Source organism: Pieris rapae, chromosome 18 (genome assembly GCF_905147795.1).
Source record: "Pieris rapae chromosome 18, ilPieRapa1.1, whole genome shotgun sequence".
Classification (NCBI taxonomy): Eukaryota; Metazoa; Arthropoda; class Insecta; order Lepidoptera; family Pieridae; genus Pieris; species Pieris rapae.
Genome location: NC_059526.1, coordinates 8,063,339 through 8,135,427, shown reverse-complemented (window position 1 = coordinate 8,135,427; position 72,089 = coordinate 8,063,339). Strand labels below are relative to the sequence as shown.

The following is a 72,089-nucleotide window of genomic DNA, read 5'->3' as shown; positions in this document are numbered from 1 at the left end:
AGCAAATGCCAAAAAAGTCTCGCGAATGCAACGTGAGTGTCTATGGGCGGGATGGTATTACTTTACAACTCTCTGTTTCTGTTTGTGTTATTCACTGAGTATCTATCTAATAATAGGAAATTTTACTTACAAAATAAATAAGTTAATAATCGTTTTTAATTAAGAAAAGTATGCATCAATAGTGAATCGACAAATATTTTTATTCTTTACCGCACAACAAAATCCTTCTGAATGCATAGTGTCCGCCATGTCCGACATCGACAGACATACTTCCGGACACTGTACAGATCTATTGACGATTTTGTGTGGACAGGTACACTTCTGTGGCAAATCGTTGAATTTAACACGCTTAGTCATATCAGATTCAGGTCCGATTATTGTCTCTTTCGCACAGGTATTTTCACATCTACATTGCTGTAAGAAGATTCATTTAAAAGAAAATGCTTTCTATACAATAATAATTATAAACATAACACAAATTTATGGCTTAAAATGTGACAATATTATTTGTATGGAGCAAATCTTGGTGTCTAAAGCTTTTAAGAAATTACTGTTTCTAACAATAATCAATATTGTTTGGTATAGGGTGTTAGTATGACATTAATTATATTGATATGAGTTCGTTGGTTTGGTTATTTATTTGATATTTCTATATAGTCCATTTGTCGAGGTATTTTAGTCTTCATGTTCGGACTAAAACCTGCAGCTGAGTTTCATTATCGGATTCAGTTTTTTGCGTGCACCACTAGAAGCAATTCCACTTAGGTACCAATGCTTAAACAGCCGGCAACGCACTTGCGATCTTTCTTACAAGTTGAGTTTCCATGGACGGCGGTATCAACTATCATCAGGTGAGACTCGTGCCCATTTGACTCCTATTACATTGAAAAGAAATGCGAACGAAACATAGGTGCCAAACGCCTAGTCATATATTATCAGAATCAATTAGAAAAGACGTATTTTGACTATTCAACAGATTTTAACAAATATACGTACTAATATGTAAATGAAATATTTCTGTATATGTATAATTTTATGTTACATATTCGATACACGCGATCATCCATGTAGTAACATGAATGTTAGTATTAAATCCAAGCGTTCAGAAACCGGGTGGCGATATTACTTTCTACTATGTTTACTATATGTTAATGATGTGTATATGTAACATGTCGTTTACTTTGTATATATACGAACTTATAATTTTAAACATTTTGACATAAGATCTATGTTATTGTTGATGGTATGATGATGTTCACATATTACCATCTGATTAAAAAGCCAAGAGGCTGAATGCAGGTGGAATAAAAAGAAAAACATATAACCATAACTTTGCGTCGTATCTTCAACCATTGTGGGCGTCTTCCAATACATGTCTGTTGCCTTGAAATCCTTCGTTGTTTCGCCCTTTTCCTCATCTTACACGCATAATTATGCCAATTATAAGACCAAATCGTGCCTACAAACAATCTAAATATTCAATAAACAGGGACAGAAGCATTCTTCTGTCTCATTCTTACAAAAAAATGAGAGACTAACTGTCCCCAGAAATATATACTATTGTTTCTTCATCGGTAATAGGCACATCGTTAGAGAAGCAGTACACAAAATATAAATGACACGAAAGAACAGGAAAAAAACCCAGCTACACACGGCATATGATGAAATATCGCAATAATGAATGAATGCATTTCTCTTATTCTTAGGCGTAATAATTGTTTTTAACAATGAATGTCTATTGGTTAGTCTGGGACACTATTCAATGTAGGAAATAATGTATAATTTATAAATAAATGATACATACCCATATATTTTAATGGAAACTGACAATAACATGACCAACGAGATTATAATATAAAATATTTATATATTTCTGGTTTGGTATATCTTGTAACACAGTATATCAAGTTGTTTTGCCGGTTTAATACCCAAAAATATAAATAACCTACTATACTTACATGAAGAGTCTTATAAAATCCTATCGAGACATTTTAATATATTTAAGGTATTTAGCATAGTTTACAGGAGTTGTTCGGATACCTGCAGCTGAGTTTCATCATCGTACGTCGAGACAGAAGACATTCCACCCGTATCACCGGCAGTCCGCCGATCTACAACTGGGGCTTTTAAACGCAGGTTTTGCAGCTGCCCACTGAAGTATTTCCAAACCAATTCGATTAAGGGCTGGCAACACAGTGGCGAACCCACTGGCGAACCCACTGGCATTAAGAGAGTCCATGGGCGGCGGTTTTACTTAATACCAGGTTTGCCTAGTACCCGTGTGTTCTGTAAAATAATTCAAATCACTAATAACTAAATACGTCTATATTTAGGTATAGTATATTTATTAGAGTAAAGTAAACACAAAACAAGTTGACGAAGCTCACATTAAGTACTCGTAATTTGCATATAAAGTACCAACTTAACTGTGCAAGTTTGCAAGATTCTACATCATCAACGTACATAAATTATTTATTAATTATTATCTGATCCTTTAGTTAGAATGACAACAATAAGGACGCAAAAGATAATTTAGTAATCTTTAATAAATTTATCGATGTAGGTATTTAATAATGATACATAGTTATAATTATAATTAGTACTCCACCGAAACTGTATTGACAATATGAACGACATTTTCACATTAAATTCACGGCAAAAAGTCTGACCAATGCAAATATTATTTACCCTAGAATTCAATTTGTAGCGACATCTATTATCAGAAGCTTCAATAAGTACGATGAAGTCAAATCCTGACTCGCGTAAGGATTTCCACAATCCAACTCAAACTCAAACTGGAGAGCCTGGATGTCTTCATCCGGATGCTTCCAGCACCTCCAGAATCTCGCCCCGCCAGGCCTCCCGACCACCGCCAAGCCTTCCCCAGCCAAGCGAGCTCGTGCGCGCGGAGGACACTGAGTTTCTATCGGCATCCACAAAGGACTTCGTCCACAGGTCTCTCGCTCGTCTTCCCCCGGGACATCCACGGTCTGATCTCAGATTGTTTGATTAATTATTGGGTTCTGGCGTAAGCCAATATAGCCATGGGTGACTTCGGGTCAGTGAATAGTTAGAAGCCCTTTAATTCGGAAGAACATCACTTTCATCCCTCTATAAGTACACAAAATTATATGTAGGTATGTAATTAATTGTGGCAAGTACTAAGTGTTGCTAAGCAAATTTAATGGACGTGTACTATATCCACTAAGAAAAGATCTTACAACTAGACGAAAATCTTGCGTAAATATTTATTTGTAAAGACGACATCTAGTGGTGGTAAAAGGAAACTAGAAAACTTTTAAGTTATTAAACCTGGAATTGAACCATTTCTGTTTTCTAAATTCCTGTGTTTTATTATATTACGGGCGTAATCTAGTAGATGGCGTTTTAAAAAAAAGTACCTACAACTATTAAAATTATCATTAAAATTATGTAATATCATTATTTTATATATAAAATATTTAATAAAATACTACTTGAAAAGAGGCTGTTGTATAAAATTCCAAGGCATGTAAGCATTTGCAACTCTTGATTCAAATTTTTTATATCATTATATTTTTTTACATCGAAACTTAACACCAAATAAAAAAGATATAACAATGTAACCACAAAAACTTGAATTACATGCAATAACAAACAAAGCCTTACCTCCCAAGCAGCTGAGTAGCTCACGGGAATCATCCAGTTGACAATTAAATCTGTTCTTGAGCTTTTCTGGGCTTTAATGATATTTTCAAACAGACTTTCGGATTTAGCGATCACCAAAAAAGCGTTACCACATTTGAATATCAAATCTCTTTTCAGATTACAATCTTAACTCAAGTCTCGTTTTTAATCTAGAATGCTTAAAATACAACTAGAATCCCGACCTTAGCAATTGCAATAATTTTATTTTAGCGAAGCGTTTCTTCATTGAAAATATAGATGTCGTTACTCATAACAATAAATTTTATGGACTGTCTAAGTACCTCTACAAGGAGTCCACAGACTCACTCAGGTGTAAAGTATTCGTCTGTTCATGAAATTGTGATCTCGCTTCAGCTCGGTGGTAGCAGTTCCGAGGTGGCTGACGAGAATGCAGATAACTAGGACGGGCTAAGATCCCGTTCTGACTAATATTACTACTATAGCCACAGCAGCTGGCTTTACTTCCCATCCCAACCATGACCATATATGCTGTAAAGCGACCGCAAAAATCTTATCTTATGACACAATTTGAAATGAATCCAAGAATAAACGAAAGATAAAATCCGTATCGGATTCCAGTAAGTGCATTATTTATTAATGCGAAGCTTCCGAGCTCAAAGCCTTTGACATCGAGCTTAAAAAGCTTTGCCATTGTAAAGTTTGTTTTTCAGAACGAATTTTTATTTTTTTGACTACTCAAAATGTAAAGTATTTAAATTGTAGTTTTAGCTTTTTGTAAAAACTTATTTTAGTATACTTATCTGAGTGTTTGTTGAAAGTACCGTAGGTGATAAGTCTTTTCCCTAATACATATATATTATTTATTCACGGGAATTGAACCTGTGTGATGCGGTATCTGTCACATATGTAGCTATTAAATAAATAAAATGCAAGAAAATAAAGATTGTTTTATTTATATTCTAGGCTTTGTATTTCGTTTTTTTTATATATAGTAATCGTAGTAGTAGAACCATATTTTTTATTTTCTTATTATTCTCAACAAAAATGGTGTACTAGCCACTGGCAACTTTTTTTAAAGACAGACCCTAAAAGCCTAGACAGCAAGCGAATTAAAAATTCAGCAAGCGGAAGAAAATTTGGTTTTCACTTTGCTATAGAAACATAATCAAAAGACTTTTTCATTGTATTATAATAGCGAAACAATCTTGCTAACTAATAGTTGTTTTTTTATTTAGTTTGGTTAGTCATAGCACGTTCACATTCTTCAGACATTTCAGCCCTAATTAGAAGCCAATCCATTTTCCTCAATTCTCCAAATTTCTTAGAAAAAGAAATTGTATTCAATCGTTTATCTGAGTTGAGTGAAATATTGAGCTCGTGCGAGGAATACCAAGCAGGTTTTATGATGGGTGACAAGAAATGATTTTCCATCTATTAGAATGAAGTGGGTTACGAAAATAATATAAATTACCAATCCATTAGTTAGAATTAACATCCAAGCATTGAAAATCAGTGGCGCTACAACCTCTTTAGGTCCTGGCCTCAGATTTATGATTCTGTTTCATGATCATTTTTAAATCTAATAGGCAAGTAGGTGGGCAGCCTCCTGAGCCTGACACACGTCGACTTTTTGGGTTTAAGACATATCGGTTTCCTCACCATGTTTTCCTTCACCGTTCGAGCAAATGTTAAATGCGCACATAGAAAGAAAATCCATTGGTGCACAGCCCGGGATCGAACCTATGACCTCAGGTATGAGAGTCGCACGCTGAAGCCTCTGGGCACTCTTGCATTGAAAATAACCGGACATTTTATTTTTTTTCCGCCACCGGGTTTCCGCAATACAATTACTTTTAATGAGATACTTTATCCATATTATGTTTGATACAAACTAAAAAACTGCTGGATCGAATTTAAGTTATATTCTATTTTTAAATTAATTGCTACTTTATTGCTTAGCCTAAGCTGTTCGTATTTGTATTTGTAAAATAATAAAAAATCAATACGATACCATGACACTAGTCAAACATGACACTAGGCCCCAAGTAATTTCATGTTCGCTTGATTTTCTCAACAACGAAAATTATCGACGGAAGAGCTTTGCGTAAACATACTTAAAAATAATCTCCTAAAAGGGTTTTTGGTAAAATTCGTTAAATTAAACATTAAATTATTACAGTGAACTTAGTATCTTATGTAGCCCAGTTAATATTTCAAGGATCCTTATGCTCTCTTAACTTTCGTTGCTTGTGGTGGCGTCCATGCGTCGTGTTGTCTCTCACCCTAAAATATAGCGAGGGGACTGATGGCCATGCGTCATTCTCCTGAACGGATGTTACTGGTGGTACTTGAATTCGTGTTTGCGGTGTGAATTGTTTAGTGCCAGATCTGAACCACAGGCGGAAAGTTTATTGCCAGCTTTTCTCTTCCGTTCTACGCCCTTGATTTGACAACTGGCAGTAAATGTAAAATTAGAACAATATACATTTCTGTTTTTGACGTTCATAAGTTTAATTGTATTACCTATATGAATAAATGATTTTCAATATAAATAAGGTAAATTGTTTTAAAATCTCTTTCACTGCTTACAGATAAAAAAAATCTAATTGTACCGTTTCGAGAAGAGAACTTATCTCTCTCTTTTTATCATAGCGTAAACACAGAGTACGTACTTTAATTATTGAGAGCGACTGCAACTAATTTGTTTTTATGAATATAAATGTATTCTGTTTCTTGAATGTCAATTAAATAAAATGGCGTATCATGTGAAAGGAAGATTCCAGATTGCGCGGAAGTGGAATAGTAAAATTGTAATTTCCAAATACAAAGTCCACGGGGAGCAGAGACAGTAAAATCATAATAAAATTTCCACGTTCTTACAAAGAATAACTTCGCGGATTTCTGAAATATTCTGAACATAATCTTTGGATGAATTCCAAGCCAGATTATTTGCATATAAATTATTTAAGCTATTTGTGAAGGAACTACCTAGAAATATATTTTAATTTAATCCCTCGTTATAATTTAGAGCGCATTGCAGCGAGCGGGAAATATTTTGATTAATTTACAAAGGTATGTTTTGAACGCATTATTTTAAGACTGTCAGAGTAATGTTGGTCTAGGCTAGACAAGCGACTCTCAACCACGAGGTCATCCCTTCGAATGAGGACTGTAAACATTGATTTTTGCTTTCAATGTTTTCAATGAAGACTTGCTTCTATCATTAAAGTGAGGATAACTTTAAACTAATTGACTAATATTGGTAATAGATAGCGTGTAAACGACACTCTTATAGACATACAAATATCTTAGGATGAAATGACATGAAATAACATGAGATTAACAGTGAATAGTTATTGATACTGCTGTCGAAATTTGTAGACTTGCTTTTTATTTTTTTGCGTTACAGACTGCGATGTGCGCCGTTTGGCAGCACATTATTTTTTTTTATAAATATTTTCTAGATAATTGCCCGACTAGCCGCCGGAGGTATTAAATAGCTTACGTAAATGGTATTAACCCGGATGATAAAACACAACTACCTATTTCTTTTAACTACTTTTTGTATGACCTTCACAGCAAATGCCAAAAGGTGCCTCTTAATGGTGAACATTATTTCCCTTAAATTCGTCTCCGTTACTTTTATGCCCATAGCTTGCTCAGTGTTAAACACATAGTATTCATACATTGGACAGTGTATTTGGGATTTTTTTTTATAGAACCGGGGGCAAACGGGCAGGAGGCTCACCTGATGTAAAGTGATACCGCCGCCCATGGACACTCTCAATGCCAGAGGGCTCGCGAGTGCGTTGCCGACCTTTTAAGAATTGGTACGCTCTTTTCTTGAAGGACCCTAAGTCGAATTGGTTCGGAAATACTTCAGTCGGCAGCTGGTTCCACAAAGTGGTGGTGCGCGGCACAAACTGCCTAGAAAAACGCGCAGTTACACCTTACTATTACAATATTTGCACTTAATATGAATTGCTTTATTTATTTTCATTTTAAGAACATTTTTGAGACTTATATTTCTTTAGAAATACAGTCAAAATCTATTATAACGACATCAAGGTACTCATATTTGGTCGTAAATACTGATATACGTAACAAGACATGACGTTGTTTAAGTACCTAATACATGTAATTCAGTCGGAACCTTTGATTTTAGTCAATAAAACCGGTATGTTGTTAAACTATGTCGTCGAAAATGGTTTTGACATACTCCATCCGCCGCCATCTTTAACCTACCCCAAGACTTGCAAAAAACCTATTGACTTACTTAATTGAAGACAGAGTTCACCTACTGGCTCTCTATGTATGCATTTAACATTCGCTCGAACGGTGAACGAAAATATTATGAGGAAACCGGCTTGACTTAGACCACCAAAAGTCGACGGCGTGTGTCAGGAGGCTGATCTCCTACTACCCTATTAGACAAATGATCATGTAATAAACACAGAAATCTGAGGCCCAGACAAAAACGTTGTAGTAATATAATTTATTTTAATTATAATAATTTGAATATAGAACTGTGATGGATGTGGTAAAACAATTTAAATTCAAGCTAAATAAATTGAAACCGACGCCATTTGGAGGTTCGCCAAATATAGTGCAAATTGTGCAGAAATTGCTTAAACATTTTGTTGAAATATAGTTTTTTACAAGAATCAATTTCGAATTCGGTAATTATACATATTGAATTTTCTATAACTAAGAGAGTATAAGACGATGGTGCGGGTCTGTAAGCTCACCTGCCTCATCAGGTTTAGGTGCCTATTAATGCTTCAATGACGGAAGACTTGTGACCTCTGTGAGGATTTTAGAACTTATACGATCTCTTACTAAAGGTCTTATTTAAGTCAATTTCAAAAATTATTTATTTGTGTTACAAAAAACGTTATAGTGATACATATCTAGTGTATTTTCTAGAATGTTTATTTTTTATAAAACTAAACTCATTTATAAAACTAAACTCGTTTTTAAAGCCGTTTTGCTTTTTTAAAAACTTATAAAACAGATAAAAATAAAGTAGCATTGTTTTTAAAGATTAATTTAATTTAACTATGAGGTACAATAAACAATAACTCATATATTGCTTAATGTTGAAAGTTGCCAATACTTTTATTGTTTTTAGAAGTAATCTCCGTACCTCTCTACTCATCGTTCCATTTGATGGAGCACTGAGAAAAATAGTGGGCCCATTCTTCCTTAGGGGTCTCTTCTATGGCATTTTCGTACGCTTTCACCGCATCTTCAAGGCTCGTAAAGCGAATACCTCGAATTTATTTTTAGTTCTTGGGAATAAATCAAAGTCGTAGGGCCCCAGTTCAGGATTGTATGGTGGATGACTCATTATCTCGACACCTGCCTTAGTCAAATATTCAATAGTCTTACGCTGCTGTTAATTTTTTCCATTACAAACAGCGATTGGCATATTAGTCTGCACTTGAACTTATCTAACATTTGGCGACACCAGTCCATGCGAAGCTGTTTCTGGCGCCTACATGTTCGCGTAATATTTTTTGAACTATACTCACACCAATGCCTAGGCTTGCCTGTATCTACTGATAGGTCAAGCTCTTATCATTAATGCAATATATAAAATTAGGCTCCCAAAGAGTTCTAACATTTAAATAAAAAAAAGTTTTCATACGAATGTTTCTAACTGGCCAGTTCTAAACATTTTCAGTGTTACACATTTAATAATGAATTGAAACTATTATTACATAATTTAAGAAATAGGGCTACATTCAACATGTCTACATATTGAAGTGATTTGCAACCAAAAAATACGCTTCTGGGTCAGTTAGATAAACCCGAACTGCCAAGACGCCATGTTATTTGCTGTTTGCATTCGATTCCCACCTTTGAGCATTACTACAAGAATTGTTATCGAGTCATTTTAGTGCTCGTGACATTTTGCGATTGCTTAAAAATAATAGTATACATTTTAAAAACTACTCAATCTTATTGTACCTACAAATTTAAATACTTTCGTCTCTTATAAATAACGAATTTTAACCCTTTCGTGAAAAGAGAGAGACTCGTTAAAACTCTGCAATTACAATGTAAATATATTATAGATCCGTTTGGATCTTGATCCTTCGATCCTCAACTTTCTTCCAGTTCGTAAACTTTCCCATGATTCTTTTCAATACAATTTTTCCATTTATCCGTTGGTTGTACATTTTTGCATTTTAACATAATCTTACACAAATCTTTAACAAAATCTTACTATTAAAGATTTATCCCTAGCACAACAAATATCTCTAAAGTTTTTATTTATAATTCTTGAAATATTTATCCGTCGATTAAGTCAAGAGGCATATTTTCCTAGGAAAGGCTTTTTAAACTATAGTTAGTTTACAAAAGAACTCTTAAAAATTAAAATCTTTTCTATACCTATGTCTGGATTTTAAACTCGGGCGCTCACTTTAGTGAGCTTTAGCACAGCATACAAAACTATAGTTGTGTCAAAGATCGATAGAACTATGTATGGTAATAAAGAGAAGGATTTATTGAATAATTAATATTATGATTCCAATAACATATAGAAGAATACCTATAGTAGCAGATGTTACAATAAAAATAAATAAATTTATGTGGACATGGGGCACTATAAAGTATTTAACTGGTAGACAAGTTAATACAAAAGAGATACAATTTCGAAGGTGTCTAGAACAGATCAGAGAAATAGCTGGTGGTACATGGCAGAAAAAGGCAAAGTACTGACAGCACAAAGATACCCAAAACAATGAGATGGCAATTATAAAAGTATATATTATAAAAGGATATTATTATTATTACTTGCCAAAACAGGCTAACATTCATAGGAAATGAGATGATATACTTAAATATGAAGTATCTGAAATAAAAGGCTTTTATTATTATTATTAAAGAAGTTAAAATATGATTTAAACAGAATTCGAAAACCAATACTAGCGAGCTGAATTGCAGAAATACGGACTCGATTTGAATTGTAGATTTTACAGCGTTTAATCTGAATCGAGGGCGGATATCCGGATCACCGTTTGGACCGTTATCCTGCTAATTAACGACGGGATACAGACGGGATTATTTCTTTCAGAGGAAAATCGGGTTTGGCATTTTTAAAGGCTTTTTTTCCTAAAATGGTGGCTAAGCTCCAGTATTCAGGTTGGATAGGTTTAGTGAGCTGGTAATCTTAGGACATTGTGAAATACTCATAAAACAACTAGTTTTTTTTACGGACCCAGTATTTTGACAGTACCAAGTTTATCCTTGACTTTAAGAAAACATCAAAATTATTCAAAACCGCCCATGGACACTCTCGATGCTAGAGGGCTCGCGAGTGCGTTGCCGGCCTTTTAAGAATTTGTACGCTCTTTTCTCGAAGGACCCGAAGTTGAATGGGTTGGGAATAATTGATCTATGTTGGTCGTAGAGCGTAGAATTGTATTTACACTCAAAAATGGGGGCAAATGGGTGGCTCATCTGATGTTCATATTGCCGGTCGATCATAGTATGTACCGAAATAGATATTAAGTAATTTGTAATAACCCTCTATAAATGACACCCAAGCATAATTTAAATAGTGTTTGCTTAGCACTAGATGAGCTCTTCAGTTCGCAAACATCTCGATCGGATTTGCTATGGAAATCGTAATCGACTCGACAGTCTATTAATTCGAGTGCTCTTGACAAGGTATTTACTTATTGATAGAAATCAAATCAATGTTTAGAATACTCGGTTAGACTTGTGGTGACAAAGAAGTTTCTCAATATTGGAAAAGCGTTCAAATGTCAAGTTTCTGGGGTTTTTGAGGGACTAAAATAATATCTTAATATTATAATGTGTCATGTTGTTTGTCAGCGATGGACTCCTAAGCTACCGAACCGATATCAACCAAATTTGCACACCGTATGCAGTTTGATCTAACTTAAAAGAACGCTTATATATCAATTTATACCCGCAATATTATTTTATTGCAAATATTTGTTTATTATTAGATACAATTCTAACGGATAGCGCTGTGTTAATAGTACCAACGCGTCACATAAGCTATCTACCTTATCTACCTTTCACAAAAGTTATCCTACCGTTTCCATTGAATAGTTTACTACTATATAATATAACAAAAACCTTAGCCACAGCAACGCTTGGCCAAGTCTGCTAGTATATGTAATTTTTTCTGTAAAACAAATGTGTGTATGGTTAATTACCAACTTGGTTATGAAAATATAATTAATTTTGAGACCATATAGTGAGAAATCAAATAAAATGTAATATTGCAAAATTACTGTGACATGAACAATGAGTTGTTCGAATTACGTAATTTGATCGTTTTATTTATTTAGTGACACTCTTATATTACCTGAATAATATTATGTATGACCAATTTTACAATTAATATTAATCTAGCTTATCTTTAATATTTTGTAAATAAGCAGTTGTTGTCGTTTTAGTTGTTTTTGCTGTTGATGTCTTGTTGATGGTGTTGTTGTTATAGTAGTGGCTCAGGAGAAATGAAACTTTCTATTGATAAGTTTATTGGTTGAATCACACAAATCCTAGATCTTAAAATATTAGTTAATAATTTCGGTATCTTTAAGTATGTTGCGAAACTATGATTATAATTCTTTATTATTAAGATTATTAGATAATGAAAATACTATAAAATAATTAATTTTATAATATTCTCATTATAATAATAATTATATTAATTAAACTCATTATATTAATAATTATTTTTATAGTTGACATTGAGATGCTACTTGTGTAGATACGTTTGCCCCGTCTCACTTCCCTCGGAGAAGCAAAAAATCTGGGGCTGCCGCAGAGCAGACGACGGCTCAACGAATCCATCATCCATCAAATCCGAAGTACAGCGACCAAAATTGTTAAATTTATTTAAATTTTCTTTTTATTAATACAGGTTAAGATATAACAGAATACTGCATATTTATCTTCTTCTTCTTCTTCAAGTGCCACTCCATTACTGCAGGTTGGCCGTCAGTTCTCTGAACCGCGTCTTGTCCTGCGCCAGATGCAGCAACCCCTCCGCACTCGCAATACCTGTCCACTTCCTGACGTTGCGAAGCCATGACTTCTTCCTTCGACCAACACGCCGTTTTCCCTGGATTTTACCCATTATTATTAGTAGAAGGAGGTGGTAGCGGTCATGGCGCAACACGTGGCCCAGGTACGCAACTTTTCGCTGCTTAATTTTCCGCATAAGTTTTTTCCCCATTCCAACTCGTCTCAGAACCTCCTCGTTAGTGACCTGCATATTTATAGGAATAACAATTATTATGATTTCATTGTAGTATATTATATCTATTGCCTCACAATGACAAGATACGGTTGTGATTATGCACTAAATTAAAAGTGAACTGTAAAGATATTCAAAATAAAATTTCGCTTGAAATGTGTTGGTTGCGGACAGTTGAGCAAGATTAATTGTCGTCTCATCAATATCGCACGTCAAACTTGCTAGTTTACCCACTGCTCTGATCCAGATTTTATTTAAAAAAAAAAGAAAAAGAAAAAATAACTTTTTAAATTCATAATGAGGACTTAAAATTTTAAGTGGAGTATAATCCGCACATATTTCTGATAAATATTTATAATAAGTTAATAGTAAAACTTTAAAACGGAACATGTATGTGCACATCTAATACTTGAATTTGCGTCTAAGAAGCTTGGTGTGCTTGTGGTGTGGTGATCTCTCTACATCTTCTACCGCAAATACCATGAAGAGTGTTTAAAGCTATTCGGACATACTCGAATCGGATATCGGACAATATGCAGCCCAGTTTCACCATCAACTTCTAATCAGAAAACAAAATACCATCACCTGGACGTCCCAACTGAACGTTTTTTCAGGCAGTTTTTACCGCGCACCACCACAATGTGAAACCAGCTGCCCAAGGAAACACTTCCGAACGAAATAGACTTTCAAGAAAATAGCGTACCAATTATTAAAAAGCCGCCAACACACTTGCGAGCCTTCTGGCAATGTGAGTGAGCATATCACTCAACATCAGACGGACCTCCCGCTCGTTTGCCCCAAACAATTTTACATTTACATAAAAAAACAAAAAATACAACCAATAGAAACATACGTAATCTGCCTTAGATTACAAGAACCATATAGACCATATATTCTAAGATTTGCAAAGGTTACCTAAAGATCTAATCAAAAAAATCTTATTTAACTAGTCCTTTGTGCACTGTGAGTAAACATCAAAGTAATTAGTGGTATTAAGGTCATAGCACGTTTATCTTCGATCGGCTCTAATGGTATAACACACCATATTCAATAACCATCGATTATAGAAGAAAGACGATATAATTATTTACAAACCGCACATTAATTAACTTTGATAAATAGACATTTGATAAAATCTATACACTGCCGAACTGATGCAATAATTAAATAGATTTAAAGTTAAATATTTAAATTCAGCCTGTTGACGTCCACGTCTGGATAGAGGCAATGCCCTAAATTTCCAGTGTCGTACTGGAAATTTCCCCGGGCTTTGTATCCAACGCCATTCCTCACCAGGTCATCTGTCATATTTTGCTGTCTGATTTTAATAAAAATAATCAAATTAGAAATAGAGATCCGTAAAATGACTAAAAATATTAACGATTTAATAAAACCATTCTTTTCTACCCCCGACGTATAAAGAGTAGTTGATATTTTCTTTGTCTCTGTTGTTCCACAACTGAGCGTTTTTGAGACAGTTTTTGCCGCGCACCACCACTATGCTGGAACCAGTTGCCCTTTAAAGTTTTTTCAAACCAATTAAACTTAGGTCTTTCAAGAAGAGCGTACCAATTCTCGAAGGCCGGAAATGACACACCGCCTTGAATTCTAAGCCATGTTTGTGAATATGTCATCCCATCGCCTATGTGGCCATCTTTTACCACGCTTTCCGTGAAAAATAACTACAATTGTATTACCAGAAAAACCAGATGTGTTGCACTGCCACACGCATAAATTTAATATTATGTCTTGCGATATAAAGAAACGTCAACTATATTATTGTAAAAGTTTTTCATTACCCGTGTCAGATTTTAAAGTTTAATAGCGATTAATTTCGAATTTTACAGGCTGAAAATCTGTCCATTTCCATGAGATAACACACAAATGTATTTCCATTTGGTTTGCACGGAAATACAACGCTTGAATGGGCCAGATAAGATCGTGCTGTGGTGTGTTTACGAAGCTTGCTTTACTGGAAAATTCAAAAACATGACATATAATTGTGACGTGGCACTAAAATATTTTGTATTTTATCATACAGTGAAGAAATTCTGCCAACATTAAATGTACACGAGCTACGAGCTACGAGCAAATCTTGTTGAGTTTTTTTTATTTTTCTGCTTATCAATTTTTAATTATTAGTATTACTATGTAGGTTATATTGTAAATACTTTATATTTGTGTGTTAGTAATAAAATAAGCTAAAACTGGATCTACGTTGTTCATGACAAACAGAAATGTAAAAATATGGAGGACGCTTTTTCCTTAAAAGGCCATATATATAAAACTAGACCACTAAAAATAAATCTTACATAAATTTTGTTTAAAATGTATATACCAACTTAACTAATACTAATATTAAGGAATGTTTTATTGATTTATAAAGCTTTAAGAATAATAATATAATCTATAATATTAGTATAACTTATTCCTGATACATATAGGTTACTGTAACTACGTTTAATTACTTTAATATTTCAATATTCTTTATTTTTATAACGCAGCATGCTTGTATTTTAGTAATTGAAATCCATACTAATAGCTTTGTTAAAAATTTATAAAATAGGCATTATTTTTAATGTAATGGGCAAACGGTCAGGAGACTCTAATGTTAAGTAATACCGCCGCCCATGGAGTGTCCATGGGCGCATTACAAGAATGCTTGTGTATTGCCGGACTTTTGAGAATTGGTACGATCTTTTCTTTAAATACCCTTTTTATATCTGGTTCACAAATACTTCAGTGGATATCTGGTCAAGTATAAACATAAACGAAAGTCCAAATATATATGTTGGTGACGGGACGCCCCCACTACTACCTTCTCACCCGTTATTTGTTTTCTGGAACAAAATCTGGCTGCGAGCTTCCACTGAACCAACTCGTTCACCTATCATCCAAGTGTACTGTCGGTATTTACGAAACTACACGATACTACCAAGATAGTTATGCAAACAGGCAACAGAATTGATCGCAAAACACAAAGCTATATTCCAATGTATTGAATTTTAATCAAACTACATTCCTAATAAATTGATTTAGATATTATTATTAAAAAAAAGACACTATTAATGTGTGTATTTATATACTTATACTTACTGAGCCGACAAACGTTGTTTTGCCCTCTGAAGTTAGAGTAAAGATATAAGTACTTAAAATATTAAATTTTCATTAAAATTATGTTAGATTAAGTTTGTTCGTGGCTAATCAGATACTATCTATGACTATGGATATAGCAGTGATTATCAGTAAATAATTTTCAAAAACGGTTTAGGTAGATCGGCAGATTATATTAGTATAGAAATTTATATAATTCAAACATGTTTTGTAACTAAGCACAATACGGCTTGGCTGATATGAAACTTAGTATTAGTATACGTATATACGTAAACGTAGTGATAATGTCAATAAAACATTTAAAAAAGAGGAAGCCAACAACCTGATTCATATCGTAAAAACTGTCACAAAAATATGAAATGACAACATCGTTAAAGCTCACAGGCTGGTGAGCACAAGAGCTTTCGACAAAGCTACGTATTTTGAGTCTAAAAAAGTTCATTATAATTTTTTTAAGGAAATTACGAAATCCTGAAATAATTATCATCAAAGGATCCCGTTTGTAAACCTAGAAGTCTGCTTTGTAAAGTAGTGACAGAAAAAAGTTACAACAATTTTGTTGCATATTGTGTTATGTTATCCTAAATAAGAAGTTTAATAACACAGTTTACCTCAAAGTTAACCTTATAAGTTTAAATACGGAGATTTAAACACAGTTTTATTTGACCCAAAAATATTTTACCTATAATATAATAACAACAAAAACCCATACTTAAAAGTGGAATTTATTATTCCTATTTATTTCATTATTTATTCCTCGCACTCCTACATCTTACTAGGCTCACCTGATGTCAGAGGGCTCGAGAGCGCGTTTTCGGCCTATTAAGGATTGGTACGCTCTTTTCTTCAAGTATCCTAAATCGAATTGGTTCGGTAATACTTCAATGGGCAGCTGGTATCACATAGCAGGGGGCGCGGCAAAAACGTCACACAGTGGCGATATTATCCTATATGCCGGCAACGCACTCGCGAGCCCTGTGGCATTGAGAGTGTCCATGGGCGGCGGTATCAGTTAACATCAGGTGAGCCTCCTGCCCGTTTGCCCCCTGTTCTATAAAAAAAATATGGGTCATCTCCTCAGATTGCATTTGTTTCTTGGAAATTTTTTTGTATGGGTTTTGTGCATAAATAGGCCAATATTTACACAGCGGGCATTTGAACGAGTGACCGCTAGGACCGCTGTTCATCTTATATATAAAATTCTCGTGTCCTGGTGTTTGTGGTTAAACTCCACCGAAACGGCTTGACCGATTCTCATGAAATTTTGTGTGCATATTGGGTATGCCTGAAAATCGGACAACATCTATTTTTCATCCCCCTAAATGTTAAGGGTATTCCACCCCTAAATATTTTTTTAAAATTTCTAGATAAATTTTTATTTTTTTTTCAACTGTATCAACAGCATTAAAAAATACATACAACCCTAAATTTTCAACCCTCTTCAATCAACCTCTATTTTTTATTATAAATGATATACCTATACATGGCAAAACGTCGTTTGCCAGTTCAGCTAGTATACTCTAAATATACATAGACGAATTCTCAATTAATAGATTCAGTCCAATTCTGTTTAAGTACATAGCATCAGTGCCATATATCCTTGATTGGGTTTTGAATGTCATTAGTAAGACCTAATTACAGGTAGTTAGGTATGCTAATAATTAACAAACAACGTGTAGAACACTAAGCGACAATTATGACAATGTATATTTAGTTTATATTAAAATACAATGCCCTTAAGACTTCTCAAAACACCAGTAGTAAATTAAATAATTTAGTTATTAATAATTTAGTTTATGATGGTTCGTAAATGTAACATTGTATTTTACCTCATGTTAAAAGTTATTTTTTTAGGATCCATATAAATGAAACCTTAATATTCATAATTAAGGTTTGGAAATAAAGGTTGTTATTGTTATGTAACTCTTGTTAACTATAATAAATGAGTTTTAATGAGGTGTAAACCAACTTTTACAAAATATTATTTATAAACTAAACCATATAGAAGATACGCATCGAACCAATTACCTTAGTACTCTTTTGTCTATTTTGAATTCGGTTTAAAATATAAAAAACACCTAAATCGTTCGTTATCCTTGTCGAGTTCCCTTTTTACATATTAATAAAAGTTTTAGGCCCTTTTAATATTAAAAGCCTCTTTTATCTCCGACAATCCTTTATCTTTTGCAAATTGTCACTTGACGTGAGTACAATCCAACGAGTTAGCGTACACTAACCGAAGATAAAAGTCAAACACTTAAACAAAATTAATTTCAACTCTTTATTTATCCTGTAATGGGTCAGGTCAATAAGACAAAGAACAGTTTATAAAGAACAATACATTCCGTAATTTTAATATAATTTGAAATATTTTATGTAAAAACTTAATTGAAACAGATATTATGTAATTACTAGTTCCCAAATCAACGTCGTAAAGCAGGTAAGAAAACTGGCAAGTAACTTTTAATTAACAATTATGTTACAACTGTAGCTTATATTTATTTATTTAGTACTCCTACAGCTAACATAAATTATATCAAATTACAACCAAATATACTGAGAATATAGCCAAAGATGGAATACATAGATGATACATTTAACAGCAAAAATATTTAAAAAAGAGAACAATTATATAACAATTATATTTAATGTTTAGATTCTAAGTATCATACATTTACATTCCCAATAATATTTCAATACTAAGCTAAAATTATACAATTGTTGCCGTAAAAGGAATAAAAGTTACAATTAAACTGTCCGCGAGTGTCCGAGTCTCGTTAACTCGGAAGGGCTTAGTAAACATGGACTGTTTTTACTCGTGGACTCAATTGAGACCCTTTGTTTGATCTCCAAGGACCTCTTTAACTGATAGCCTAATAGTGGATATGCATTATGTAACGTAGTTAGAATATAGGGAAGTTCATTAACGTTTTTCTCGAGTTTCATGTGTTTCTCAAAGAGTGTTTTTTACTTTTCTCTTAAACATCACATTTGTTTTTCATCACAGTTTTACTGTAAGTTAGATTCATTATACAAGTCCCGTTTGGAACCGATCTGATTGAGAGGTCAAATGATATGGTTAGCTGACAAATTCCTCCGTGCCATCCTTTACAACTGCATAAAACGCAAATTCGTCTCCACATCCGAGTCGTCGTCGAGTAGTCGAGAGGAGTCCTGTTCTCACCTATATGCTCCCCTGAATCAGCTCTTTCCAATTTACCATATAGACGTTTGTCCCTGGTTAGTCTCTGGTTTTTAAGTAGTTTAAATGACTTGCATTTTAAAGATTTTTTAAAGAAACTTGTAACAACACGTCAGGTTAGGTAAAAACTGTGAGAAGTATGAATATTAATCATTACCGACATGTTTTTTTACATAATTTTTAATTAGTCAATTTCCAATTCAAATTAAAATTCATTTATTAATAGACAACTCAATATACACTTATGGACCTCAATAAAGAATATTAAATGCCTTTAATGTGATATTTACTATAGTTCCCGAATCAATGGCGTAAAACGGACGAGAAGAATGCAAAAACTCGGCACTCTTTTTAAACGCCAAGTTTTTGATTTACAAAATGCTTGCAAGGAGTTGCAACCATTACATGTTATAAATCACATTTTAAAGTAATTACAATAATAAATTCAATAGCGTTGCAATCTTTGTCTATATATTGCACAATTTTCGATATTAATAAAATAAGAAACAGACCACCTACTTGCATATTAGAAAAAAAAAACAAATGAATACGTAACATAAACACAAATCTAATGTCAACACTTAAAAAGCTTAGTTTGGATACATTCGCTTTTGTTTTGATTTTGGAACAAATTCGTAGACTAGTGTCTCTACTAAATGGAGTTTAACAACCACTCCAGTGTCTCATACGATGTGACCCAATTCCCACTGTGACGTCACAGAACAGCATGGCTTACTAGATTTGTTTCTGACATATTGGGGCCACTTGAATTAGCCTGAAAGTTATACGTTGACTATGTTAATGGGGAGTTAGTTATAGATATTGTTTTAGATTAGTTAGACTTTTGGTACTTGTATTTCTTTTAATAAAATAAACTAAGAGACTAATGTCATGGATTTATGAAATGCGATGCAATACAAATTGGTAAGAAATACATAAATTGGTTCGCTAAAGTAAAGAAATAAAAATGTGAAATATTTTTTACAAAGAATGTATTTATGTATAAAAATAGGAATAAAACAAAATTATATTTTAAATGTAGGAGTTAAACTTTTATGGTAGTACCCAAGTTTTCCACTCTCCTCGGCAGGTGTTTTCAAAGTGAGATGTGAAAAATTCATGTCGGTAAGTGTTCTTGAAGAATTTATTGTGATGAATGGAGAACATTAGAGCCTATTGCGACATGGAAGTGAGTTTCAGCCATCAAGTGACTAAAAATTTAGATTCGGAAAAGTCTAATGTTTTTGTTTCTTTGACGTTTGTTTGGAAATATTAGCGAACCGACTGTTTCTCATATATTTTCTGTTTTTAATATACTATGGGGGCAAACGAGCATTCGGGACGCCCAAAAAGGACAGTTATCGCAGCCAATAGGGTTCCAATAGCCAAATGGGTATAATTCAACCCATATTAATTAGGATTTTTTTATGATTGATTAGGATTCACTATATTCTATACAAAACATTTACATACGAGGAACATAATATCTATATACATTCTTAAAAAGCTTGTCTTCTGAGATCTATTAAATGGATAAGTGGTTAAGGACATCAAATAAAATTTTCTTTGTTTATTTGAGTCTAAAGTTTTATTGTTAATTCGTAAATTAAATTAAAGTAAATTTAAAGGTTTATTTTAAATTTAAAGGCAAGTAGAGGTAATGATGTCTTAAATTATAACAGTCGCTAGATACTTAATGTGATGAAATGACCAAATCCAGAATACACACGAATCTAAAAATTATATTATCATATGGTGTACTGGTTTGATGTAGGAATACTATATCTCTTTATAATATAAATAAAAATACAGAGACAGACAAAACATTTATTACAAACACAACAGGTACTATTACTGTGATATTTTACAAAAAACAACTATTATTTTCATATTCTTTGTGTTTAAATAAATAGATAGTGGCTGAGATGAATATTTAAGGTACACATTGTTAAAGAGAGAGATAAAAAATATAGAAACTTAAAAGGCTGGCAACGCGAGACTTCTGGAAATGTGAGTGTCCATGGGCGGCGGTATTATTTAACATCAGGTGAGCCTCCTGTTTGTCTCCGATTACTGAGAAAAAGAAAATTCTTAAGTAACTGTCATTGTTTCAAATGTCAAACCTTAAACCTTACATCTATATTCTATATATATATATAAAAGAAAGTCGTGTTAGTTACACCACTTATAACTCAAGAACGGCAGAACAGATTTGGGTGAAAATTGGTATGGAGGTAGCTTAGAGCCAGGAGACGGACATAGGATACTTTTTATCCCGTTCGACAGTGTTCCCGTGTGACTTGACATGAAACGTTAGTCACTATAAAACGTGGTATAACAAAAAGGAATCAGACTTGGAATAACAAAACGCAAATGATAGCTATGTAATTGACGTATAATGACAGCTACGTAATGACGTATAGATGACAATTGGATATTTGTAAGAAATCAATATTCAAACTATTTCTATTAAATAAATAATTAACAATTATAATGTAATGATAGTGCCATTACCCATTCGTATAATGAATAATTAATGTAGGTATTTAATTTTTTTGTATTTTTTCCAAATAAAAAAACTGCTTATTAATTGCCATTAAGGCGGAACAAAGTTCGCCGGGTCAGCTAGTTTCAAATAAATAAAATACTATCAAGTTTTATACATCGCATTGTACGGCAATTGTAATCTAATAAATGTCTCGAAAATAAAACAATTGTGTCACGACAGCGCCATCGTGTCAAACGCGTTCATTGGAAAAATTCGTTGGGACGGGATGCGAGCAAGGAGCGTAAAAAATATTTAGAAAGAATTGTGCTATAATTAAATTCTTTCTGATATGGAATTATATTTTTATGGTAGAAGCAAACAATACCAGCTTTGTATTGATATTATGTCTTTTATTTTTATAATATTAGTATTACAGAACAATAGTATAAGCATATACTGAAGTGTCTTCCACTGTTTTTCAAGTCATGACAGATTTAATAGTGTGTAATATCCTATATTCAAATCAGTCATGTATTCCAATTAGACCGCCGAAAATGGATCACCTAAAAAATGATTCTAGTTGCCCCTTCCAAAATGAGAAGAATGGAAAAGAAACTCCACACTTACTCTTTAAAAATAGAATTTACAATATTTTATACATTTGTTAAATAATGTGTGATAAATGTACTCCCAGAATAAAATTACTATACAGGTCTATTATTGTATTGTTAGTATACATGTTCCTCACATAATTTACATATATTAAAACTGTAGAAATACATTAAAGAGTAATAATGAAAAAAAATTAACATTTAAGTATTATAAAATCAGCAACTAATTTGACTTTGCCAAGGTCATTTGATTGTCTTATGGAGCAGGGCCAACATGCCCAAGCATTCTTCCCAAGTAGCCGATTGATATGCGCCCGCAAGGAAGGTTGTTGCAGACAAGGCAACAGAGCCGGAAAGACGGAGCGAGGTGAAATTCGAGGCTCGAGACCGAACGCGATGGAGTCTCAACGTGGATGCCCTATGCCCCATCTAGAGGTTATAGGACATTAATTTAACAACCTATTAATCGTAGTACTTTAACTAGAACAAACATGCTGGTTTATAAATAAAGTAAGCGAAACTTTTTCTTTTCGGGCCATTATTTAAAAAATGAAACAAAGAAAATAAATAAATGAATATACTTCAGTGATAGCTATAATCTTCCTGCAACGCAATTTTGTTTTCCAATGAATCGAACTAAAACAGTGCATCGCTACGTTAATTATATACACTTAATTATATATAAGACAACAAAGTTTTACTTGTCAATATGACCTTATCTTAAAGCTAATTTACGAACTTCGCAATCCAATATAACTTTTCTGATTAAAGTTATATGTTGTTAATAAGTACCTAACTTCTATATTGCTCCTGTGATGGCTTTCACTTAATTTATTTATAGAATACTAGCGACCCGCCCCGGCTTTGCACGGGTGCAATGCTGATAATACACTACAGAAAATCTGTGAACGTTGTTTATAAAAATGTGGGTTATCCATAAGAGATATACATATACCATCACGGACATTTCTGTAGACCTTTTCAATGTGTACAATACTTAGTACATTATTTTGATAAAACTCGTAGGGTTCAGCCTGCGTTTGCAATGTACGCGGAAAAAATGTAATTATTTACGACATCACATTAGAAACCTCAAAAAATAACAGTACTTCTCCACTATTTAATTGATGTTATTATACATATAAACCTTCCTCTTGAATCACTCTATCTATTAAAAAAAACCGCATCAAAATCCGTTGCGTAGTTTCAAAGATTTAAGCATACAAAGGGACATAGGGACAGAGAAAGCGACTTTATTTTATACGTATAAATATTTTATATGTATATAGTGTCTGCCTAGATTAGTTGATCTCTGCATCTTCTATGGAATTTAGTGATTGAATTTTTTTATCAAAGGAGGGACGAAGTTTCCCCTGCATCATGATAACAGACAGAGTGATTGAGTTACTTTAACTATAATAATTTGAAATAAATATTATATTAACACTCCTTTTTCCTACATACCTGACATACGTGTTTGTCTGTTTTTAAATGTTGATGTATCATTATAGATAAGTACTATAAATTTGATAAGAATAGCCAATAGATGATTTTTTTTATAGAATGGGGACAAACGGGCGTAGGTAGCTGATACCGCCATGGATACTTTCAATACCAGAGGTTTCGCGAGTGCGTGGCCGGATTTTTAAGAATTGTTTCACTCTTTTCTTGAAGGACTCAACTCGAATTGCTTCGCAAAAACTTCATTGGGTAGCGGTTCCACATAGTGCGCGGCAAAAACTACCATGAAAAACGCTTACTTGTGGGACGGCGAACGAGGTCATACGGGTAGAATTTCGTATTCTGCCTCGACTTCCGATGATGAAACTCAGCTGCAGGTATTAATACAAACTCTGAACACTCTCCATGGTGGTAGAAAATGTTTACGTGGATACATAAAAAATATACCTACTTTAAAAGAGGGTAAGCCATTGTTTTACATACAGTTAACTCACTTATAGATCAATAAAAATTGAATTAAAAGTATTGATTTAGAGTTTAGACATATATTTTGCTCATAGCTGTCTTTGACATAAAACAGGCATAAATTGTAAAGGTCCTCCACACAACCCCTATCACGAACAGATTGTTTATCGACGTTATTTACAGCGTCTGAAATGTATGTGAAATGACTTTAAACTACAATTCCACCCCTTGTGTTGCATGATACAGAATCCTTGCATTGCCATAGTAGACAAGTAGGTAATCAGTAGATTAAAAAGAGTGGTGGAGAGTTTATTGCCTGTTCTTCTCTTTCGTTTTATGCCCTTGATTTGAGAGGCAATGTAAAATGATAGATTAGACGGAATTAGATTTCATTTAATCGAATTATATTTATTTCAAGTAACGATACTTATACAGAAATCCGCTTTATCTTTAAGCTAGTGTAAAATAAATCAAACATTACAGTGTAAAGTCAGTAACATCAATCCTAATCACGTAAGTAGCAACAACGGAATCCCGGAACTCGAAACAATTAAACTTCTCTCTCCACAGATTAATTATTTGTTTGTTTAACGAACTCCGATTGTTTCGAACTTTGAGGGTTGTTTGATAGTTGATAAATGTTTTTGTTGGTATTCAACTGCAACTCGAGGATTTTACACTACGTACTCGTATATGTACTTTGGCGAACGATAATTACTCGATATTGGAGTAAGAACCGAAATCGTTAGTGGGTTTAATTTTAGTTTCTTATCTTCTATCTACTCCGAATACCGAAATTTGAATTTATTAGACGTAAATATAAAGCGACCGACGCCCTTACACAAGGCTAGAAAACATGGGTTGGTTATGTAAAATGATACATGCAACATGTGGATATTAAAGAAGGGACTACCCGGGAAAATATTAGTAAACAGACCTGAAAAAAAGGGGGAGGGGATGATGACTTTATAGGAATAGCAGTAAAAACTGTCAGACTATAAGCCAAAATATATCTGGGAAAGGTTGGAGGGCTTTATCCAATAAGTTCATATCCAGAGGCGACAAATATATTACTCTTAGCTATCAATACAAAATTTAAAATGGAACTTAAGTATTTCGAAAAAAGGATTATATCATTATTACTTCTCCGCGCTGTTAAGGATGGTTTTTATTAGATCACTAAAACATGGCAATTATAAAGGTTATTTAGTAATCAAACGTGGTTTAATGCTGTATCTACATTTCCAGTGCAAAGCAGAAAAAGCTTTTTCTTTTTTTTTTATAGAACACACAGCAAACGGGCAGGAGGCTCACCTGCTGTTAAGTGATACCGCCGCCCATGGACACTCTCGATGCTAGAATGCTTATGAAAAACATATCTAGGATAATTAAAGTAAATTAAAAAGACTAACATTTATTTAGCTAGAGTTTAATTCACTTGGTGTATGTGTGTGAATTATTCAACAATATGTCGTCCGCATCACGTATGCTTACATATTATATTCAATAGGGTTGTTGTCATAATATTAATGTAAAGGGAATACGAAAATAAAACCAATATGTATTTAGTTATTTTATTATTTCTAATCATAACTTATTACAATATAATACATCAGTCTTTTGTAAAATAGAATTCATTACATTGAAAACTGTACTTCAATCTCTGAAAAAGTGTATAATTGTAAAATACAGGTATACAGGTAATAAAAAGATATGCTGTGTTATAATTTTTTCTACTATTATGTTTATTACATTGACGTCTGAGGCCTAAAGTGACTGTTATGATCTGGCAGAAGACCAGCACTGTGGAACACGACTGCTCCACAGCATAATGCTGAGCCTGGTCCAATAACCACCACAACACACACATATTACATACTTAAAATGTTACTTTCTTTTTTCTTTCCATAATTTTTTGTTATTATTCTTTTTTTATTATTATTGATTTTAATTTTTGTGTTTCTGTGTGTAATTTGTTAGTAATAAATGTTATATGTCTATGAATAATTATTTAATAATTTGTGTGAAACGTTAGTAAGGAAAAGTAGAGAAGACGGAATATACAACACAACTTCGACTTCCAGATTATAAGCAAATTATTATTAAACAGATTTTCAGAAACTGGAGTAAAACTATTATCTATTTAAACAGAGTAATAAAAACTTTATCTAACATTAATTTGGCATAGAGTTTAAAAACATTTAACTATTTTCAACTACTTTATACAATAAGTTCCAAATTTGAAATATTGAATTCGTCAACTATTGAATATTTTGTCTTCGGGTCAGTGATTACAAAAGGCAAAAATTTCTACTACGAGTTTATAAACTGACGTTTAAAATGTTTACGTCAATTATTTGTATTCGCGCGTTAACGTAAGTTAACACTTGACACACTCAAAGTTTACGTTAATTAATGTCACATATTCACAGTAAAGATAGCAGTTAAGCAAGAAACAATTAACGTATGTGTAAAATATATTTAACTTACGGCCGGTTCACACATGTCTTCGTTTTATCGTGTACGTTTTTCTTCGTCGATGGCGTATGTAGTTTTATGAGCGACTTCGTACATGGCACAGTATACTGTATTCAGTAAATAATATCGTTTCGTAAAAAAATACATTCCGTTTTGCATCGATTACTGGACGACGGAACAGTAAAAATATACGTAGATTTTTAATGGATAGATACATCCTTGTAGAATAGAGGCGGTTTTCTGTTTACACATGGCATCCAGAAATGACGGATCCGTTGAACATTATACGGTGCCTATGTGTGACAAAGTATAAATTTATGACGTATCCGTTTAAAACGTACCAGTAAAACGGACTTCCAAGTGTGAACGGGCCGTTACACTGATTGCACAGTAAAATAAAATGACCCCTTACTTATAACAGCATTTCCCGGCTTGCTAAGGCTGGATATTTATTTAATAATTTGGCAATCAATATAGCTTGTTACTGGAACAATCTAGCATTGTAATAGTGACACTGTTTTTTATACGGTTATGTCATAAAATAGTAAGTACTATATTTGAGTCTTGCTGTTGCGTATTCTAATTCAGATATTTGTAATTTATGTTGAGATGTAAATTATAGAAATTATTCGATATAACACGATCAACGATTCGGGCAAGTATAATTCCCAATGCATTGGTGCTACGTAAATCTTAAAACAAGCCAAGCTGTTTTTACGACTCTAATACGTAATTGAAAGAAATGTTCTTCCAGAATGTGATTCCTATTTACACAGTGAAACAGTTTTTAAATAAGAGATTAAGTGCTTATAAGTAAGGGGTAATGTAAAGTTCTATACAACCTTATTTTATATTGAGACCATGAGTTTAACTGTTAACCTATAAATATTGTAACACAACCATAATATTTGCAGTGATATTTTATTGGCTTCATTTGGATTTACCTTAAACAAAATATTAGTATTATTATAAATACTTAACATTAATATAACATATATAGAATCTGGTAGAATGTACCGAGGACATGCTTAGACATAATTTTTATAGAACAGGATTCAAACGGAAAGATGGTAGCTGATGTTCAGTGTTACCGCCGCCTATGGAACAGACACCAGAAAGCTCGCAAGTGCATTTCCGAACTTCTAAGACACTATTTTGAATATAATATCCTAAAGCTACTGATATTCAGACAATAGTGTAGTAGTAGTTGCCTTTGTAGAATGATTTAGATAATTTTGACAAATAAAATTTAAATAAACTGTACCTCAATTTTCCGTTCTACCGGTGGTCCTTAACAATTCTACCCTTTCATTTTAAGTAGCATTTTTTCGCGTAGCTACCTGTGATGCGGGGTTCTACAGGTTTCTGAGGAAAAGGTTTTAGTTGTGTACATTTAAATTACTTTTATTAATAATGATGCATACATCCTTCTTAAGAAAATTTGTAAAAATATGTAAATATCTGATTTTAAACAAAAACCAATCATTTACTGTACCGCGTCAGACTCGGAAACACGAACGTAGTATCATTATAAACAAACAAGACTGTTAATTAACATTACCTTGGTTTAAACTATTCACTTGCCATAATTATTGTATGGGCTTGATAGACAATTTACACAATTTTGTGTCTTAAACAACATACAACATACAAACAAACATCTTACCACGTGAGCATTTACTTCCGCTGTATTTTGATATTGTGTCGCTATCTTCACATTCAGAACACATTTGGAAACTTGTTTCTAAAAATAAACAAAACTTTAAGTATTTTCCATCAATCTTGAACTAAACAAACATTTTTCCAAATTCTATGACGTTATGTTATACTTAAGCATTCGTGAGTATATCAAAGAAAAGATAATCTTCTTTGGCGTATGGAAAAAAATAACTAAAATGCAGTAGTGATTAACGATAAATTTTAAAATTAATCAAAAAGATTTTATTTAAATAAATTATAAATATAAGTAATATAAATTATAATATAATTATAAGAAAATACTATCACCGTCGTATATGAAATTGATATAAAAATACCAAAATAAAATGTATTTATTCACACTTTTTTATTGTACTGTTGCAAACACGTGTTCTAAATATAAAAATTCTAGAATATACTTGAACGATCGATTTCCATGCCACCTAGACCTAACTTTACGATGTCGAATTTAGGTGTTAGTGTGCGCGCGCATCGTAAAAATTCACTCGCATCATTTTTCTCCATTGCGCCAAAAGAAGTATAACTTCAAAAAGAGACAGTGCCACACTTAATTAATCTAGGAATTGTTTAGTCATATTGGTATACCTGTATCACAATATTTGTGTTTATGGCCCAAAGGAGGATCCTGGTTATCAACGTGCCCAAACGTTCTGAAGCCAACCGCAAATTGTGCGTATGGGCTAATTTCATATAGCTCTGTAGATATAATACAAAATTACTTCTAAAGCTGTACGCCATTAAAATACTCTTATTCATTTATCACTTCATTATAATACACATAAAAAAACATGTAACACAATACATAAAATTACAAGTGATGCAACGGGCGTCCTTGTTGAGAAAAACTAAAAAAAGATAAATGTATTGCAAGTAGGTTAAATTAATAGGGCAGATAAAACTGGTTAAATAATGTAAAGAGGCTTCTTTGGAAATAATGATTCACAAGTGGTAGTTTTTTGGCATAATACTGTATATTTTATACAATACTATACAAAAGCTAACGCGATATTTAGTGTTTCCGTATTTTACTACCAAATACGCCAAAAGCTGCTTCTTTTAATCAGGGAATAATGAATACTGGACTTCTTTAAAAGGAGATTCAGTGCAAAGCGAAGATCTGCAATGGATGGCGTAGTTTTGCTCTTTCGCGAATTTTGTAAACGTTTTTGACATTCATAAGCATGCCGTAAGTCGCATCTAAATTGAATAAATAAATTTTGATTTGATTTGAAATGTCAGCACGTCAATAAATGTAAAATCATTTAGTAAAAGATAATTGCGTAATTCTGATTATCATAATACCCCGAATAGTTTAGTATAGAAGATTATAAACTTATAAACCAGTGTGTTGCATAGATGTCTCCGATACTATCGACATATTATAAGTTCGCAGAGTAAATTCACAGTAGCAATATTGTGTTAATGTGTTTAAAATTATACACTTTGTTACTTTTATTTAATTTTAGACAGTATTGTATTGGCATAGTATGTAAGAGTAATATATATAATAAATAATTATAGATAAGATATATATATATATAAAGTTCATTGTCCACATTAATCCTTAATTTTAGATTTTTAAAACTTACCGTGTTTGCCATTATTCCTCACTGGTATTGGTGTGCTATAAATCCTATTTTGTGCATTTATTGCATTTTCTTTCACAACGCTCGTAAGGTTATTGTGCGACGCATTTGTAGTGAGATTACCGTTCTCGGATTTATTATCTGTCGTTAGAGAATCTCTGTATTGTGTAAAATTTCCAGATCTAAAAATTTTCATCTTTATTAATCCATTTAAATCAAATTGAAGCGTAAACAATGTTTTTAACTGAATTAAGTTTGGTGACGGTTTGGATATGTTTGAAAAAAGTGTTGTATTTGAACATACAACACTTGTTGTTCTGGCTTTCTGTATTGTCTTAGTGTTTTGTATTATAATATGTTATAAGCTGTATTATAAGCTGTTAGATTACTTATAATTAAATAAAAAGCTGGGTAACAACTGACTTTAATGGTTTAAATTGTGAGTTTATAAAATAAGGACTAGTGGGGTGGCAACGCTGATAAAAACTAACTTATCTAAGGGTTATTAAATCTAAATAATATTTATGTTATTGGACATTATCGGAAATGGAAATGTTAAAATACAAAATATGAGTGTGGTAAAAACTGAGGGGTCATATTAGCAAGTGTACGATAATTGTTTAAATGTTGTTTAACCTTCTAATTATTAAATAAATTACATATAATATGTAACTTAACTAATATTAGGTTACATAACTAATATATGTTTCTCAGTGTTACTTTAGTAGTTAGATGCGATTTATCAAATCCGACTCCGGTATGTTTGTGTGAAAAATTGCTATGAACAGTGTCTTGCCCGCTCTATGCCCTTGACTTGCGAACTGGTAGTAAATGTAAATTTACAATTAATTTAAATTTTTTGACGTTCGTAAGTGTACTTGTTTACCTATATGAATAAAGATATTTTATTTGTTTGTTTATTTGAAAAAAACATTGCGAGGACATATACGAGGACAATACACAGGGCTGAGGGCGTCAGTCGTGAAGGTGGCGTGTGTCAGGCACTTGTCAATAACGGAAATAGAAACAGACAGCAATTGAACCTTACAGCAGGAGTAATGTCACTGTTGTTTTATTGTTCAGCTTTTATGCCTATTATAAAACTTCCTATAGGGCTAATTCTCTGCTTTATTTTACGAGAAATTCGAAGAATCATAATCTTCATTCGGTTTAAACTTTTAAAATATTATTCAACAAAATCCTAGTTGGGAAAATTGGAAAGTTTATTGTAATAGTAAGACGCTCTTATTAAACTTGGAAGTTTAAGTGGGCCACGGTTTTTGAGTCTCTTGAGACTACATTGAGAGTTCATAATTAGTTTTTCACAAAACTTTGTAGTTAAATTTGAATTAATCAATTCATAAACAAGATTGTTGGAAACTCATTATTCTTTGCGAATTAGTATTATTAGATTAAAATTGACATTTAATTTTGTGTTTTATTATTTCTTAACTAAACATTATATACTTACATAACTTAGGTTTCTGCTAAAACTAAAATACTTCTCAAATTTACCGACGAATGCGTCAAAATTAAATGACTACATCACATTAAAACACTTTTCAAAGCAGTATAATTTCCAAAAGGATTTGAATAAATAGGCTACTTGGGTGATTCCAGACGAAGACTTCAGAAATATTTGCATCAGTGGTTAAGGGAATGCGCAAAGTCTACTTGTAGAACAAAGTAAATAAAATTACTTACCTTTGTCTCCTTAGTAAAATATAAGCACAACAGATGAGGCAGACGAGAAGTAGAATTGAGCTAAATACGATTACAAGCATATTTAGGTCAAATATGTCAGACGGTGGACCCACTTCACCTAAAAATATTAGGTTAACCTTATTGTCTTAACAACTAAATGCTGTTGTTAAAATAAATTAATTAAAAGCTCTCTCAACATCTAATGCCTACACATACTGCACTGCCATAAATGTCACGGATTTTATATTTGTAAATTACTAATAACTACTAAATTAATATCTTTCAATTACTAAAAATCAAAATTAATTTAGTAGTTCCAATATAAATCAAAAAAATAAAGTAAAAAAGGCTATATTTTCTTTCTTACAAAGAACAAAGTAAACTTAATACTATTTATTACATAATTATTTTGTAAGAAAAGTTAATTATACTAAGTTTTTACAATTTTTTTTTAATTATTTCCCAGTTATTTTAACACTTTCCCAGGTGAAAGCCTTCTCCAAGTATCTTGATTTTGGGTGAGTTACATCCAGCTCGTTTTTTCAATGTCTTCGGCGGTCTTCCCCTGTTTCGTTTCCGAATAGGGCCACTCCACCGGGTCACCCTTATGATCCATCGATTGTCAGAGAGTCTTGCTACATGCCCTGCCTATTTCCATTTAAGTTTTAGGGCATACTTCAGCGCATAAGTATACCTTTATTAACCCTCCTTTTTTCATTTATTTTCTTAGTTCCAATATAACTTCGTATAAATACTAACGTTACTTCATAATTAATTATTTGCAAGAATATCCCTGTGACTTAAGGTAATTTATAAAGCTTATCAATGAGAAATTACTTACTACCATCCAAATTTTTAGTAGCAAAATTATAAATGCTACTAATACTCCCAGCCTCATTAGTGGCAGTAATCCTGACCTGGTACCACGTTCCGGGAGATAGATCCGATATAGCGAACGAACTTGAACGATAGTTCGGTGCTTGGTACAGGGGTAGACTCCAACTTGTATCCGCATATGTCTAAAATAGTTTTGGTAAGACAATTTTATCTGAAGGATTCGCTAGTAAATGTATAAATATCACAATTTTTTTTAAAACATGTACGTATAGGTCGTAAAATATAGTAATGTCATAATTTTTCGTATTTTTAATAACATTACAAAGAAATTTTATTAATTTAAACTGTTCTGTGTTTTACAACAAGAAATTGAAATAATTGATATTAATAATGTACAAATTTTACCGCGTCAGTTAATACGAGTATATAAAAGATGGTGATGTATGTATTAAACACTAATATGTATTAGATATTCTTACCAACGTATTCCTGGCTCTGGTCCAGATTCTTGATCCCAGGGGACGAAACTCCACATCCCAAGCTCTCATATCGCAACCACCACTCTCCCAGCCAGCCAACTGGATGTACATGTGTGAACTGTTGCTCCATAACCATTCGTTTGATGTTGGTGGAATTGGGACTAAATAGAAAAATAAGAATTTAAATTCCCGCCTATTGAAGTCCACTGCTGGACTAATACCTCTCCCCAAAATTTACAATACGACAGGTCCCACGCGCATCCCATCACCATCCCACCACCATGCATTCCCATGACCCTTACCTGGTCATCTAGGTTTTGAGTGTAAAAGAAAAATATATAACAACTGTATTTCCCAAAAATCAACCCCTCAACCGAATTAACTTTAAAAAGAATTTATAATAGATAAAAATATAAAACAATAATATTACATACATAATCTTTATTTATATTTGTTCATTTTTTTACCAATATTGTAGGGGCTTAGCTGTTTGCAGAAAAAACCCGGTTGGCTAGAGCTAATTTGCAGTCTGTCATTGGGAGTGAAAGTTTAAAACAAAAGACGAAACGAGTTCTATTCCATTGTAATGAACTAAGTTTATAGTTAAATACGCATTAATACCAGATATGATATTATTGTATCACAATCAACGCAGCGTTGCGTCTTCGGCCTATTGAGTACATAATCAGCCCCCTGGTTCCGCTTTTGATATATTTATGATTAAAACAGAGACAAATACAAACTGCAAACCTGCGAATGTTTATATATATATATATATATAGACATCGCAGTTTATTAAATTATTCGTTAAGTATTGAGGCATCTTAGTAATAAGATGACGTTTAGAGTGCTTTTAATAAAAATAAATTTTCAACGGCGATACTCGTACACCAAAGACCGTTGTTTTCTTTTTAACAACGATTCATCTATATTCATAAATGTATATAATTAGAAAAAAATATATGGTCTACCAAGAGCACGATCTGGCAGCTACTAACAAGTATCTTCTAAAATAAAATTATTGACAATTAAAGAGATTGGCGAAGAGTTTCTTGCCAGTTTTTCCCTGGATTTGAGAACAAAAACCGAAGCATTAAACGTAACTTTAGCATAATTTTTTGATTAGCGATAAAACAAATCATAAAACTATATTTTAAATGGACTTACCAGTTCCCAAGGTGCTAATATCTAGATACGCAGGTTGTGAGGTTCCCACTCTGTTCGTCGCTGTTATTCGTAACGAATATTTTGTCCCACACTTAAGTCCAGTTAAGGTATGTTTTTGGACGTTAGATATATTTGGTAGATCATTTGTCGACCAAGCCTCTTGCCAGGGTCCGTTTGCTTCTTTCCAAGTTAGGCTGTAGGCTAAAAAAGAGACATACATGAAGATTTACACTATAATCAATATAAATAATTAGTTGTCCTTGGAACGGTAAAACTTCGTAGTTAAAGGAAAAATTACGTTCGATACCAGATATTTCGGACAATGACGATAGCAAACGCAAGGCACACAACAAAACTTATTATTGCTATAAACACTATGAGATAGTTCCTCATTCAGATCATTGATCCGATAGCAAGACGAAAAAAAGTAGCAGGCCTAGTATGAAGAAGGATATGTCTACAGTAGGAAAATTTGTAGGAGGCCTATGTCGAAAGAGAAGCGAACACCGAGGAAGATTGAGTAGATAATACAAAAGACAATAAATAACTAAAGACATGAATGAATCATGGAGATTATAGATTGTCAAAGAAATAAAATTAATTATATAAAAAAAATATAGATATATTTTCTCTCTAGTTAAGATAAAAACGTACTTATTTTCTGTGCAGATGATTTATTTGTAATTGAGTAATGTGGTTGTTCCCATTCGACTACCAAGGAGTCTTTATATGGCGTTGCTCTAAGGATTGGCGAATCCGGTAATGGTTGGACAATCACTGTATATTTCACAGAATCAGAACCATACAGATTCTTAGCTAGACACGTATAATTACCGCTTAGAGATTCGTCAATATCTGAAAAAAATATAACTTGTAATTGAGGACATTAGTAAAAAATAAACTTTTAACGAAAAATAAATTCCATGGGACTACTCTTTTATTAATAAAAATTAAATCAGTGTAATTGCATTACTATAACATAAAAAGTCATCAACTTCTTTCATCACAGCGGAAACAATACGACAAACACGAAAGAGTACTTTAGCTGCAATTAGACTGATAATCGTGAATGTACATTTATTTCAGGAAAATTCACAAGAATATATTTTATATAATCATTAAAACAGACGCACAATTCCAAAATCACCATTGAATGCTCGCCGACAGGTAAATGAAGACCTATATTAAATATTCGTTAAATGCTTATAAAGTTTAATAATAATGTTAAATTACTGTTAATCAGAAGTGTATCGTCGTGGTTCCGTGTAAAGCGGGGATGGTGGGTGATGATGTTGTGGTTGTGGTACCACACCGTACGAGCTGCAGGAGATCCCACACACTCGCATCGTAGAAGCAGAGATGATCCCGCACCAACAGATATTGAACCGCCTAAAGATGAAACTCCAGCTACGACTGGAGAAAAATCATTTATTTTACTTGATTACTTAAAAAATTTAAAAGTATTTTAATTTTTACTAAGTAAACAAACATGTCAATACTAAGAATGTAATAGTTAAATTTCATCTTTTCATTTCATTCATCTTTCGACACTTTGTTAGTTTGCTATCCTGAGATTTTAGACGCGTAACAAGCAGAGATCCAGAGAGTAAAAAAAATCTTATTGGGTCTGCTAGAGTAGAGATGATGATGATGGCCAGAGACTTGCCGAAGACAGAATATTTGTCAGATATGAATAAAATGGTAGCATTGTGCTAATTAATCATAATTTAAAAATCATATACTGTCCACAACTGAGCGTTATTGAAGACAGTTTTTGCATCAGCACTGTATCAGCTACCCATTGAAGTATTTCCAAACTTATTAAACTTCGCGAGCCCCGTATCATGAAGAGTGACCATAGGCGGAGGTATAACTTAAAATCAGGTCAATCAAGCCACCGATTTCCCGCTTCTAAAAAAATATTATTAACAATGTTTTATAATGTTACCTCTATGCGTTGGTGTTTGAGTCAGTCTCTTGCTTGCTCGGCCTTCACCAACATGCGTAGACGCACACACCCACGCTTCATAAGTCCGGCCAGTGCTCAAATCCTTCACCTCTGCCGTATGGCGAATAGATTCTATACGCTGTGTTATAACTGCATCGCCCGCACTTCTATGACAAAATATTTGACTAAGCAAAAAGTACGTACACAAAAAAATCTTATATTGTAAATCATTCTCGACTCTAGTTGAACATAGAAAAATTTCATCAAAATATGTCTAGCCAAACAGACGTTTAGAAACAATCCTAAACGTAGTGTTACGCATACGTGCACAAAAGATTTTTTATATAACAGCTGTTTATTTGCTGTATAGATAAATAGCTTATTTATCGACTGCAGCGCTATCTGCCGGCACAAACCAACCGCACACAAAAGAAGTCTTTTAAATCGCCAGCCGATTACGAGGAGTTCAGTAACATATACACCTACAGTAGTATTATATATATAATATAGATGTATAAATAAATATTAGTTGTATTAATAATTAAAATTAAGCCTACTAATTAAGTTTATATTACATTATATTTGTTAATAATTAAGACAAAAAGTTAATACAATTCCTTCACTTACTCATAGAAAGGAACCTCGTTCCATCCGGGTGTCCCTTGAGTTTTTTTTTAATCTGACTACTTTTATATATTTTTAATACTATACAAATTAGAAATCGAAATTGGTCTTTATTCACTGATAACGCAATGCCACTTTCATTTTCGAGCTGTGAAATCCAATCTCAGTGTTGATACGACCTTTCCTGAGAGATATGACCTCCAATTGTTTAAAGAAAGAGTGGCGTCCCATTTTCCCCTTATTCAATAATAAAAAAAAAACAAAGCTTACCCCACTGGTTTGACGTAGACTGTATAGAAAATAATTTCTCCATTCGGCCTGTCTGGTGGCTTCCAACTGATGAGTAATGTTGTCGGTGATAGAACTAAAACTTTAATATCTGCTGGTGGTGATGGAACTATAAGCAATGTATAATATATTTAATTTTATCACTGTATTATATTAGACAACGAAATACATAGACTATTATAATTAGTTAATTTTAAATGTAATGTACTTGACTTCACTAATAATTAATCATGTTTAATTTTATTCCGTGTGTGAATTATTGTTATTTTATAGTTATTATAATTAATGGTTATTAATTCTTGTTGTTTAAGGTAGGACAGGTTTTTATTTTATTATCAAATAATACGTACAAATTTAAATAAAACAATTTATGTATTTTTTGTATACATGTATAAAAAGGTGTACATTTACAGATATATATGTATATATTACATATATGTTACAATAATAAATAATGATTCAAAATCTTGGAACCAATTTGTTATTTCGCTCAAACAGCTATTGTACTGTATTGTTACCATAGTAACATATCATTATAGTGATTCATTAGTTGATCTGATTCTATAAAATTTAATTTCACTTATATGTGACTGAGTATTTTAAATTAAAATTGTTTGTTTTAAATTTTATTTTAATATTAATAAAATATTATTAATTACCGTCCTGTAAAGTAGTGCAGACGATTGGGTAAGAGAACGGTCCTACTCCGTAACTGGAATAGCCAGCGACTTTAATTGTATAATTTGCATATTTTAGTAAGTTTTGCAAATACTGTTCCGTATGAATTGATGTTTGATTCTGCCAATCACTCTCTGAAAAAAACAATTGAAATCCTATGTGGTACCAATTTTTTTTTAAAAGGTCTTCAGGGTCATGTCAATACTAAAACTTCGGTAGGTACGTGAAGTTCGTATTTATTGTGCATAAGAGACGACGAAGAAACTGTATGGTTAAGTAACTTTTATGGTTCACTTTGTTTTAAAGTTATACTTCATTTGGCGCGTTAGGTAAAAATGATGAATGTATTTTTTTCTACAATTCTCGCACAAAGTCACAAAAGCCCGACGTTAGCACCCTGAAGTAAGCATCAACATTTTAGTTTTTTCTATTGGGATTTACTACTAAGATGATGTAAGTAGCAGGAAAACAATTACTTACCATCAGAGGCATAAAGAATGGTATATCCCAAAATCTCAGTTCCATGTCTTGGTGCTATCAAGGGTTGCCAACCGACTCGCAATGATGTTGAAGAAACGGCTGTACATTCAACTGAAGATGGAGCGTTTTCGGGAGCTAATATATATATATAAGTTTTAATTAATTTATAAAATTACTATATTTTCAATTTCATAATGGGTTTTATATAAAGTATTTAGTTTATAATATAGATAACTATCAGACCTGACAAACGTGAATGTCTATCCTATATACCCTTTCTAAATACAAGATAATATATAATTGTAAATAATGTGAATAATTCCAGAATCTACTTCAACATTCATCAAAATCGGTCTTCACATATATTAAGGCTTTAACGGGAAAGATTCGATCGTCTTAGACGCGGCATTGTTAATGATAATATCGGCACAATAATCGTATATAAACTTGAATTAACTTATTTTACGTTTTGTTATTATTTAAATTAGCACATATATATATATATATATATTAGCTTTCAGTTGCGTTATTTCGTGCCGGTTGCGTTTTGTTATAACATTTGAACAAATGAACGGCTAGACTGATAAACTTTCAGTTGTTTTGTTTGTTGCGTTTTGTTATACCACGATAGTATCACGTCCCACGGAGACGGGATAATAATCCTTTGTCCGTCTCCTGGTCCTTCCTCCCCACAATTTTTTAGCCAAATCTGTTTAGTCATTTTTAAGTTATATACATTTTCACAGTTTTATACATATACACGTCTAGTATTTGTAATAATTATATTTTTGTAGCGATAACTTTAAAGAAAAAATCATGTACTATTTATATATTACACGAGTTTATTATATGAAATATGGTCGTAAATTTAATATAATTAAAAATTCTTTAGTAAAAGAAAACTATTTTTACCTCCTTCCCGAGTCTCCTGAAAAACTGGTGATGAAAATGGACCTGAACCAGCACTATTAAAAGCTGATATTGTTACAGCATATCTAAAACAAGAAGCGGATTTAAAAATCTGTTATCATGAGAAAGAAAAGGTTTGACTACGCAACAATTATTCATCTTCACAGCATATAATCTAGTAGCTAATAGAAATAACATAGACTATAGACACAGAATAAAAAGAGTTCTATATAAAAAATAAAAATAAATGTATGACTAAAGTAATTTGAATTTCGAATAATTTAAACCTCGCTTCTTCACCTCTAAGATCATTAAGCATGCTCCGTGTTAGAGCTTCAAAATAATGAATACCGGTTTTAATCATAGTAACCTCTAGTTAAGAAATGTTTTGTCCCTTATTTTCGAAAAGGGCAGAGAGAAAAAAAGGAACGTCACTTCAAAAGGTTAGATTGTTAATAAATAAGCACACGTACCTTGTATTTTTCAAAAGACCACTTAGCATTGTCTCTTGCTTTCCAGACTGGTGTGGCACTTTTAGCATTCTCGTGTTTGATTCTTCTGAAACTAAAATAACAATGTTGGCAATACTTTTACATATCAGTTATGAATTAAAAATGCTTTAGATAACAATCAAAATATTTACTGCATTATAACAGTTGATAATATGTATCTCAGTAAGGGGTGTACCGTCAACTCTGAAAATTGACCGCGCCCAACGCGTCATTCTTAAGATAACTTACATGAAACCTTTATATATATATATATATTAAGTCAAGTACATAAAATAATGAATATGTCAAATGGAAGAGACTTAGTTGCTCACGACACCGAACCGCAGTAGGCTATTTCTCTTTTTTAACTATACATCCTTTTTACTATGTAATGAAATATTTTTCTTTTCATTGAAGTTGTTTAATTTTAAATGCGCATGGGCATTACAAAACGGTTTCTACTTGTGGTATACATATGTTTTATTATGTAATTAAAACTTTATGAAAGACCTATGTATTGTAAATGACAATAATAATTTTCTTTAAATAAATAAGGTAATTGCGTAATATTAAAAATCTTTAAACAAACGTGATATCGCTAAAACATCTCGATTGGAAAAACCATAAACAGGAAAATAAGTGAAAAAGGCGAAGTTGTAAAATTTATATGACTTTTATGGCGATAAAAGTTGCCTGAACTTTTTAGAGGGGTCTTATTTTTACTATACTAGAAAGAAAGCTTCTTTGTGTTTTCCTACTATTTTAGTACTTCTGATTGATAAGAACCTAAAAAAAATACTATTACCTTTCTCTGCATTTAATTAAATTAAACAAACTTAAAGATTTCAGTTGGCACTTTACAAGAGCTCGTTCTTTCTTCACTTAACGAATAAGTATTGTAATACAGAGTGCAAACAATTACTATCAAAGTTACGAATACCTACTGTAAATATTGCATGTTAATATCTTTACCTACTCGTATAAGCAAACATTATTCCAGAAAAATCTTAAGCTAAGGTTTGTCGTGTTGAAAGAAATTACTAAAGAAGGCCTATGGTATGATAATAACTTAAAGATATAACGTTTACGGATTTATGGAATCATCAGTGCTATTTATTTACATAAAACACGGGTTTTAAACGATATATGCCAAGAACACAAGTGCCCTCAATAAATTCGAATCAATATTTTCTGTCAATTAAAAGGTTTATATCAAAGGACACATGTGCTCCTTATATAAAATATTTAAATGTTGTTTGAAATTCATTAGTATTAATACTTTTTTAAAGTTTGTTTTGTTTGTTAACAACTTTATTGCGATATAAGTGATTCGTCAATTACACTTCTTGGCTGCAGAGTTATTCCATCAGCTCCTAACCTGTTTTATTCCACCATTATTGGCAGTCATGTTAGTAAAAGCGCATGGGCAATACAAAACGGTTTTTAGTTGTAGCATACATATGTTTTTATTATGTTATCGAAACTTTATGAATGAACTAACTAACTAACTGTTTTATTCCACCATTATTGGCAGTCATGTTAGTAAAAGATTGTATACCGTCTGCATGTATTAAAAAAGTGATGAAATCTTACTTGGTCCAACGTTCTGTGGTACAGCCTTTATGTGGAATCCTGTGATGTGGCCATTATGTGATAGTGGGTCTGGTGGTGACCACCACACTCTTAGCTGACCTGGCTCTTCTGTTTGCGATACACGTACTTGTTGTGGTGGAGATGATGGAGCTACAAAATAGTTATTTTTTATTGCATTTTGTATTATCTTTATATAAAATGCCACCCAATTTTTTTTTTGTTTCTCATTATTTTAACCATCTTTTGACACAAATAACAAAAGAGTTTTCTATGGAAACTGTTTTTATATTAATAGCTTTAATGTGTCAATTACGACTGGTACTATTCGGACGGTTCGATAGATGAAATAGTAGTTAGGTGCAAATTTAATACTGATTTAGTTTTTAATGAATAAGGGGAATATTTTATAACACATAAATAAAAAATAATCTATCATAGAGTAAATCATATTCATTTAATATATTAAATTGAATTTTAGTAATGTTAATTGTAAATCACATTATTTTTAAATATTAATATAACTTACGTTCCTCTTGTGTAGTGAAATACAAAGGTTCAGTGAACCGGCTTACAGCGACTTGGTTGACAGTTGCAACTCTAACTGCATAGCCATTCGCCGGACGAAGATTTTGCAGCTCGAATATTTGACGTATTTCATTATTGCTAGAGGAAAGATTGACGTTTAAACTCGGGTATAACATATCAAATACAAATCACAAGTACACTATGAAATCACTATTTTTTTTCGTGGAATAAAATCCGTATTTATATATTTATTAAAATCGTTAATACATATAGAAACAAATAGCACAAATAGGATGCAAAGGTGTAGCATATCGCTAACAATCAATCTCTTCCTGGCAAATCTAGCACAACAAAAGGTTTGGCAATAAATAACGTACCTAGGTTTTACAAATTTGACTAGGAATAGTTTTTATGAACGAGTATCTCTTTCTCAATGGAAGAATGGCCTATAAAATACCTATATGTTTAAAACACAGGTATTACACAATTTTCTCAAAATGTTTACTCACTGATGAGTGATTAACGTTCGTATATTCACCATTATTTAAAGATCAATTAGAAATTCTTTATTTTTATAATATAATGCTATATGAACTATATTTCAGTGCAGTAATATTGGCCTAGTGAGTACAAGGTGCGCTCATAATAGATTTTCTTTTTGTGTACTCATTTAACAATCTCAGACGGTGAAGAAATACATCGTCAGCAAGCCGAATTGCCTTTCACCCAAAAAGAACTCCTGTGCACAGGGTGTGTCATGCGCAGGAGGCTGATCACTTACTTTCTTATTAGATTGACATATTATGATCATGAAACAGATACAGACATCTGAGGCCCAGACCTAAAAAACAGGGTGTAGCGTCACTTATTTATTATTCTTATTTAGCCCAAAGCTTAAACAAAATCAAACACACAGAAATTTATTATATAAAATTGACCAAATTTTATGTATAATTTGTCTCTTAACACACCTTGTGACATTAAATGTACTAGCGAGTTCCCAACGAACATCACTGAGGTGCGCAGGCGCATACTGTACGGTATAGTGCTTGGCATTTAAACGATCATTGGTTCGCCATGATATGGCCACTATCCGAGATTGAACTGACTCCAAACGAAGTTCAGTTGGTGGTGTGGGCGGTTCTGAAAACAGTATGCTTTAAAATTTATATGATATAGTTTCATAACGATTTGTCTGGTTTATTTATAAAGTTACAAAAGAGAAGGACAAAACAGTTTATAGCTATTAAAATGTTTTGTCTTCCTCTTTTCAAGACTTTAATACCCGGGTTTAAGAAGTATTATAATATTATGTCATAACTGTATCAGCTGAAGTGAGTATTGCATTGACAGTTTTGCCTAAAGGTGACGTTAGTACTATTTATTCTGGCAACATTATGTTGTGCTCTTTTCTAACGTTATAGTTAATACATTCCTTGAAAATTATTAAAAACATATATACATATATATAAAAGCACCAAAACGTAAAAGAAATTTTATTTAAGTTATCCTACAGCTAATCACTAAACAATATTCAAACAATTACATTACTTACAAGAGCCAAAACGGAATACACATTGAAACAGAAACATAAAGCACAGTTTTACAAAGCACAGTTCTTAGATTAATTGATTGGTAGATTAAAATATATGTTTAATATCAAGGAACAAACTAAGTCATTATTAGTACAAGATACCTGAGTTTTTTTAAATATTTTTAAGAATTTTTTTAGTCACATTAAATATATCGATTTGCTGGTAATTTATGTTGTAATCTGTAGGTATACGATACATAACCGAGTTTCGTAAATATTTATATATATTATATATTCGTCGGTCTTAGAACGAGGAATTTCGAATAATTGGATTCGCCTTGTATTGTGTGATGAATAGCAAAAGCCTGTGTCTTAAAAAAGTGGTCTTAAATAGCAAAAGCGATAAATTATATTATTTAAATGAATCTTAAATAAGTAAATTATTTGTAAATTAATATCACGAAGAGAGACGATATCAAACGAACACTCTGCCTTCTGTTATATCAAATATAAATTTCCTCATATAACTCACCCAGTATTGTGACATATACATTGTATATGCTGCTCCCAAAGGGATTGCCCGCTCGGCATTGGTACAATCCTGCATCATTTGTTTCTGCGTACTGTATACTTATTGTACTTCTCAACCCTGAGTTGGTTTTTATTTCTGACAGTTTCCATCTAAAATTATGTTTAAATTAAAGTTTTTATAGTATGTTTTTGTAGTTATTAGTAACACGAGCTGGTGCCAGTGACGTTGTCTGCGCGGGATTAAAATAATATTCGTCGAAATGATATAACATAAATGACATATTTTAACAACTTTACATAAACATTATATTATATTATTCTCGTAATATTAAATTATTCTCGACATTATCGTATTGGCATAGTCTGTAAGGATTTTTTAATGTATTTATTTTTGTAATAAATAAATAAAACAAATAATCGATAAAAGTATTTATTTTCATTTAGGACACAATTTATATTATACTACCAAATGCGCATTTGAAATAAATTATTTTTTATTGTAGTTATGGTTCACTATTTTGGTTTTAAAGGTTTTCACATAAGATATAGATATACACTATCGTGGGCTCAGTGTCGAAATATTTAAGATAAACATTTCTATCATACATAATAAAAGTGTTATTCTTTCGGTTTTGGCAGCGCACGCCAGAATAGCTCACAGATGGAAGTTATTTTTCTGCTTATTTGATATTTTGGACAATCCACACAATGGATTACAAATTGTAGCCTATGTGTTTTTCTAATATATGAACTATATTATTGTAAATTTTAATTAAAATGCATTCCCTAATTTTTACGTGTGTGTAACAAACATCCACAACAGCTTACAAACTGTCGCAATTATAATATTAGTAGGATTTGCGAAAAGCGTAATGTTTCCGATATATTCGTTCGACAATAATTATTGTCCTGACCGAAGTAGAGATGGATATTAAGAGTTTGAGCTTCTAAATGAATCTATGTGATATTAGCACATTTATTCTTAATTACTCTTTTATATCGCGATATGAGGAAATATTGCCAGCATTAAAGGTACATTGCCACACAGACCAAACTCTTTTTTTAATTTTCTGTTTATGAATTATCATTATTACTATGTAGGTTAACAAAATTGTAAAAACTGTAAATACGTTTGGGGACACTCTTGCGCTACTTGCCTATGAGAGTGCACTTCTAGGGCGTGTCCCTGCCTCATCCATTGTACAGTAATCGGTGTGTCTCCGAGAGCGTGGCACTCCAGAGCTACTGATTGACCCAGCCGTGATGTAATATTAGCTGATGATGTGGAGAAGTGGACTGGCTCTAAAAATATACTCAATAATAAAAATGATTTAGCTTTGGCCAGTGCTGTATCCAACATAGTTAATAATATTAATAATTTATTAGCAAAAATGTCATTGTGATTTGCATATTATGCCTTTGCATATTAAAAGATGCTCAAGATTGTTTAGGTCGAAGGATGCTGCTGTATCCGCAAATTAAATTAAGCATATTTGACCAATCTAGCGGCCGACTGGACTGAAGGTCCTAAGGGCCTAAGGTCGAAAAGTTGTATATTATGTTGTCAGCGGTCAGAATATTTTTTTTAGTGCATCTCAGAGTTTGACGATATTTTTGATTATTATCGCGGATTGATGATGTAACTATAGGATAATAACTTTAGCAACAAAATATAAATTTATGATTGAGAGATTTAATGTATAAACTATTTTTTTAAGTAATAATCTTAATTTGCAAAATTAAAACGACGTAATACCGACTATTTACTGTAATCCAGACAGTCTTGCTGAGTGGCGTACCGACGCCATTTTCAACGTTGCAAGAATATAGTCCCTCGTCTGCTAGTGATACCTCGTCTATCACCAAAGACCCATTTGTCAAGCTTAGAATTCCGCCTCCAGCAAGTTCTAGTACGGGTTGCCAGGTACCGAGAATCGCTAAAATATACATTATATATACATACAAGTTATTACACAAATAGTTGTATGTAATTAGAAAAGAGAAATGAAGGTGTAAATTGGGTACGAACGGGGTTAGTCACAATTTTAATCAACTCAATAAATTTAGGATATTTGATGACAAGAAAAGAGTATGTGGTAATTAGAGGTAAATGGTTTAAGTCAAAATCAAAATAACTTTATTCATATAGGTAGTTCGCAAGTTAAGTGTGTGGAGGGCCAAGGAGATCTGGAAAAACAAACAAAGTAACAAGTGCTGATCACCAGGGAGTCTATTTTTAAGTGTAAATGCTTTATATGATAACTTTGTAAACTTAATTGTATAAAATTTCCAAACATGTTCGCATAAAATCGAATTCAGCGTAAGCCAACAGATTTAAATAAATTTTAGGCAAGTGAACGGTAAATTTTAAAAATTCTTAACATGTTTACTTCATTGCTAACTATCAAGAGCGAGTTTTGAATGCGACTTGGGAGGTTACTGTAACTCAAATAGGGATATAAAATCTGTAGTTATAATCCACGACTCTTTGATTCTTTGATACCAAATTTTATATACGATACACCATGTTGAGGCATTGACATGGTTTTACCAAAATTTTCTTAAATCAATTGTTTATAATGTATTTCGTTTGGAAGTACAATTTATAATATATCTATATGTCTTTTATATTTTTTTTTTGTTTTGATGCAAAAATTACAAGTCACTAATATGTTAATTAATAAGTCTTAAAAAGGTACGTTTGAAATAAAAGGACTATTCTTACCGTCTTTTTTCATCCAATGCACCTGAGGTTTTGGATACCCACTAGCGCTACACGAGACAACACCTCTTCTGCCTAATAAAAGAGAAGAGTTTGTTGGCTCTTCTGCCCATTTTGGGGCAACTGTAAAAAGCAACTAAAATAAGAATGCCTATAGGAAAAACTTAAGAACTTGTTAAAATAATATTCGCAGCAAAATTATCTTTCAAACCGTGAGTATTTTATGATTCACGTCCAAGGCTACACCTATTTTAATAAATAGTGTTTAAGTCGCAATGAAAAGCGCGTTTATTTATTTATAATTATAAAAATATTTATTCAGAAAACTAGACACCCTAACACACTTTTACCAGCACAACTTATTAAGTAGAAGTTTTATCTTGTTAAATTGTTGAAGCTTGTGGTTTTTATTATCATAAACAAAGTACAGCACAGGTGCAAACCATCCACGCGATGATACAATATTAAATCATTTATTTACATATTTTAAGACTAAAGTTCGATAAGGCTTATTTAGGAAAAGTAATTCAATTTTTCATGAGGGAAATATATTAGTTTCTCATGTATTAGATGAATTTCTTGAGAACTTATTTTTTGATATCTGGTTGGATACTACTATGTTTAAGGAAGACTGGGAGATTAATTTAAGATTTATTTTTAAATATGAAATCAGTGGCGCTACAACGTTTTTAATTTTGGGACTCAGATCCTAGGTGTATTAGCTTCGTTTACCTGATAGACGCCGTCGACTTTTTGGTCTAAGTCAAGCCGAATTCATCGAGATGTTTTCCAATTTCAATAGTCCATTCGTGCACTAACCCGGGCTCAGAAATTACCCTAGCGGCGTTAAGATCATGCATTCTTCACTTTTGCTACTAGTGAAGATCTCAATTAAAATATACTAATGACTTTAGAAAAAGAGGAATAATTTTCGTTATGTTTTTATTCTTAAAAAACCCTACTAGATTCGACTAAATTATGTTACATAAAATTATAAAATACACCACTACGTTTCATATTATTTTCTAAATTACTCAGCACGTCAGATCTGTGTTCATACATTGTTACCCGCTTTACGCGAGTACGTTAAATATATATTTTGCCTCATTATCCAAAAATATATGACGTATTTCCCGAGCATATAAAGTTACATCATGTCTCAGTTGTGACATATTTGTTCATTAATTTGTTATGACGAAATATAAGATACAATAATGAGAAGTAAATATTCCATGATTACTAAAATATTGTTCCGTGCCAGATCAAGTGTATTTCACAAAATATTCTCTGTTTCTTAGGTGGTCTTTAACACAGTCTATTGTATTAAGGAAATTACGCTCCCACGAAGGATTTTCCATACCCGTTTTTGCCACTAGACTTAGTCGTTCAATTACTTTTTGCATTACTTACAAATATTATATAGAGGTTCTATTTTATACTACTTTTGATACAATTATTTACATCTCACCTTTTATAAACAACTCTGTTGTCTTATTAACAGTTGCGACGTGGTTGGTAGCGACGCAGGTGTATGTACCACAGTGTTCTAAAGAAACTTTTTTTATTATAAGCGCGCTGAATAGCTCTGAACTCCTCTCAACGACCTTGAACAATAGTTATCTTTACTACTAGACTAGTAGAGTCACACTACTACTACTGCTTTACTACCACTAATTTATATGAGATTGAAGTTTTTATCAAATAAATCGACTTAATTCGAATATTATTCACTTTAATTGATAAAAACAATAGTTGTCTACTACCTGAACTTTCCTATCACGAAAAAGAGAAGTATCTAAAAGGAAACTCCCTCTCCAAGTAGTAATAAATGTCTCGTATATGCTGCTTAGTTTAAACGCTAGTCTGTTAATTGAAAGGCTAATTTAGCTAGTTGGCTACGACATATATAGGTTAAAACGTTTTTTAAGATAATTTAAAACCGTCATATGTGATCGAATTTCAAAATTAGATCTAAACAAGAAATTTACCTTCAAACCACTCGGTATCCGCTTTCCATCCTTTAGCCACTCAAAATGTATCGGCAAATCGCCGCTCCTTACGTTACAGTAAATATTTACTATTTGACCTTCTTGAAGGTTGTTCCCAAATAAAAGATCTTCCAACACTGGCGCTTCAATAACCTGTATTTCGAATGTCCGTCTGGCCATTTCTCCTGATGGACTGGTCACAATACAGGTATACTGCGCCTCGTGGTCCTTGTTAATCTCTAGGATACTGAGTACTCCGTGGATGTTGGAGACGCTACGATATTTTCGCTTGTGTTGACTGCGTTTATATCTTTGGAAGAGGTTGTCCGAGCTGATGGTTTTGCCCTTAAATTCCCAATCAATTTTGCTGTAAAATTAATGATTGTTGAATACAACTGACTGGTTTTATTTTGTATACTTAAAGTAAAAGTATTATTATTTTCTAAATATCATATTACTAACTCATTAGAGATATTATTGAAGATTTAGGATCATGATTCATTGTCATAAAAGGAGTTTTATAAAATGTATCTTATTTAATTTTCTTAGTACATAATCGAAATCGATCGAATAAAAATAGTACTTTTGCCTTTAAAATCCTCAATCGTTTTCTAGATATAAATGAAATCACTGGGTCATTCACCAAATTGCTTCAACCAAAGTACCAAAGCTATTCGCGTAAATATTCTTTAAAGGAAGGTCTATTATTGTATAAATATTATGAGCGCTACCTGATAGGATATCCATAAAATGGACATCTGAGATTGACTGTTTCCCCGCTTTGGACTTTTAGTGGCGGTAATGCTCTAATATAAGGTGGTCCTAAAAAGAAAATTGTATACTGTATGTGTTTATTATGCACGGCAGTCGATAATTAGCTGAAATACATAGTTGTTGGTCTATTTTAATTTATAATATTCATTATTTCATTTACACATATGCGATCAATTGTGAATTCTAAGCATGTTAATAAATGTCTCAAAGAAACAATATGATTTCACTAAAATCAATATCCCTTTCTATTTTCATTTCCACATTACGAAGTTTCCCTTTTTCCGCACAGAGGGACTCCACGTACTATTTTTATTTAAACTTGGTCAAAATGAAAGAGTCTGATAATGAACAGTTATCACAAAAAAAACTTTGCTAACAAATTAAAACCATTACTTTTAATATGAAAAGTATATTTACTTTTTTTATAAAATTTTTGCAACGGTTACAATTAAAAGTAAGTTTTGAATTAAATAAACTTACCATATACATCCAGCCTGTTCTCATGGACAACTACATGATCACCTTCTCTCGCTGAACAAGAGTATAATCCACCATCTTCCACTCTTATCCTTGATATATTGAGCTGAGCCAGCACAGTGCCATCAGATCGCATTATTTGACCCAATGAATATCTAAATGAATCGAATATCAATTAATATCCTATTTCGCTTTACGCCCGATTAATTTACAGCTGAGTTATTGACAAAACAGTCTTAAAATGCATTGTCAACTATTAAGTTTCGTACAACTATTTTGTTTTTTTTAATTTCGGTGTCGTTTCTCCGTCACCTTTTTTGACCACGTTTGGGAATTTTCCTGTATGTATATTCAAAATAGTTATTTATTAACTCATAATACTTTTTACAAATTTTATACGAGATGAATTAATATAGACTTTTCGAGGCTTTTGTAGTTTATAGATGTCAAAATCTTTTAAATATGTAAAATAAATGAATATTTATGTGTTTTGGATTAAATTACTACGGCTATAATATTACGTATATAAAATTTAGCTATGCACTTGCCTGGAGTCAGTGTTGCTAGATATACCGACTCCATCCCTTTGCCAAGTAAATTGAGGAGGTCTATCAGCTGTAGCTGCACATTGCAAGCTGATCTGTAAAAAATAATCGTACAGATAGGGGAATCTTAATATATATATTTCTTGTGTGCGTGTGTATGTGACTAAACTCATCCTAAACGACCGGACCGATTTAGACGAAATTTTTTGTGTGTGTTCAAGGGGATCTGGGAATGGTTTAGATTCACAATTTTGTCCGCTGGACAATGTTTTTTTAATTAATTTTCAATTTATTAGTTGTTGTTGATTTTGGAATGTTTTACATTGGATCCGACAGACGGCGCTACCATCGCAGTGTCAAATTTTAAATAATATTCGAATTTTAATTTTAGTCTGTCCCGAAATTTTTAAAAAGTTTTGTTATCATTGTGTTATATCGTGTGTGACCATGTGCTGGATCGTTAGATATTGTCATAACATTTGAATAATAATTTTCATCAAAATGGCTTATTAAAAATTGAAATTTTGAAATTAAAGACGTGTAGACAGGACAACGTCTGTCGGATCCGCTAGTATATATATATATATATATATATATATATATACTAGCTACTATATATATACTACTACTATATATACTACCCAAAATATATATATATATATATATATATATTATACTTGTCAAAATTGGGTAATTAACTTCTAGTAATATCTTTGAAATTGAAACATTAATTTTATGTTTAGACTATCTATTTACGGGGCCTCACTATTTTGAGTCTTTCCACCTCTCTTACTCACAGTTTGGCAGAGGTAACTTAAAAATACGTATTGATATTACTCGCTTTGGTAAACTATAAATAATTATTAAGTATTCCGTTACTAATATTAAGTATAAAACTATGTTTGCCTTTAAACGGATGGGAAAGTTTATATTGATATTTGTTTTACTCTAGATATAAGATTTCATTGTTCATACTTGAAAATGTTTTAAAAACTTTATTAATTAAATAAATTTGCTGTATTACGGGTTTATAAGTTAACTTAATAACTAAGCCAAAACATCAACACTAATTCTTCTAGTAAAACTATACTTACATCACCACCTGGAGTAAGTGTTCTTTCCGTAAAGTGCTGAGTCATCAACACTCTGCCATCAGACATGCTTCGCCTTCGTCGTATTCTTTCAATAACACCTTTGAAGCAAATAATTGTATTATATTTTTTTATAATACACTTTTTTACAAGGTACTGTTTTTAATGCATTATCTGCTGCGGACCAACGCTATGTTGAACCAGCTACCTTTCGAAGTATATCTCCAAAACCCAATTCGAAGTTATACTTAATATCATGAAATCATAAAAAATAAAAAACAATATTTCAACCTCTTCGGAATCGACTAAAGTTATGTATGATAGATCTGTCTTATGGTTATTTTCTTACCAAATCGCAATAAACATATCGCAAAAATACGCAATCAGGACTTAATATATGATAATTTAATTTTAATGTGGTATTTCGATATACCTTATATTACTGTGCTTAATTTATGAAACGGCAGAATAAAGAAGGACGTACTGCTTACAGTTGGAGGAAGCAACTGGTGAGCAGTGGCACAGGACAGGAAGAGGAAGTTTATCAGAGGCCATGACTGATGACACATTCTGGGTCATAGAGCGAGTGTGAAATTCTATCTACACTTCGACATGAAATCCATGATTGCATCCGTTTTTTTTATCAGTTACTTGTGTAGATTTTTTTAATATATAATATAAAATTTGTGTAAATAATTAAAAGAAAAAAAGAGTGTGTACGTATACGTCAGAAGTTATACTTTATTGGCGTATGAAAAAAATAACTAAAATGCAGTAGTGATTATCGTTAATTAAAATTAATCAAAATGATTTTATTTAAATAAATAATTTATAAGTAAATACTATCACCGTCGAATATAAAATTAATTTAAAAACCCCAAAATAATATTTATGTATATTCACACTGTTTAATTGTACTGTTACGAAACACGTGTTCTAAATATAAAAATACTATAATATACAACTTTAACATATTTATCGATTTCCATGCCTCCAAGACCTAACTTTACGATGTCAAATTTAGGTGTTGGTGTGCGCGCGCACCGTAAAAATTCACTCTCATCATTTTTCTCCATCGCGCGAAAAGAAGTATAACTTCAATAAATATATTCCTAGTTCTCAGACACCCTAGGCCTTACTGATAATATAAACACGGAAATAACAAGATTATTGGATTAGGGTCAAATGCGATTAGAGAGAAATGGTGTTAGCTGTAACGAAATAGCCACTGGCTCTCATTACCGGCCTCGTTATGACGACTAATCTAAATCGATAGGGCAACCATGATATAGTAATTATTTACAAACCGATACTACGTATAATATACAATTTAGAACTACACAATTGTTTGTATGATTCCTTTATGTTCAGCCCTATCATGTTGTACAAAAAAAGTGCTAAAACCTTTAAGGTCTGGGCGTCTGTGTTATAATCTAATAGTCACGTATCAGCCTCCTGTGACTGACACACGCCGTTGGTTTATTTTGGGTCTAAGTCAAGCGGTACTTACGATATTTTCCTACACCGTGCGAGGAAATGTTAAATGATAGGAAAAAAGTACATTGGTGCATAGCCGGATCTCGAACTCGGATATGAGAGACGCACGCTGAAGATACAAGGCCAACATTGCTCTTAGTGCACATTTAATACACCCAACATTAATACAGATAACAAATATGAGACTCGTTAAACCAATTGTAAATAGTAGCATGAGATGGGACTTCATTTACAAATTGTTATATAGCTTTGTTGTTGAAAATGCCTACAACGAAAGTCATAAAAATCATTGACCAAAAATTTTCTCGCGTGGGGTTCTTAATTTTCACGTGTAACAAGAGTTTTTGATTTGTCGCCAACTCACAAAAATAAATGACAAATAAATGCAATATACTACCAAAGAGTAAAGAGTAAGGTGACCAAAGAGGTCTAAAGTTGAAATTTAAAAAAGTTTTCATTAGAAACCATAACTAAACATTTTTAGTGTTACCTACGTAGTTGTTTTCTCTCTGTAAAATATGAACCATTTTGTTTATAATATTATGTATTCTATCTTGACTATATGTTCAGTTTTAATTGTTTTTTATTAAATATAAAGTATGTTAGCTGTAGGAATACGAAATAAATAAATAATAATCATTTTATTTTTGTATCCTTCATATTTTTAGCTTCTTATTTCCATTGCTTTCTGCCTTGCTAGTTGAGTTTTTATGTATTGTATACAAGTGTTTTTCTTTCTGTGAAAAATATAATAAATCATCCCTACTGAATTGTCACCCTAGAAAACATAAACTACAGGGGATCATTTAAGGTAGCATATTGCAATCAGAGCGTAAATCAGTTGCAACTGAACACATGTCTATTAGTTATTATACAAGGTAATTACGGCAATTCTCATTATAGAAATTTATAATTTCAATTATACATATCATATACCAGGAACTTCGTTAGTAAAATACGGAAGAGTGAACATACATTTGAATATATTTTGCATGAATGTAGTAGTTCTAAATGTATTTAATATCTAAGTGAATCCTATAGGTACTTTGTTTGAAAAATTTACGTTACTACCTAGATTCAAACACGTTCTATAAATCACTACATAGTATAAAACAAAGTCGCTTTCTCTGTCTCTATGTCCCTTTGTATGCTTAAATCTTTGAAACTACGCAACGGATTTTGATGCGGTTTTTTTAATAGATAGAGTGATTCTAAAGGAAGGTTTATATGTATAATAACATCCATTAAATAGTGGAAAAGTAATGTTATTTTTGAGGTTTCTAATGTGATGTCGTAAATAATTACATTTTTTCCGCTTACATTGCAAACGCAGGCTGAACCCTACGAGTTTTATCAAAATAATGTACTAAGTATTGTACACATCGAAAAGGTCTACAGAAAAGTCCGTGATGGTATATGTCTATCTCTTATGGATAATCCACATTTTTATATACAACGTTCACAGATTTTCTGTAGTGTATTTAGCATCAGCATTGCACCCGTGCGAAGCCGGGGCGGGTCGATAGTTTAAAATATTTTTTTCCAATATTTCAGCCGCTATTTAATAAAAAATGTTTAAATAATATAAACTTTAAGTGTGTTTGATTGAACGTGTTGAGACAAAAGGCTTATCTGATATATACCTATATATCACTGTGGACACTCTCAACGCCAGAGCCTTAGGAATTGGTACAATCTTTTAACCTTTTGGAGCCTAAGTCGAATTGATTCGGAAATACTTCAGTGGTTAGCTGGTTCCACATACACACACTGTTGAGCAGCGGCAAAAATAGCCTTAAAAACGCTCAGAACTACGGACGTCTAGGTGTCAAGGGTAGTAATCTAGTTTTTAGGTTAAAGTGAAAGTGAAAACATTATACAATAATTATGAAATCATTTCTTACCCCTTCTGAGGGGCATATAGTGATTAACTCACATCATACACCAAGAAGGGAGCGAACAATCAACATAGCAATTTCCTTGTGGTTCTCCACAATTGCTACCGATAATGATTCGTCTGTGTATAGATGTATTAGTTTTTCTTTGTTAATTGCCTACTTGTGATTACTACATAAAAGGCATTGTAGGAGCCTGAGTCATAGGACTCAACCCTTAGATCATGCGTTCCTATCATGGCTGTCAATTAATTATCATTTCTATGTGCGCAATTGAAACGTGATTTTACTGTGAGGAAAGTAAAAGTAGTGTTTTCAATCTAAGATTGAACAACATTTATATATGAAAAATGACAAAGAAACAGATCCAATTTGACCAATATAGGCTTATACCGCAACTGGGTATTAATTATTATACACATCCCATAAATGCTAAATTTTATAAAAATATATATTATAAAATATTCACAAAGTAATTGGGTATACCTGTAATGCCAGTAAGTCTCTACGCTTATTATAACTATATAAAAACTTACCTGTATTATGCGTCGAATCATTTTCATAATTTTCACCAGAATCAGAGGTAAGCCTGTAACAAAAAAATTATGATAAATCTCTAAAATATTTTGTTGAGGGTAATATTTTTACGGATTAATCGTCACGAAGATCTGCAGCGTTTTTGTCGAAGAAAAGGGAGAGAGTGATTGAGGGAGAGTGAAAAAGGGCGAACGTAGGCAAGACGCTATTGATGGATGTATTCGCTTATTACTGTCATATTAGATGTGCAATTCTGTCGCATAATGTCTTGTGCAGTAAACGCTGATTTTTTTATTTATTTATATAATCATTGGCACGTATACAGTGTGAATATAGATATACAAATAAATAATCAACTATTGGGTCTTTTATCTAATTTTAAAAACTTTAATTAATAATTAATTTACAACGAAGTTTCACTTGACACTTGACTCAGATGTAAATAAATAAATTATTATATCGTCCATTTTGTAATTTTTTTTTTCCTAACAAATAATTTCATTCTCATTACAAAAAAGCATACTCGATTATATAATATCAATACCACCATTGTGGTAGTTAAAGATACTTTTGATTATACAGTGAATGCGAAAAGCGGCCGATGCATCACGAAACCAGAACTTTATAATTCCGAAATTCCACTGAGACGATGTAGAATTATGCAAATTCTGACTTAACGGACTTTGCCACGTGGCTCTGTACGTGAAGCCGGGAATTATGAATAATTCAAAAACTTCAGGTTCTGTTTTAAATTATTTCGTTGGATGAAGATATGAAGAGGTAAACGTATTACAATTTGTAATATATTCGAAATATGTTTACGTAATCGGCGTTGTGTCGGTACATCGAAGGGCCCATGATGGCGTGCGTGTCTACACAATCGCCGATTAATCAGTTGTCGCAGGTACGGACAAGGCTAAGCTGTTACCGGGTCCTGCCGGGCGATTGTGTTGTGTTGTGGTGACTCCGGGGGTTTTAGTGGGTATGCACAGTGGCGAGTCCCACATAACCCTTCACAGGCCACCGTGCCGCGGGAGGTATGCGTAACGCATTTCCCCAAGAATAAAAAAGGGTACAGTATGAACATGTAATTTCAACATATTTTAAATATATACTTAAAAAAACATATGATCGAAATTTGTAGATTTTCAAATAATATGATTTTCCAATACTATTGAACCCAAACATGTGTTTAGAACAATTTTCGATAGACACCATACAACAGGAGACAGACGAAATTCTGTTAACCCGTATAGTTGTAATTTTTATAATAAAATCTGCGGGCTTCAGTGATGGTATTTGTAACGAAGAATTATATTAAACAAACTTAAAGAAACACAACTTTTACAAAACTTCTTTTTCTAAACACCTTACTCCTCAAATGATATATAGATTTGTATTTATGTTATAGAATATATGTAATAAATACAAATATATATAATTGTGACCTAGCAAATTTGATGCTTAACTCGTTCGTAGCACGCACATCATCGTAGCATATATATACATATATCGGCCTTCCTTAGGACTACCCACAATTTTATTAATATAATTATTGAAAATTTCTCACAGGCTGTCTCATGCAGTCACCCATATGGTACTTTTCATATCGTTATAATTCATTAATAAATAAATTACGAATTAATTTACTAAATAATTAAATAACAAGCACTAATCAATATTATCCAATTAGGTGCAGTCGTTCAAAAGTTATATGTGTATATAACCACGATATATACAGCCTTTGTTCGGTTTAAAATGTAACCAGAAACGATTCTTTGTATTGTACGTCTGAAGATGAGAGGAGTCATATGAAATATTCTCATTTTAAATGCGCAAAACGACACTTTTTCTCAGAATATGTTCCGCCACGAGTGAATCTGGCACAAGGGTGTATTAAAGCTTATAGAAATGGGAGCCATATTGTCTTCTATATTATTTACTTTTATTGTTATAATTGTATTCTTGTAAAATAAGAAATGTCATTTCTTACTTTAATTGGTAAGAATTAAAGTAAAGACATTATTTTGTTTGTCGGGCTGTTACGTGTACTCCATTGTACATTTGTTCAAGCACTTATGATATGTGGGAATTAGAAACTGTCCTCACGGCTAATCTGATTCTCTGTCTAATGACAAAAGTATACCGGCTGAGTCGTGTTAAACACAATAAAGTAAGGAATATCATAACATATGACGAGCATATAATTTCAATTTTTTATAGTATTGTGTTAATCAGATCATCTTAGTTCGTGGTCTATAGTTGAAGAGATTTTTTTTTTATATAGAACAGGGGGCAAACGGGCAGGAGGCTAACCTGATGTTAATATGTTATTTAATGTTACCGCCGCCCATGTACACTCTCGATGCTAGAGGGCTTGCGAGTGCGTTGCTGGCCTTTTAAGAATTTGTACGCTCTTTTCTTGTAGGACCGTAAGTCGAATTGGTTCGGAAATTCAATTCAGTTGTTAAACGGTGGACGTCGAGGTGATACAGTTGGAATTTCGTATTCTTTTTAAAATATCGCAACATAAAGAACTAGGCCACTTCAAAATTAATCCTAATTATTACCGCAACATGGAAACTGTGTCAGTGTCGGCTCCCTAACAGCTCACTGGTCCGGAAAATTATAGCAGATACAAACTGGAACCCGAAATTTAGATTTATTTTCAAAGCGAATCTCATCTCCATCTCGTTTGACATATTTTAACACTTTTTTCGCATCGCTTACATTTATATGAATGATGTGGATTGCTACCGTTTTTATTTATTTAATCACACCATAAATTATAATCTAAAGTTCTTTAAAGTTCCTATAAAAGAAGAAATAAAATATTTTGAATTTATTTATTTTATGTTTTCTACATAATTAAATTACTTACGTAAGCGGTATCAGTAACTCGGATTAAAACTTAAATTTTTCTGTAAACAACTTTTCGGGTGACCTTTATATAAAATTTCAAAAAGATGCCACAATCTAATATTGAACATTATGTACTTTAAATTCGCCTCTGCTATTTTAATGCCCATAGCTTGTTTATTGTTTTATCTGTCATATCCATACATTGGACAGTCGGTCAGATCATGTACAAATATCTTTAATTATAACAACACACTAGCGAACTCGCCAGACGTTGTCCTGTAGCACCATCTGGTGGGCTGATTTGTGTATCTAAACCATCCAGGGCTCCACCGGCATACAAAAAATTCATTTAAATCGGTCCAGCCGTTTAAGAGGAGTTTAGTGACATACACACGTACAGTATGGTACAGTTGAATCATTATATACAACTATAACATTAAATTATCCTTTATGTAACATTTAACATATACCGTTTTATCTGAAGAACATATATTTTTTAATCCCAGCGTCAATACATATTGAAGTACTTTAGTAAAAGAAATAAAATAAGACAGTTTTTTTCTCAGAATATGTATAATACGTATCTTTATATGCTTAAAAATCTTAAATCGATATAAAAGATAGTTTATATATTTTCTTGTACATTGTATATATACTACATGTGGATAAATTAAGGCTTATTATTGTCTCTATTCAACTGATCTCAAAAATAAGTTAATACAATAGATGTTAATAATATTTAAATGGTTAGTTATTATTAGTAGAGGTACACAGAAACGGTAAAATATTTCAATCTTATTTATTAAATATGGTTCAATGCTTGACACTAAAGTGGTTTACAATTATTAAAGTAAAATATTTTTTTTATTTAATAATTATTAAATTTATCCTGGGAATGTCTCAGTTATAAGTGTAGCCTTGTCACCTTGTCAACGTCAGCCCACTAACGGCTCGCTGGGTCGGAAAACTGTAGCAGATACGAGTCGCTACATGTGACCCGTGATTTAGATTTATTTTCATTAAAATGTTGCGATCCATTCTAGAATTTATTCAAAAATGGAATTTAATTTCTTTAAGCGAATCCATTTCCCGGTAACACACTTTTGGAGTTATTTGACCAATGTTTTGTAAATTTTTGTGAAGAGATGCATTTTATTACAATATTTTAATGTTACATAGACATTATTATTATAAATTCATAGAGCCCCGTGATTTTTAATTTTAGTTACAGATAGACGAAGTAATCCTTTGTCGGGGTTTTTAATTTTATTAGTTTACATTATATCATAAAATTTTAAATTAAATAACTTAAATAATGTCATGTTAGTTACACTATTTATAACTGAAGAACGGCTAAATTGATTTTGCTGAAAATTGGAGTGGAGGTATCTTAGAACCAGCTTCCTACGTGGTGTAACAAAACGCAACAAACAGAAAAACTAAAAATTCATCAGTCAAAACAGATGTTTAGGCAAATGTCTAGCCCTTCACTTGTTAAAAATATTAAAACGCAACTGTCAACTGATTACATTAACTGACTATCGGTTGACGTGAAATAAATGGCTGGACCGATTTTAATGAGTGTTTAAGTGGATTCGAGAATAGTTCAGATTACATTTCTTATTTATCGCCATTTATTTATTTGCAACTATATGTTTTTTTGTGTGTGGTTTTTAAGTTTCCTTTGTATTTAAGATTCAAGACATGAAAACGTCTGTCGAACCCGGTACTTTCCAATAAAATACACTAATTTATGAGGTAACTATGAAAGTCAATATTTTAAGAATTCTAAAATTTCTAAATTTACATATACTACCAGCTCCCAAATTATGACAGTGGATCGAGAAGTTCCAAGTTTTTGGTTGGCAAATAAAATTTTTAGAAACTGCCATTACGCCACTCCTACCATATTGAAATACATTATTATTAAAAAGGACAAGAAACCTTTATCAACAAGATACATGGTGAAATATGAGTACGCACTTTCATTGTTGTAAAAATAATACACTATATCACTAACTATACGCATCCAAGCAAGTCAAAGGGTGGGATAGACACGTTGTATATACCATTAATAGTTTTTCTGCCTTGGATTTCTTGACTTACGCTAACTTCCTCTGTATATATTCCATCACCGTACAAGCAGCAAATACATTGCGCTGTACATTTTGAACTTGAACTCTGAAGTCTTGGACGCATAAGAACTAAAACTGCTTTAAAGAAATTGAGAGGAAATTGTATATTTATCCGAGCCACTGAAGAGATTCTGTGGGTAAGTTTAAATAAATATATACCAACTTACATATGTTGTCGCATTATCAAGTTTATATATACACTTGATTACGGTTAGAATAACTTTATTTCTCATATGAATTTACAATAATTCGCTTACTGAGATTATACAATATATCTTTTTTTTTATTAATGATTTTTTTTAATTTGACAACAATTCATTGTGTTAGATTCAAAACTATTACTAATACAAATGAGTAAGTTTCTATTTCTAAGTAAATATATCGAACAAGAGCATATTTTCAGTTAAGTGCAAATAATAATGGCGTGCCCGACGTAAGTTAAATCAGCAAAGTTATATTGGAACAAGTTTGTTAATCACTGCTTGCAGATTGAAGTGTTATCTCTATACAAAGGTAAATAGTTTCAGTAAGTACCAGCTGATTGTTTAAGTATATAATGAAAATTACTTCCAAATATTTCGTTACATAGATCGCTATATGTGTAAATTAGTATAGGGCTACTACACATTTTCTAATATATATATATTTTTACAGCTTATTATATATATATTTTTCAAGGAAAAAATATATATAATATTAACTCGTCTTAAAAGTCTGTTATGAGTGACGTCTGTTTTCTTCTTTTCTTAGTGTCCTGTATTTACGTTGCCACATACATCAAAATCTAATAGAAAATACTACACAATATATTATGTGCATTTTTAGTGCGTATCTACGATAAGCTACAAACAAAACTAAAATCAATAAAATGATTACAGATCACCTTTCTTTCAATGAAATTCAAATTATGTATCTACATCCAAACATGTATTGTTAAGTTTTGGTATTACACAAAAAAAATTCAAATGATCTTGGTCTAAAACTGTCATGTCATACGACCCAGATGTATCTGTAACAAATCTCATTAAGCATGCAGTTTCCACTAACGATGATAGAACTGGGACCCCCATTACGTCATGTATTTTAGAGTTCCGTGGAAATCCCCGGTGGGTTGAACATGACTATGATAATCTTCACAAGATCCGCTTGCTGCCACCGTGGATAATTAGTTACGATTTTAAAACAGAGAGCACTAGACCGGCTGTCTAGTGTTAGTTGATGATAGGTCTCACTGCACATTGCCAAAAGGTTGCCAAAGATTGCCAACGATTGTCAAAACTTCTTTGAAGCTGCAGATTGAAATCGGTCTGTCAGATAGTGTCAAAAACTCGTTCATGTGCCTAGTTTTAGGAAATATACTACAAGTTATTTCTAGATAGATGTTATTAAATATCTATTGTTCTCTGGATAAAAATATTTCTATCACAATATGAAAAATGAGTATAAATAAATCAGTGGCGCTACAACCTCTTTAGGTCTTGGCCTCAGATTTCTGAATCTGTTTTATAATAAATCTAATAGGCAAGTAGGTGATCAGCCTCCAGTGCCTGATACACGTCGTCGACTTTTTAGGTATAAGACATGTCGTTTTTCTCATGACGTTTTCCCTCACCGTTCGAGCAAATGTTAAATGTTAAATCTCCATTGATGTACAGCCCGGGTTCGAACCTACGACCTCAGGTATGAGAGTCGCACGCTGAAGCCACTAGGCCAACACTGATCACAATCTGAAGGGGAAGATAAATTACACTGTTATGATAAAAATTATAACATTTAAGAAATTACATTATTGCTTCCTATGTAATTTATTCAAATCTCACTTGTATCTTGCATTAAAAAAAATTGTAATAAATATAACAAAGTACTTTCTTTAGATAAAATAACGTCAAATAGTTTTAGTTTTACGGATAAACAATGTAAGCTCAAGTTAACCTGAACATAGTGTGAGTATAAAGTTAACTATAACGTACGATCGTAAAGGCGAGAAAATGGGAAAATATTACATGGATTAGGATTAAGTTTACCACCATTTTATTATAGTATAGTTTTTCTTATCTTGAATATATATCATATCATATTGCATTGGAAAGAATCTGCTCTCATAAAATCTCACACAGTCAATATAATAAAGTCATAAAACAGACATACAATTTATTACTAACAAAACACACACACAGAAACACAAAAAATAAAAGTAATAAAGATATGTATAAGAGATAAAAAAAATTTATCTTTTCAAGGAAGTACGTTTTAGTGTACCGTGCATGTGTGTGTGTGTGTGTGGTTGTAATTGGTACTGGGGCAGCGTTATGCTGAAGACTGCTCCACAGCGCTGGGTATTCTGCCCGAGACCACAATAGCTAGTTTGCGCAGCAGTGGGTATTGAAAATAAATTAGTTACGATACGAAATAATACTTACGGGAATCAAACTTTAACAAAACTTTTTTAACGGTCAAAAACATGAAAATATATTAAATTACAAACCTCAAAGGTTCGAGAGCTTTTCAGTAATATATGAATTTAAATTTAATTAACTGTAATAGAGTATTATAAGTCCTCCTATAATTAACACAAACAGTTTATTTAGTTAACAAATTACAGATATATAAATAAATCTATAGTTATTATTTTATAACGGGGCTCTGGTATTTTTATCATTTAATCTTTTTTAAACACAACATAAATAACGTTTACACATATTGATTACAATGGACTTTAGAATTGAGATTTTCTTCAGAGTATTGGATGTAGACATATACAAGCAAGATACGTGTGTAGCTTATCTCAAAAGTAAGATCATCTGAGGTCACAGTTGCAATCTCTTAAGTGCTACGGTGCTACGAACACTATGCCGGGGTTACCACACATTCGTAGACTATCATGTCTACGACACAGTATCAAGGTTTTGCATTTTACTTGTATATATGCGAAATTAAATTTGCACTTAATACGGGTTGCGTGTTTTCCTCAAGCTATTAACTTTTATAATATTGTATTGCGAATGTATATTAATCCATCTTTTTTTTCCTTTACTCACAGTGGTTGTCTAGAAGAAATCGCTCTCAATCAATCAAAATATCTTTATTCATTTAGGTAAACATGTACACTTTTAAACGTCAAGAAAAACCAATTAAATTAATCGTAAATTTACATTTACCACCAGTTCGCAAGTCAAGGGCGTAGAGCGGGTAAGAAGAACTGGCTCTAAAGCGATAAGGCCGCCAGTTGCTTTTCATTAAATTATGTTAAATATTTTTTTTCCTTTTATGTAATGCAACGAAGTGTTAATAAATAAAATAAATAAATATATCTACCAAAAATCACACAAACACACACACACTGTCCCAACTATCCTTAATATTACACCACAACCCTTTAATATAGGATATATTTAGATTAAAACTACAATAAAAGACGAAAAGATAAAAAATACCTTGGGGTGTTTGAATATTCACCAGCATTCAGTTCTGAAACAAAAATAAAATTAAGGTCATTCTTATATTGAAAGAAAAAAAAAATAGTTTACACAATTATTAATTAATAATAAATAATTGTGTAGAAAAGATAATTTTACACCTAAACATAATTTCATTCACATAATCCAAACCAAAAATTATTTCGTATAACGAATTAAATTAACAAATTATTCCCAACACGTTATAAAAATAGCGATTCCATTAGCGTGAAAAAGGCGGGAAACTATTGACAGTGTCACAAAATGGCGGGGAAAACAGTTTTAATTACAAAAGCTGTTATCTGACAGAATTAAAAGTTGAGTGACGTATTTTATTAAAAAAACAAATTCTAAAATCTTTACCTAAATTGATGGTTAGTTTGCAGATCACCTAAACAATAATTTACAAATCAGTGATTTTGAAATCCTGTCGAAACTCATCATAAATTTAACAATGATAAACCGGGAAACTATAAATTGTATAAGTTTGATGAGCTTAAGATAATCACAAGAGTTTAGATACTGTCGTATCTTAATATAACTTTAGAAGGTTAATTACATTATATATTGACAATTTATAATGTAATTAAAGTAACGGAATGTTGTATGCGCCTATAATTGGGTAGCACTTGGCTTGTGTTTGTAACATGTATCAGTGACTACTTTGTTGGTGCTATAAATAAATAAATAAAATAAATTTACAATAAGTAACATCGCGTTGAACAGTCCTCGATGTTTTAAATTATAAAGGAAATTAATTTCACTTTATATTACGACTCAAGTATAACAAAAGAATAAAGAAATGCTATATAATTTAAAGCTATCTGGCTATACTCTCTGGCACTAGAACGATTTAGGAAATCGCTACACTTATAAAACTATGAAAGCCCTATAAACAAAATGTTCCTACCAATCTTTAGTTCTAGATTTAGCCTGTATCTGTTTCTGTTACTATTTTATTTGAGTTTTATTTGATCAGAGTTCTAAACCTCATCATCTAAACCTTTAAAATTTTGGCTTTCAAACGTCCATTACGTTCCGCAAATTTGCAAAAGGAAATGTGAATTGAATACATTTTGTGTTGGTTTAATACACGCTATATTAAATAAAATAAAAATTCTGCAAATGTAATAAAAAACATAATAATACAGAAGTAGTAGTACATTCATATATTTTCCATCAAATACGTATACCATGTAGAAAACGTTGTTAAATTGGTAACTCAATATAACATTTTATCGCGAGAAACAATACAATTAGAGATCGCCAGCTCTCCGTAAAAACAAAAAAAGGGATTGCTGATTTGCAGAATTGCTAGCCATTAGTGATTTATGTCGAAGCGAAAAATAAAGGTTCCAAGTGTTCTAGGGACTGTTTTTCAATTACTTTTAACAAACATTAATTTAGCAAACAATTACTGTTTTAATAATACTTTATATGCGTGAAATTTATAATGATTTATCAAGTCAAAAAAAATATAAACATTTTGATAAAATAACCCTAGAGTCTGAGGGAATGGCGTGGCAGTTATGAAATACTATTTGTAGTACAAATTCTGATTTGCTACATCATTTCATATAAATGCCTATAAATCAAATATATTTGATTATTTCATATCAAGTATCGAATTGTAATGTCATAAAGGTGTTGTACTCAGAGACTCAAGTCTCAGAACGGTATATAACATTATAATACATCGCAGTATATATCATAAAATAAATAAAACAAAATAATAAAACACTATTTGAGTTGAGTGTATTTTTTTAGAATTAATAATTATCCTGTTTTCACTGCCCTAACTTTAGCTCAGTTTATAACTCCAGTTAAAAGTTAACCATTTTAAAGATTTCACATCTACACTTAAGTAGAAAGCTTTTCAATCTGATTGAAAGTAACGATCGTTGCCATAGAAAACTTAGTCTCAATCACTTTGAAAAGTCCTTTAGACGCGCACATTTGTATTGAAAGTTACCGAAAGATCCATTACTTATTAAAAAGAGCAGTGTGGGTTCAGTGACTTAAGATTGTAAATCTTGATCTAATGTAACGCGTTACGTAACGTACAGGCTGGCAACGCACTCGCGAGCCCTCTGGCATTGAGAGTGTCCATGCCCCCTGTTCTATATAAAAAAACAGGAAGATAGCATCGCTTTAGAATCGAATTTGTATTTATATTAATTTCTTGCGTCAACCATACACATTTCTAATAATAAAGATCACATTAAGAATCCATTTACTTCTTTCAAAATTCAGGGGCCTTAATCATGGAATGTTGTCATGACTCCGGGAATGGCCCTTGAAGCAAGGAAGAAACAATGCATCAATTAATATGAATGTATAAATAACTTACCACGTTTAAAGGCGAATGATTCATCAGACCTGTAAGTAAAATTAAGCAAATATTATTATTAAATATAATTAATTATTTTTATTTGGGTTTAGTATAAAAATGAATAATCTTACACCTGTATGTATAACATAAATCTGTCTACCTACCGTGTCACATTTTAGTTAATTGTTCTTTATTAATAATTCTCTTATCAGCTACGTTTATTGTAGATTTTTTACTATTAATATTTATATCAAATTTGATAGAAATAGTTTTATTCCAATTAAAACACGGATTTTCACGGAAGCTAAAATTATGGTTATGCTTAAGAATAACTTTATTTCTCATAAGAATTGCATACATATTCACTTACTGAGAAACAATATAAACTAAGATTAATAATTATTTGAGCGCACAGATGTAGGTACATTAATAAATGTAGGTAGACTTAATTAACTCGTACGGTCAACCAAGCAAAAGGTAGATTGATAGAATGATTGGATTTTTTACTAGATGTGGCATTGATGGCAATAGTGACCTAATACCTAACCACAAGTTCAAAAACGTATTATTATTATATCAGCGAGGTTGCAGGTAGAAGTTTCATATTTTAAATTTTCATTCAGAAACATAGCACTATTTATGCGAAACGTTTTCATAAACAAATATAACTGTATGTATGAACTGAATAATTAATGAAATGAGGTCCTTCCATATGCCGAAATGAAGGAAACTCTTTTCAAAAACACTATGAAAAGAAATAAGATGAGACTCAAATGCCCATTTCAAAGCCAACGAATGTCATTATGAAAATGAATGAAACATTTCAAAACGGGTGTTTTCATTACATTTTCTATACATTTTTCATTAACTATTGAATGGCATAATACGATTAGGTTGAAAGGAACTTGCATAGCAATAATGGGTCATTTTAAAGATGTCTAAATGGGTTAAGCAGTAGAAATGTTTTTACTACTATTAGTTTCTATGACCTTATTTAATCAAAGTATAAAATAGATTTACTCTTCGTTTACTGTACGTAAGATTTGTGTTGTGTTTTTCTTTATATCAATCAGGTTTAAATCAAAAAAGTTTCGTCTTTAAGTTTTATTTGAGTAAGTGCATTCTTCTATTTAAACTTAAGTTGATAAAACACTATCATACTAAACCTACGTAATATATGGAATAAGCTTATTATATTTCTTTATGGGACAGAGGGTGCGTCATAAAAGTTTTATGTCTCGTAAATTAATTGTACGAAAATAAATTTTGGTTTCATTATATTTTCTTTAGTTTATTAAAATATAGCTTCATTGTAGCTTTGCCTCCAATTCACAACAACAAATGACAATTGAATGCAATATACTACATTAGGTTACCAAAGAGGTCTAAAGTTAAAATTCAAAAAAGTTTTCTTTAGCAAAGTTTCTAACTGGCCAGTTCTAAACATTTTCAGTGCTACCCACGTATAAGTATTAGTATAAGTTCTATAACTTATTCAAATTTTTTTAGTGTTCTATTATTTGCATTTATATGGCCCCTTTTGTCGTATACATCTCTTTCTAGTAGATCCAGTCCATTTTGGTGATACAAGAGACCATCTTTTATCCCGCACTCTAGCAATATGACCGGCTCATTTCCATTTAAGCCTTAGAGCGTGTACAAGTGCATCCATAAAATTTATTTTGTTACGAAAGTCAACATTTTCTCTCAACTTTAAGATGGTTCTTTCAACACACTGGCAAGTTGAGATCTTAATCATGTTATATATATATTATATCATGTTCTTCTATAAGGTGCCAATACCATATATGCTTTTGATACTCCACACATTTGTAATAGTATATCGAAGTGCAAATTCAATGATATCTTGGTAAAAGCTTTCTAAAAAATGTGTTCGCAAAGCCACAATGTCTCGATAAACCGCAAGAGCACTCAGCCATATTGCTCCAAGATACACTTAGAGGTTATAGTATACGTGTTAGAAAACTTGTGGTTGAGAGAAGTTTTTCTTCATTACAGACGTTGTATGCTTTTTCTAAGCGCAATTTAAATGTCTTAAAAGGCAAGGAGATCAACTAAGGTGTTCTTTTGTGTGTTCAGAAGGATGTTGATTGTTGTGTCAAACGATTTTAATAAGTCTATTTACAAAATTATTTGTTTGTGTTATTATGTTGTTGATGTTATGATAAATGCTACAATATCAAGAATATGTAAATAACCATACCTATATTTCTTTTACATGGAACATCGTTTGCATTTATTATAGTATATCATATACTATATGATATTGATTGATAGTTTGTTTAAATTAGGTACAAGTGATATCTGAAATGAATTTAATGCATTAATGGATAAAGAGTTCCAAATGTTTCTTTGGATAGAGGATATATAACCATCTTTGAAGCGATACTATTTTATCCATGTAAAATGATGGTACTGATTTTCTTACATAATTTTGCGTGGCATAAATAAACATAGTACGTAGTTAACGGTATTGTATACAAAATTTAGATCTAAATCGAATTAATATAATATTTTTGTAGTGGTCCATATATCAATATATTACAATTTGATTAAATACACTTTTAATAAAATCTTACCTTTTTTGAAGATTGGTGTCGCCATCATTATCTGCCAACAGCGTATCTGTAATAAAAAAAAATATATTTAAATATTATAAGCAGTCTTTACACATGCACTAACGGACCCGACAGACGTTGTCCAGTATGTTATATCAAACGATTAGGATATTGGAAAAATTATAAAAGTACCGATAGCAGCATCATCTGCCGGGCTGATTTCTGAATCTTAACCATCCAGGGCTCCCAAATACAAAAGAATTCAAATCGAGTTCAATGACACACACATTCTTTGCTTAGCTGTACAGTAAAATTGTAAAGAACGTTAGGTTGTAAACTATCCATTCACGGTTTCACATCGATATATTACAATCTACCGAATAAATACGTTAAATTAAGTAAGCAAGGAGTACGTTGAGGTTCACAATCTTTCGACAGTTCAATCTCGCGAGATAGATTAGAACCTAACGGTACTTACAATTTTGCGGTGACATATTTATTTTTGTCAGTTAGTCAGTTTAATTTAGTCAGTTTTGCTAGCAATGAATATTTATCTTTTTATTCACATATTAATTATAATATCGTTTCTGATGATGTTCTTTGCTAATATCCTTTATAGATAACAAATATGTTTCTTAGTTTTTAGAAGCCATAAATAATTTATAGTTTTTTGTTAGTCCATCGTTAAACCCACTAACCCTAATTTACTGTTATAAAACCTTGCTCGAAACGAATAAAGACAGTTGATACATAAGTAAAGTACACTTTCGTCTCTTTTTGACAAATTGTGTCTACGATGTGCTGAAAAGAGACTGATGGTTGTTCTAATGAAATACAAAGATTAAGTTTACTTCACTGAGGGGGCTAAAGTATTTTATAACTATAACTTATATGCATTTACAAATGTACAGACTTATACAATGCTTTTCCGTATATGAAAAAGATTAAGAACAAAGATTTCTTTAACAAAACAGAGAAATATTTAAGGGCTATTCACTAGAAACTATTATTCGTGGGTCGCATTATTGTGTTTGTACACAAAGGCTGTCACATCTCGAACTAACTTCATACATCTAGCTGAGCCGCTGTCAGGAAAATGCTACTTTTATTAACGTAGCTTTGTAGGAATTTTAATAAATAACTCAGTTTTTAGGACAAAAACCGCTGTCAACTCTCTATCTCTGATCGTACGTTTAATCTTAAGATTTCGTTCTGTGTGTTTTTACAGTAACTCTTAGGAATCGTTATGTTGTGTATTTTTATTTTAGGAAGCTTTTAAAATTAAATAAATAAAATTAGGCATTGTATTTTATAATGTGTTTTTAAACAGCAATATAGATATTATTTTTTTTAACATTTAAAACGAGTTATGACATTCGATGATTGGCTTGCATTTAACAATACATCCTTCATCTACAAAAAAAATTGCATACTGTATATAATGGTCGATAATAAAGATAATTTTATGAGAAAGATGACGTATAATTCCTTCAAATATGATTGAGCAAAGCGATGGCTGTCTCATACGTCATGCGTCGTTCAGTTTTCTTTTTCTCCTTCTAGTTTCTTCTATCTATCAATTTAGTCATTTTCTATGATGATATGATATTTTAAAAGAGTACCGAGAGTAGTTTACACCGCTTTTCTCTCGGCCAGCACATTCTGTCGATGAGTAGGGATGTCTACCGATACAAAATTAACGACGTGAAGTAAGTGATACCTGTACCTTCTATTTCATAATAAACTTATTTTTTAAGACAATGCTATCAGCAGTTAGACCGCTCTCATTATTCATCTCCATAAAGTGTTATTATTATTATGTCTAATGATAATTTACTGAAGAATACGTCCCACAATAATAAAAAAGATTGCTATAGATCACGAACAAAGGCTCAAGTGAATGTCAGGCTGTTCATATTCATGACACCTTTTGGAAAGATTGAAAAGGACAAAACCATGCGAATTAGATAATTAAGGTGAGGACACGTTAGTGTTAAGTGCGAAACAGTTAAGAAGAAGTACACAAGAACATAGTGTCTCCTTAATAGAAAATATAATACGGCTGACTTATTTGCAACTGTTAATGATACAGTGAATATGAAATATCGCTCTTACAACTTAATTACTAACATTGATAAAAATATTTATTTATTATATTTATTTCGATTGTTGCTTGTTTAAATTCATCCCTTGCTAGCTTTCTTATGTTCTAATATAATTAAAAAGTATCGTAAATGTTAAAATAATTGTGAATGTAATGTTCTTGCTGGCTCCAGGCTGATAAAATCAATGCGGTAGACTCAGAAATGTGTCTGCCACATCCCCTATTAATGGATCATAGGTATTCCAACCCAGATACATATTTATTTATTTATTTAGTACTCCTACAGCTAACATAAATTATACATAATGACATACAAATACACTGAGAATATAGCCAAATATGGAATGCATGATATATTTAACAATAAAAAGATTTAAAAAAGGGAACAAACAAACAAAAAATATTTAATACATTTGACTAATTGTGATTTAATTTATTTAACTTAGCTTAAATTAGTTATGTTGTCTGATGATGTAAAAGTGTGGGTATGACGTGATGGTGTGTATGTATATAAAGTACCAAATCTGAAATTCACTAGAAAGCATTGATTATATTTTTATACTTTAGCTTATTTACTTTTGTATGTGCATCATATAAGTGTATAAATCCGATTCAACTCGTAAATATGAAAACCTTTATTTAGGATGTATCATAATCAAATTACTCCAATAAAGTGTATGTCTGATCCCCAATTACTTTGGAATGGATCATTAGTAGATTGTGAGTGTTTCATAAATATTTAGCGAGCGAGTCTAATACATTAGAACGGGAATGTGAATTATGTATTAGTAGGTTTAAGAGACGGAAGGAAGCGATTAAATGAATGCATAAAATATGTTTTACTTATTATAGACAAACTGTCTTCGTGTCTGATTTACTCACATGGCTTTTTATACTTAAAGACTTTCGAGAGGGTGATTCCCAACCCAAGTGTTCTCCAAGAACTCGGTTTCTTTGTACCTATGGGATATGTGCGACGGCTACATTGTTTACGACACCAATGGCCAGAACCCCAGTCTGTTGCATAGATCAGATAAACAAAGACGTTCCACTTACTGACTGCTGTCTCTGACACTATTGACATCTTTATATTATTTTCGCAGACTGAGAACACAATTGCGATAGTATGTATATTATGTATTTAATATGTATATCGTTTATTAAAATCTAAATATAACAATACGATACCTTCATAGAATTAAAAGTTAATAAAAATAAAATTAAAACATAAAATGATATAAATATACCTATATGGTACCAATAATATTTTATATTTTATAATGGTATTC

At 32.0% G+C, this 72,089-nt stretch overlaps 1 protein-coding gene and 1 long non-coding RNA gene across 2 annotated transcripts in view; both read right to left on the bottom strand.

The window, feature by feature from the left end:
• Positions 1 to 26,855: 26,855 nt before the first annotated feature.
• Positions 26,856 to 60,511, bottom strand: LOC111000026 (Down syndrome cell adhesion molecule-like protein Dscam2). Its single transcript, XM_045632059.1, has 32 exons — positions 60,498 to 60,511; positions 55,333 to 55,385; positions 51,408 to 51,505; positions 50,317 to 50,408; positions 49,772 to 49,923; positions 49,249 to 49,339; positions 48,518 to 48,884; positions 47,998 to 48,133; positions 46,533 to 46,652; positions 45,568 to 45,744; positions 44,965 to 45,109; positions 43,809 to 43,957; positions 42,714 to 42,885; positions 41,744 to 41,880; positions 41,218 to 41,367; positions 39,607 to 39,697; positions 39,137 to 39,219; positions 38,225 to 38,359; positions 37,726 to 37,878; positions 37,049 to 37,175; positions 36,155 to 36,321; positions 35,440 to 35,619; positions 34,861 to 35,061; positions 34,207 to 34,407; positions 33,040 to 33,200; positions 32,565 to 32,742; positions 31,724 to 31,841; positions 30,023 to 30,201; positions 29,019 to 29,129; positions 28,381 to 28,458; positions 27,979 to 28,079; positions 26,856 to 27,658 (listed from the first exon to the last, which is right to left on the bottom strand). The coding sequence occupies exons 1-31, from the start codon at positions 60,509 to 60,511 to the stop codon at positions 28,051 to 28,053; spliced, it is 4,245 nt and encodes a 1,414-aa protein (XP_045488015.1). The 3' UTR covers positions 26,856 to 27,658; positions 27,979 to 28,050.
• A 5,624-nt stretch (positions 60,512 to 66,135) lies between these two features.
• Positions 66,136 to 72,089, bottom strand: part of LOC123689979 — a 25,110-nt gene continuing 19,156 nt past the window's right edge. Inside the window, exons 5-6 of the long non-coding RNA XR_006750824.1 lie at positions 68,718 to 68,763; positions 66,136 to 66,164 (exon numbers count right to left, since the gene is read on the bottom strand). This is a non-coding gene — a long non-coding RNA (uncharacterized LOC123689979). The remainder of the gene's footprint in view (positions 66,165 to 68,717; positions 68,764 to 72,089) is intronic.

Coding starts and splice junctions, on each gene's coding strand:
- LOC111000026 (XM_045632059.1), bottom strand. Junction 48,134..48,517: donor GGATACCGAGTGGTTTGAAG/GTAAATTTCTTG, acceptor CTATTGTTCAAG/GTCGTTGAGAGGAGTTCAGA. Junction 31,842..32,564: donor TACTAAAAATTTGGATGGTA/GTAAGTAATTTC, acceptor TAATATTTTTAG/GTGAAGTGGGTCCACCGTCT.